The 72089-nt window shown below is 38.1% G+C and overlaps 2 long non-coding RNA genes across 3 annotated transcripts in view; both read left to right on the top strand.

Moving 5' to 3' along the window:
* Positions 1–20012: 20012 nt before the first annotated feature.
* Positions 20013–35519, top strand: LOC118350827 (uncharacterized). Of its 2 annotated transcripts, none has more exons than XR_004805353.2 (6): positions 20013–20082; positions 30331–30475; positions 31344–31715; positions 32431–32643; positions 33342–33380; positions 35136–35519. It is a non-coding gene; the product is annotated as an uncharacterized LOC118350827 (long non-coding RNA). The 2 variants fall into 2 exon arrangements; XR_007402413.1 differs by lacking the exon at positions 20013–20082 and adding an exon at positions 29414–29474.
* Positions 35520–70091: 34572 nt separating this feature from the next.
* The window catches only part of LOC112654571 (uncharacterized), a 2144-nt gene continuing 146 nt past the window's right edge, over positions 70092–72089 (top strand). Inside the window, exons 1-2 of the long non-coding RNA XR_003133120.3 lie at positions 70092–70422; positions 71864–72089. The exon at positions 71864–72089 is cut by the window's right edge and continues 146 nt beyond it. This is a non-coding gene — a long non-coding RNA (uncharacterized LOC112654571). The remainder of the gene's footprint in view (positions 70423–71863) is intronic.

Raw genomic sequence — 72089 nt, 5'->3', positions numbered from 1 at the left:
ACTGATCTTTTAACCATGTCGTTCGTTTCAGGGTAAGTTTTCAGAATGATTGCTCCATTTAAAAGTTCTCCTGGGGATTTAGAACTCGTACCCCCGCACCACAACTGTGAGGGATTTTTGGATGTATTCTAAGCATTATTTTGATTTGTTCATGTTCTAGTTGCTAGGATGGGCAGAAAAATCAAAAGTAAGACACGCATATCAGAGTTGGAATACTGAAAGTGCTCTTACAATAAAACTTAAAAATTGAAATGGCCAGAGGAGTATCTGCACATAAAACCTATGAAAGTGTGCGAAGAAAGGGACGGGACAGTATTACCTCTTTTTCTAGAAATTTGAGTAAGTAAAACTTTTGAAGACATAATGTTTTGTTTTTTTTTAAGACTTGACTTTATAATATTCATTTTGATACTAAATAAATGTGCCTGCCACTTCACGAATGAGCGAAAATAGACTAATAACCCTGGTCATCGGCCGACCTGAACTATATGGAAGCATTTACTCTGGGGAAGGTTACGTCAACCCTTCAGATCCTGTTCCTCTGTTAGGCCTTTAAAGGCCACGTATGGTGGAAGCTCTTAGTTTCAAAGGCAGAAGCCGTGCAGGAGGTGGACACTAATTAGCCTTAAAGTGTTTCAGGGCCTGGTGTTCTCATGGGCTCGCTGTCTGAGGCATTTCTGGGACTGAACAAAGAGGATGCTTTGTGGAGACTACCTTTGGCAACTGCGTCCTCGTTTGCTGGTCAGTTTTTTGACATCCTGCGACCTCTAGTGAGAACCAGAAGTTGTCAGCCAACATAAATTTCCTCGCCCTGAGTCCCTATAGGAGCCGCAGAGAAGGACGGAAAAGAACTTCACCAAGTCTCATAGAATATTTTTTTTTTCTTTTTTCAGACCGTAGCATTGACTCCGGTTTGAGAAAGTGGGAATATTTAAAAGTATAGACCTTAAGAAATGCTTCCTCAAGGTTTCTCGAAATTACATGGTAGTTATGAAATTGCCTTCAACTAGTACGCTGAAAAAAATTAAAATGAATGCAAATGAAAGGGGAAAATGGTGAAAAGCTCAATAACAACATAAGCCAAGTGTCTAAGGAGAAAAAGAAAATAATGTGCCTTTTCTATATATATACTACAAATAGTTTAAAGTGGGCCATTATTTGGTATTTGTTTTTAAGCAAATTTTTGCAAATTATAGACAGAGTATATGATTATGCTGTATTTTAAGTAATCTTATGAAGCATAGTATCATTCCCTGAAATCAAGATAGCAAATAAATTCGTGCATTTCAATGCAAAACATAAAAGCATAGACAAGTGCATGAGGTATGAGTGAGAGCATATCATGGCCTTAGTTCCCAAAGCACAGAGTGTCCCCCCTGGCAGGCTGCTCGGTCTACAGAGTTTAGTTGCGACAACTAATGACTTTTATAATGATGTATGGTTGCTTGACGTCAAAGTATGTGTTAACGGTGTGGCGTAGGCTCAGAAGGACAAACGACACGTGGTTGCCATCTGACCAACGTACAAGCCGATAGGATGAAGGAACAGGTATAACCTGGTAGACTGTGGTCAGTACCTTAGATGATGAACAAATGAAAAATTACAGAGTTTCTGTGAAAAGTGATACCTTTCACTTTAGGGAATAAGGGAAAGATTTTTATAGGGTTGTTGGACTTCCCTAGAGAATATGAGGGAGAAGGAAAGAGGAACAAGCAAGCGCCTTCTCAGCTTCCTTTGATGCCGTATAAATCCCATTTTTCTTCCTCAACTTCATTTTAGCCTTTAACGAATCTGTATATAAAGATGGAAACTACTATTTCTTTGATCTTATCATGGGTAATACTCTTATAATTCTTCCCAAATTTCACATATATCCCATAACTTTCTGTATTACAATCTTTCTACTGTTGATAACAGTAAACATATTAAAGCATTGGTTACAGCAGGACATTTGATACGATGAATATAGTTAAAATGGGTTTTACAATTAAACATTTATATGTGGTTTTTCAGTGTTTCAGAACTATAATTGCTATGGGAATTACTAAATTTATCTACACTTTAAACATTAGAACACCCCATACCTTTTTACCTCTATAACATGTAAGGATGTTTCAAGGAACATGAGTTCAATCTAAAATTCTTCCTGAAACAGAAGGTAGTTTTGATCAAATAAACATTTCCTTGGAAATACATTTTATGGATATATAATATTTTATTTATTATATAAAATATTATATATCCCTAGATTATATAAATGTATTTAATTTAACTGAATCCCAAGCTTTTTAAAAAACAGTGTACCAATATGTAACTGAGATAAGATAAATCATACATATTTTAAGTGTACGATTTGGTAGGTTTTGACATACACATACATCCAAGAAACCATAACTACAATCAAGATAGTAAGTATATGGATCACCCCCCAAGTTCCCTCCTGTCTCCACATATTCCTTTCCTTTCCCACCTTTCTGTGCTCCTCCACCCTGCGGCCCCTCTCCAAACAAACTGATCTGCCTTCTGTCACTATATGCTTGTCTGCATTTCCTAGAGTTTTCTAGAAATGGAACATATGGTATAAACTCTTTTTAGATTGGCTTTTTTCATTTAGTACAATTAGGGAGTCATCTTTGTTGTTGATATTTTCAAGCTTTTTTTTGACAATCTCTTAAAACTTCTGTTCCAGAATCATTGTTTGAAAAATAGACCTATAAATACTTACGCACAGCAATATTTTATGCTCACATATATATAATATGGATACTGTTGAACAATGATTACAGAACTCTAAAATTCTTATAATAGGATCTTAAAATTGTTATAAATTGTTTTTTTTTAATTGAAGTATAATTGGCACACAATGTTATGTTAGTTCCAGGTGTACAACAATGATTGGACAAGCCTATGTGTTATAAATTAGTTTTTAAAGTGAAGAATGCTATAAGAAAATAATAGGATTTACATGATTTTTTTCTTTCATTGTATTTGGCAATACTGGGCCAGTTTCAATTTTTTTTTTCATTAGTGATTTTGAAAATGCAAATTCAATTAATCGACAATATAATTCAACTAAATGGATATATGGGATAAGGGGACATACAGCCAAAATTTATATTAAATTTTAAAACATCAGCTATTTGAATCTTTTATTGATATTTTGTTAGCATCAGAAGCATAGCGATTGAAATGATCCAATGGGTGATCATTACACAAAGGGTGGAATCAGAAAGCCTTCATTTCTAGCATAATTGAAACTTTTATTGCCTTGGAGATCCATTTGGGTGACAGGTAACCAATAAGAATCTTAGCTGTAATCATTTTCTTTGGGTTCAGCCTAGATTTTCTCTTTACGTTTCTGCCTGAAGATCTGAGCTGGATGATTGAATCTTTAGTTGTCACGGGTTCTTTATAACGTGTGTGAATATTAGCACTTTAGAAAATACTCGAGGAACACTGCCGCCAGCCCTTGGGAGCCGCCTGCTTAGCTTTGTCCCCATATACAAAAGGATATAGATGAAGGCATTTTCTTCTACATAACGAGTGGAGGGGACCTGGCCCAGGACACCCAGATTACTCTCCTGGTCTTCACTTGGCCAGCATCTTACACCAGAAACAGGCTTGATCACTCAGAAGCTCTCTAATGACTCAGATTAGTATTTAGTTTAATAATACTCAAAGATTATATGGCAAAATTTGTTGTTGGTGATGTTTTATTGCTCCCTGAAGAAAGCAACACACAAAGTAAACCAACAAGAGAAATAAATTCAATTTTATTTGATTTCCAACTCAATTCAACCATCATTCTGTTACACACTGTAGGGAATCAAATGCAAAAGACGCGATTTCTTACCTGAAGCAAAGTATGCTTTTACTAAGTGAAAATAGTGATCCAGGAGCTGGTTATTTGGCTGCCATGGAAATGCAAAGTGGGTACATCATCATAAAATGGTGATTAAAGAAATAACTATAAATCTTTTGAACATCGTACAATATTTTCTTTTTCTGTCTTATTCAATCTCTCACAAACCCAATGCTACATAGAATAGGCTCTGTACGACTTCTTTAGTAATTTAAAATACTAAGTAAAAATTAATTTATTTATAATAAATTTCAAAATTATAAATTAACTTTATAATTCATAAATTCCTGTCTCTCTTCTTGAGTAATTGTATCATCTATTTTGTTGGTTAGCTGAATTCAAAGGTGTGCTCAACCTGACAATGCCAGGAAGTTGGAGAAAGATTTTGCGCATTTTAAGCTGTTGAGAGAGTGACTTTTCCATCAGTGGAAGTTGCTTTGTAGAAAGAGGATATTCTATCTTCTGAGATGCTTGATTATTTCATGGATATTCAAATTTTTACTGGATCTTGAATCTAAATTGATAATTTCATTTTCTTTAGAAAGTTATAGTCTCCGTTTCATTTTTTGGTCAAGATTTTGAAAATGACAGTGTCAAACATTGATGTAAATATAGTGTTTTATAATTTTTAGTTTTGCTATGAATAGCTCATGCTCTTTTCATTTCCAACTGCATGTATTTGCACTTTAGCTTTCACTTATTTATTAGGATAGTCAAAAATATTTTCTCTTTTTAATTAATTTATCTTTTTCTTTATTAAAGAAAAATGACTTCATTTTATTGAAGTTTTTTTTAAAATCATTTTCAAATCCTCAGTGTATTTTTAGCCCTTTAAACATGAAAATATTTATGATGATGCCATTTAACACCTGCAGTTCAGTTGCAGGAGCAAAAACCACCCTGTTTTAAAGAAATTTCATGGAATTGTATGCTTAAAGAGATATTAGAAAGCCTGAAAAGGCAGGCTTGATTCTAACCCAATAAAGAACGACCCCCAGAAAAAGACCACAAACCTAGCCTGCCAGGAGACATACCACGTTGTATAGACTCAGAAGGGGTGGAATCAGAAAGCCTTTCCTGGAAATGCTGACTTCAAGTACAGATCCCCTTAAGCTTTGATCCAGAAATTAAAGACATTGTCCCTACCACACCTATTTATAATGGACCCTGAAATGCGCTGTAGGAAACCCAGCTTGCCTACCGCAGTGCCTGTTCAGAGAAACTACCCCCACAGCAGGAAATAGCTTCTCCCATGCTCATCTTTTGCAGCACTGCCACCCAACAGGGTAGCCACTAGCCCAAGTGACTACTGACCACGGAGCCTTTGAAGCAGTTAGTCCAAATGGCAATGTATTTTAAGTTTAAAACACACACCAGATTCCAAAGAATGGGAAAAATGGAATGTAAAATATCCCAATATTGAAAGATTGACTACATGTTGTAATGATAATATATTAAATATATTGGGTAAATTAAAAAATGCATTTTTAAAAATGAATTTCATTGTTTTCTTTTGACCTTTTGCAACGGATGTACTAGAAGATTTAGAATTTCATAGGCGGCTTGTAATAAATTTCTTTCAGACAGTGCTATTCTAGAACTCATGAAAGTGCATCTTTTAGAAGAGCCAACTTCACATCCAAAAATTCGGTCGTGAGGAAATCAAGTACAAGAAAGTTCTAGCTTTCTAGTTCCTGCCATTCAGAAAGGCCTCCTAATTGAAAGTTGAAATGAATACTGAGACTGAGCAAACTAAGCCACTATATCTTCTACATCAAGTATTTTTAGTAAAAAGCTCAGGCAATATCTCATAATGTTCATTTTTTTCTCTTTGTGATGATTTTTGATGGTATGAAATATAATTTTACTATATTTCACTCACAAGTTATTTAGAAGATTTTTTTTAACTTCAAAGTACCTGAGTTGTTTTCTTTTTACAAACTTAATACTAATTTTCCTTTTTCTTTCTTTTTCTTTCTTTTTTTTTTTCATTATTACCAAAGAAGGTGGTGGTGTACATTTTCACTATTAGAAATGTATTAAGATTTTTTTGTGGCCAAAGGATAACCAGCTTTGCTAAAGCCCTGTGGGCATGAGAAAGAAATAGGTTTTCTCTGCTGTAACATAAGGACCTTAGTTTGTATGTGTTCATGTCTTTAATTATATTAGTCACATTTTTACTACCTTTGCTTTTTGTTTTGTTTTTTTATTTTTGTTACATTTTGTTTTGGTTTTGGTCAGAAAATCTGCTAAAATAGGGACGTGCAAGTTGTTACAAGTAACTTAAAATTAGGAGGTGAAATAAAACTTTTAATTAACTAGCAAAATATAGGCTAGGAAATATAATCTAAAAGGTAAACCTAGGGTTTACCTGCCTGGCTCAATTACTAGAGCACATGACTCTTGGTCTCAGGGTTGTGAGTCTGAGCCTTGTGCTAGGTGTAGAGATTTCGTTAAAAACAAACAAATACGTTAAACATGAGAACCATGAAAAGTTCTGTGTGATGAAACATTCTATCTGTGGGCATTGGAAGAAGACACCGTATAGGATAAAACATTTTATGTGATTCTTAAAATATGAATAAGATTGAGGGTTATAGAAAAGAGAAAGAGGGTACATACAGCCCAGGAGAACAAATAATCCAAACTTGGTCTTGCGACAACACAAATGTTTGTTAAAGCTAATGATACAGATTGTCTGGAATGTGAGTACATATTGGGAAGAAGACTTCCATATTGAGGAACCAGTCATGATTTTGAGAAAGAGAGAAATATAATGGAGTTGAAGGTTTTGGAAGATCAATTTGGTGATGTTTCCAGGAATTATTCAAAAGTAGAAGGTGTGGAGGAATGTATTGGCACAGTTCATGTCATAGTCACGACAGCGAAACTGTCAGAGTCTCCCCAACTCTGACTCTACCTCATATTGCAGCCATTATTTCTCATCTCAATAAATTTTCTGTCATATCTATTAAATTTCTTTGGAAATATTTTCTTTTCTTTTTTTTTTAAGATTTATTTATTTATTCATGAAAGACACAGAGAGAGACAGAGACACAGGCAGAGGGAGAAACACGTTCCCTGTGGGGAACACGATGCAGGACCCAATCCCGGGACCCCAGGATCACGCCCTGAGCCGAAGGCAGATGCTCAACCACTGAGCCACCCAGCTGCCCCTGAAAATATTTTCTTAATAGCTACATAAGATTCTATCTTAGGGAAGCCATAAAATCACCTCCACCATTTCTCAATTGTTCGACCCTTAGACTTATCTCCAGTTTTGTGGTGCTTCAATGAACATTCTTATTTATACTAAGATCTTAAGATACTTTCATTATTTCTTTGGAATATACTTTTAAGGATAATTCAATAGAATAAAAGCATATAATGAAATTAACATCAAAAGCTATGATCCTTATTTAAGCCCATATTATACATTATCTTTTCAGAAGGTTTTACCATGTTAATATTCTATCAGCAATATATAATTTGTATATTCAATATACAATATATAATTGTATATTATATTGTATATAATGTGTATTCTCACCAGATACCTACCCAAGAGTGAATATGATTTACTTTAAATCTTTGACAATTTTAATGTACAAAAAAGTATGATCACATAAACGGGAATTTGATTAAAAACAGTGGTGTTGAATAACTTTTTCTTACATTTATTAAAAATTTATATTAATTTTTCAAAGAATAACCTTTTATAATCCTTGCCTAGTTTTCAATTAGACTTTTTTGGGGGTATCTTCCTCACATATATTTTTGTGTGTGTGTGATCACTGTAAATATTTTCCCCAAGTTTGTTGTTTTTCTTTTGAATTTACATGACATACTTGTGACTCAGAAATCTCTACATATTATGGCCTTAAATCAATCACTTTTTACTTTGTGATTTTATTTTACTTTATGATCCCTTTATTCATATCTAAAGATCAGATAATATACTTAATTTACGTTCTGTACTTTTTATTTATATTTTTGCTAATTTAATAAACTGAGAAATCAATAACACTATTTTATTGACTAATTCTTCCTTCCATGATAATTGGTGATAGCAGAATATACTTATAAGCTATAGAGTCTGACCTTTCCAAGGATCCATCTATAAAATGCTGGATCTACATTGTTCTAATGATCTGGTTTCATATTATATGCACATAATATGACATATAATATATATTATGGAATATGCGTTTTACTCGGCATATAGTCATTCGCTAACACTGTTCTCTTATTAGTCTTTTTTTTTTTTTCCTTATTAGTCTTCTTGTTCAAAGTTCTCTTAGCTAATTCTTCCCATAAGCTCCGTGAGAGTTAACTTTATTGCCTGGGCCACGGGCTGCCCGTATCTTTGATTGAACATTATCTGTGGTGTCTGTGAGGCTGTTTCTTTTCTTTTTTTTTTTTAATTTATTTTTTATTGGTGTTCAATTTGCCAACATTTAGAATAACACCCAGTGCTCATCCCATCAAGTGCCCCCCTCAATGCCCGTCACCCATTCACCCCTACCCCCCGCCCTCCTCCCCTTCCACCACCCCTAGTTCGTTTCCCAGAGTTAGGAGTCTCTCATGTTCTGTCTCCCTTTCTGATATTTCCCACTCATTTTTTCTACTTTCCCCTTTATTCCCTTTGTGAGGCTGTTTCTGAATGGAATTAACATTTGAGTTGGCCGACTGAGTAAAGCAGATTGCCCTCCCCAGTGCCAGCGGGCCTCGTTTCTGTTTTTCTGGAAAACTCTGACTTACTCAACTTCTAAAAAGTTTAAATGAATAAAAGCCTAGTGAAGACTTTTTAGGACTTTTTTTTTTGAAATCATGTAAAAATCTACAAATCACTTGCAAATTAATTAAGAGATAATTGACACCTCTTTACTGATCTTTTTATTCAGAAACATGTTTCTTGTTTCACTTAAGTCAGCTTTATCATCTCTCAGTAGAGTTTTGTACTTTTACTTCATAAGGCTACTGAGCTTTCATTATTAAAGTTATTCTTAGGTATTTTTTATTGCAAATAAATGGGATGTTGTCTGTCAGAATAGCTCGTAAGCTATTGAGCTTATTTGGTATCAGTGGACTCTGTCATTATTATAGGACCTGATTTCTTCCCATGACAACTAAGCACTCAAATATTTCTTTAATAAAGGATATGGCTCTTGCCTTCCTTTAGCTAATGCTCATTAAAGAGGGTAGTGAGTTTTACTTACATAAAAAATATTCTTTGGGCCAAGTTTACATCATGTTTTGATTTAGGAGGAACAGTTCTTCTAAAATATGGAGTCGAACAGCCAATAGAGAAAAGAGTGGCCTCCAATAATATATTTGGGAACTCTCCATCTCAGCTCGCTCAGAAAGGGGAAGAGAGCTCTCCTCCCTCCCTAGAAACGCTACACTAAAATAGGAGGAGAAAGAGTAAACGTGTTTGTTTGTTTGTTTGTTTGTTTGTTTGTTGCTGTCAGGATGCTTCACACACGTCATCAGTTAACATCCACGGAAGAATCCACCTAATGAGACTGGTAAGATCTGCTCCACCCTTGACTATGAAAATAGCCAAATCATTATGATTTGCTACTCACATGATACTGTTGCAACAGCAAGGTTATTGAAAGAGCAATAAAAAACCCTTTTTTATTATGAAGTAAACATCCTTTCTAAATGGAGCACATCAAACTTGAAGCTGCCTTGCTTTTTGCATATCAAGAGGAGTGGAGTTCAAAGTCCTAATACCAATCAATAGTGCACACCAATTAAACTTGGATGTTTGCATACATTCTCTATAGGTGTCAGCATTGCTTTGTAATAGTTCTGTGTATAGAACTGTATTCACATGTCATGGGATATAACTTTTATGTTTAATTCAGACTTAATAATGGGAAAAGCCAGTTTAAGACCTTAAGGCATCTCTTGGTCTATTCATTTTTTAACATAACAATTTGCAACTGAATGATGAAACTCCAGTTGGTAAAAAAAAAAAAAAAAAAATGTATATTTATGTTTCTGCTTTAGGAATGAGTTAAGTGCTACCAAGGTTTTGCATGGCATTCTCTAGGTTTAAAAATAAGATGCTTTGAAATATAAGCTATTGCATTCTGAGAACTAATTCTATTTGGCATATGTGGAAATGATATTCCATTATTTGTAGCTGAGAGAATAGTGAACAGCATTCTGTGGTTTGATTCAAATCGCAGACAGAACTGCTTCACCGTGGGCGTTCCATTGTTCTTAAGGTTCCTGGAAAAAAGGTCTAAGATTATGATGTGCAAGAGCTACACAAGAGCAAAGCCATGGAGCCAGTTTTACAATTGGTATTGTAAGAATAGCCACAACTGAAAAAAAAAAAAAAAAAAAAAAAAGGTACGTAAAATCGCATAGCAGAAAATAGTTTGAACTAATTGTGTTCCTTTTTTTTTTGGATTGAGTTATTAGAGAGCACTTATTTAAAAAGGAGAGGTGTATATAAAATTTATGTGCATACCAACAATGCATCTGTTCTTGGAGCAATTTCTCATTCCCTGTAGTTTCATTAGACATTTTATTAAGACTTACTTTGTTCAAGGCTCCGAAGATTAAGGGATGACTAAGATCCTAAAGTGATGGAATCTGATTTAATAAGTGCTTTAGGGATCTGACCTTGCACCCACCAGCAGTCCCGCGGTGGCAGCCTCCGACCTAGTGCTGGTACATTCTCATTCTCGACAGCACTGTGGCTGATAGGAGCATGTCCACGCTATTGTGGACGTAGTACTTACAAGAGACCCAGATCGTCTGAATCATGTTCAAGTGTCTCATCACAAAATCAAGACTGCATGTGTTTAGAGTTATAAATGACCATATACAGTTAATTGTAAATGACTATTATACTTGTAAGGTTTACAGAGAAAAATCAGGAAACATAGAGCCAGGGTAACTATTCAGTGTGGAAGCCGCTCCAAGCAAGATAAAGAGACATAAAACTTTCTGTTCACTCAGTTGCTTTAGTTTTACTTTTTTTGGGGGTGGGGGTGGGGGTGGAGAGAGAATCTTAAGTAGGCTCCGGCCCAGCCTGGAGCCAGAAGGCAGGAGGTGCTCGTCTCAGACCCCGAGATCAGGACTTGAGCTGAAATCAAGAGTCGGTGCTTAACTTGGTGCTTAACCAACGGAGCCAGCAGGGTCCCTACTCAGTTGCCTTGAATGGTACTCTAGTGACTAGCAAAGCCACGAGCTTCCTTCTCTTGTATGTGATGGTGTGATAATATGTTAGTAAATACTATCCATTTTTTTTCTTCAGTAAATGATGCCAAAATAATTTTATGAACTATTTTGCAGCCCCTTTTTAGGCAGACATTCTTTGGAACGTCTGAAATAGGGTAGCTCAGGTGTGAAAAAAATCAAGAGCAGTTTCTCTTTAAATACCACACAACATATGGAATCTCACTTGTAGCTGGCAGCAATTTTGGGGGAAAAAAATCAGAAATTTCCTCCATATCTCTCCAGAAATTGAATCCTTATGAACCAACGTTGATTATTTTCTCATGTAAAAGTGAAATAAAAATGCAGCTGAAACACACTACTTAGAGAATGCCACTATGTGCAACTCATTGCCAACAGGAAGATACGGAGAGGGAAACTGTCAGAAGGAAACACTCCTTACAAGTCAAATTCTTTTTTTTTTCTTTTTCTTGTCTTATTTTAGGTGTGGCCAGAGCGATGAGTCCCTTTTAATTGCTGAGGTATGAACTTTGGAAATAACCTTCCCCCTCCCTGCCCCTCCTGCCCGCCCACACTCCTCCCCCAGGGCGTGTCCCATCCAGTTTGGGCAGGAAGACACTTTCCCTGGAAGGGTCCAAGCTGAGGTGGTGCTGAGAGCCACTCCCTGGGGGCTGGAGGACGGCACCCCTGGCAGCCAGGACACTGATGATCTGCTTGGCCAGCCCCTGCACCCCGGAGTCCTGCAGCAGGGGGGGACCATCCAGACCAAAACCAAATCCAGACCAAGAAATTTCCTACTATGATTCACTGAAATGCAATTAACTTGTGACACATTCCAATGAAAGCCATTCCCTGATACATAAATACTTACAACGCCAAGAGGATCATCTAAAGATTCATGGCCGAATGACAGACAGCAAAATGGCTTCGGTGATTGAATCCCTAGGACACAAGCACTGAGGGTCAGACCTGGAAAGGCCCCATTGTGCACTCTAATTCAGGACTTTCCTATAGTTAAGAAAACTGAAGTCTAGAAAGGCTTAACCATGACCGGGCAGTTGGTCAGGACCGGATCCACCAAGTTAGGATTCTCCGTGTGACTTCACCTTCTATAGATGGATTTTGGATTTGGAACATCAAGATCGAGTCCGATTGTGCCACTACATACAACTGGTTCAGCTTTTTAAGTTAATTTATTCGATTGAAACTCAAAGTAAATGTGTGTATTTACCAGTTGTCCCAGATCAAATAAGCTGACTTTGGAAAAATTTTACATTTTAATGAAATACAACATTTTTTGTAAGTAAAAGCAGACTTAAAACCGAAGTTGGGCCATTGGGGGGGAATTACTAAATTTAGCCCAATCCTTTGTGTTAATGTATATTGTGATATTATGTTCAACAGAGACTTCTTTTTTCTTAATTTTTCAATATTATAAATTGTAAGTACTTCAGTCTTTGGGCTAATGTTAATTATAAACATCCATCCACAAAATAGAAACATAATGGAGTTTCTGTGTGATGATTCATATATTTTATAGAAATTTCCACAACGTTCTGCTGGTACTTAAAAACCACATCGTAGGACTATTTCACTGATAGACCTATATTTAGACCAATGTTTTATATCATATCTGCGGTTCATGCACGAGACTCCATTTCTCAAATTTACGAGACCATATTTTCATCGTCTGTTTAAACACAGCTTTTAAAGTGTTGTGATTAAAATTTGGGTAAAACTAAGTCATTTTTCCTCCTGGCAACAAATCTCAGTTGAACTGGTTTGTCTTTAGATCGCCTCAAATAATTAGGAGCTACTAAGCGAGGTCCTGTAAGGTGTATACTGATGTATATCCTGTAATAACAAAATCTTTGCTCCACCACAAGTATGTGCTCACAGTGACCATGCATCCTTGTTTCCCCCAGGCCATCCCAGTGCATTCCTGTTGCACCAGAATAGAACTATCCCCGTCATTCTCGAAAGTCTCTCGGTGTAGATGGTAACTGATACGATTACTATAGCAATATTGCAAACACAGGTATAGTATTTCCAGTCCTCCTACTATAAAAAATAAAAAGATAAAATATGGGTGAAAGCCTGTTTAGAGTTGACTTTGTGAGTCTGATGTTGCTGCCGTAATTTAAAAATGAGTCCCTTGTTGCTCCTACCTAGCTACTCCATTCTTGTTCACAGTCACAATGAGGTCATTTTGAGGGTCAACATGCCATTTGTTCCATAAAGGCTTCGATTTAGCCTTAGGAATGGTTCCATGGGATTGCAAGGTCACTGTTGCTAATAATCTTTATCTTTTTCTCTCTAAACAGTTCTGACTCGTCTCCAAAAATCTATATGCTGTGGTTTCTGACCTTCCTTCATTACCACAGAACACAAAGCTGTTCTGCTTTCTCCTTCTTCCCTTATCATAAAAGAACATCTGAGGGAGTTCTGAGTTGAAAGAGCTTTCAAACATTGGCCAGAGTCTTCAGACAGTTGGCAGGACAGTAAAAATAGCTCGTTTACATCAGCCTCTGTGTCAGGAATATTTAAAAATTCGTAATAGATTAATTTTTACATATCATGTTACTTGAGTTTATAATCTCAAAATTATTTAACTTGTGGTTTGGAGATGACCAAAGTTGATAGTAAAGCGTAATTCGCAGAGCCATATGCAATCACACACTGCGCTGGCAACAGAAGAGGGAAAATGACATCCCTATTGTTGGTGGATATTATATGCCTGCTGATGAGAATTAGAGAAGTAACTTGCTAGCTGAGCTCTGGCAAAGGAGCATTTCTATCTTCCTATTTGACCTATGACCCTGGTGCACACTTTAGCCATCCCAGACGACCTGGTGCAAATATTCTTTAATGGAAGCGCACTTTCCTGTGGGCAGTCCAAAGACTCTTACACCTAGAATCCCCCTGGACTGCTATAGACTGAGAGTGTTTCCCAGTGTGTGTGTGTGCATGTGTGGTATATGTGTGTGCACGTGACGGGGGCGGGGGGCTGTTGTGTGTGGTTGTAGGTGGCTGTGTGCATGCGGGAAAGAGAAAGAAAAACAGGCTTTCAGCCGCATTCATACCTGGAATGGCTCTTGCCAACCTAACCACCGCGGCAGCTCACAGGGCAAGAAATGATTTAAGAGGAAAAAAAATTTCCTTTGAACTAAAAGATAAAAGTTTATGACAGAGAAAATTAATCCAGTTAGAATGTCAAAGTATGATGATATTCTTGGTATAATATATCTTTAGATACGAAAAAAAGATGTGTGATTTTTCATATTAAGAAAACTCATGATTAAAACATTTCATTTGAGTGGCGCCATGTGAACCTAACACAAAAGGCTCAATTAGAGGCTTGCATGATTTTCAGATTTCAATTGGAAACATAATAAAAATTAAAATCCTTAGAGTCAACATTGTACTAAAAGCAAAATATCAACTCTATCAAGTCATAGCAAACTTAATCACGTCAAACATTAGAGACCGCGTGAGTAAATGAAAATTAGAGATGAAATGAGGAGATAAGCTTGCAGAACTTCATAGCTCAAAGAGTAATGAGAATCAGCCTCCCTAAATTCAAAGAGGATAAACAAGGAGGTTAGAAATGAACAAACAAAAATATGTCATTTCAAAAATATGGCCTGTGACATTATATTTGTTCTTCTGGCTCAGAAAATAAGGCATCAGACAAATGACCTGACATCTCAAAAGTGGAGTATCATTGAGATTGTCGCCTCATATTGGTCTGCACCACTTTCAGTGTTCTTTAATTCTCATAAAGTTGTTCTTTTTTTTTTCTTGATTTTATTTGCTCGAGAGAGAGTGAGAGAGAGAGAACACAGAGAGAGAGGGAAAAGCAGACGCCCTGATGAGCAGAGAGCCTGACACAGGCCTCTACCCCAGGACCCTGAGATCATGACCTGAGCCGAAGGCAGATGCTTAACCGACTGAGCCACCCGGGCACCCACTCCCACAGAATTTTTAAAATTCTAAACTGAATTATGAAGATGAACACTAATACTAAGGAGCAGATCCTAATCTGGCTAAGGGCCTAGATCAAGTAAGGCACAAGAAAAACTAAGACAAAATTATTTAGAGCCCCATCTAAGAGATTCTCGGGTAGGAGATATATAAATTATCTTGATAATTTCATTAATATCATAATTATTATGATTTTAAAATATTTAAAATATATATACACGTTTGACCTTCCCTTGTAACTCCATATGGTCTTGGGAAACAAGAAGTCCTGACGTACTTGGGTAAGGCCAAGCTTGGCCTCTGTCTTAAATTCCTGAGACTCACACAGATGTAGCTTTTCCCAGAATTTACGCTTCTGCTCTGGCGGCTGCACCTTCCCCATCAGCAGACCCCAGGCTCCCACCAGGTCCCAGAGAGAAGGCCTGGCTTAATTTTTTCCTTCATGGGAGCCTCTCAGAGATTCCCAGTGCTCCTGATTATCCAAAGCCCTTGAGGACAAGTCACTGGTTAGCTTAGGAGAGATAGATGCTATGAACTAAGAGCTAATAAGGTGATGCTGTTTCTAGAATTCTCCAAGCAAGGCATTTTAATCCTAAATTTGCTAGACAATCATGTGCTGCATATGTTCCATATGTCTATTGTCATCGTACAAGTCTGCTGCAATAATACTGAATAATACTGAATAATAGTTTGCTCGTAATAGGCTGATAAAAGATTAGAAAGCTCCTCTAACATTTTGAAGAAGTAGGAAGTTTTCTCATCATATTAACCATGATTATTCAATATGCAGATCAAGATTTATAATATTAACTGTATTGCACGTTATAGTCATAAGTGTATCAATACAGTATTTTCCTGTGTATTTATTATATATTTTTAAAATGATGTCTCAAAGTTTGTTGTAACTTAGTAGCCTGATACAAGAAAACCAATTTTATCTTAATTCAATAAACACACAAAACACGATTTTTTTCTATGTAAGAAAAAAAGCACAAGAATTTTCCTCACGGTAAGTTGTTATTTTCTTTCTGTTTTTAGGTTTCATTTGGTCCATTTTGCAAAGCTGGGGCCTCTTCAACTTCAACTTCCGCATACATGGCTAAGTTCTTACTAAGATAAAGCTTTTCTATCTAATTAATATGAATATCTGGTAGCAAATTCCAATTCATCTTCACAATTTTTTTTTATTTTTTTAGATTATGGTAGCAATACATTGTTTTTCTGGTCATGAAAACTAATTATCTGTTGGAAGAACTGATACTAACAATTCCTCCAAAACTGGCAAATCTGAAGTCGGGAACTTCTAACCTTATTGAAGACAATGACTAGTAACCTATAAGTAGGGGTGTGTATGTGGAAGAGACAGAGAGAGACACAAAGACACCAAGAGAGGAAGTTCTGGCATAAGAGAAACACATGTTCAAAACTTACTTTTTAATTTGTATTTGAAAACATAGAGATTGCAAAAATTGATTAAGAAACATTTGCAATTTTTGAACGAGTACAATCGATTCTAAATTAATTGATTTTTTTCTTGCAAAAGAGTTTTCAAGAGTCATCACTAAGATTTTTTGAATGAATATTATTTTGTTTATTCTTTGTAATTGTTTATTAAACTTTTAAGGGTCCTCTCTAGGAACCACAACTTGGAGAAAAATAATTTGTAACAATGCCACATATTTGGTAGACATACATCCTGTTATCTAACCTACATAATTTATAGGCCTTTTAAGGAATAATGGCAAACCTAACTTTTCTTTCCTTATAAGAAAGCAGACATTTTTGTGATCTATGGAACACAGCATAGAGAGAATCACATGGCTACGCATCCCTATAGATTTGAAAGTATATGTGCTCAAGTAGGCTCGTATTAGCGTGTGTTTGTGTGTGCGTGTGTGCGTACACGCGCATGTTGCAAAAAGACTGGTCAAGGAGAGTTGTGTGGTTAACATAGAAAACTTCTTCAGGCAATTTTCACAAACTTGCCTCACTCCTCTAGAGTTTTCAAGAGGATATTTTTGTTCTGAAATCAATGGTTACATTTTGGTCCAGGAAGATCTGTTAACAAAACAAGATCCAAATAAATGTAGAACCCTTAAAAAAAAAATGTTTTGCAAAGCATATTGAATTTATTTCTTTATTTTTTTTTCTCAAGTAGTCAAAACCCATAAATGATTTAAGCCAGCAGATAAAGTCCTAGAGCATATTTGGCCCCAGAAATAAAATCCTCATGTATATTTGGCCCCGGATAACTTGAAAACACTGAGTTTATCCTGTGGAGACAGCCAGGGATAACAAACCATTCACCAAACAGACCCAGGTCAGGTATGGAAGCAATTGAGAGGTATCGCAGACTTTGACGCTTGAAAAGCCCTTTGTACCGGGTATGTCCACTCTTCCCACCTCCAATCATAAAAACCATTTTTTTTTCATTGGACTTTATCTAATATTGATTGGGACTGATCATCATTGCAACAGGAAAACTTGAGATGTCTTTTTTTTTTTTTTTTTTTTTTTTTTAATGAATGGGCTTGGAAGCCTAAAACCCAAATGGAGGTGATACCACAGAGTACAATTTCCTGATGTTATTGGAAAGAAAAGCAATTAATTTGAAAGTATTTTTTTATCTTAGTATCTATGGCAAAATGTCAAGCTTTAGCAAATGTTAAATGCCATTTCTTTTAGCCTATGGTCTTGAATTGTTATTTTTATTAAAGGTTATCAGTCTGACTCAGATTAGTGGCGTGAATCATTTGACAGGTACCTCTTATTACTTAAGAAAAAAAATACATTGCTTAAAAATCTCATTTATTAGAATTCAAAAAAAATGTTGAACAATAGTGGCAGTAATTCATGAGAGTATATTTTATTGATCAATAAGATTTTTTAAAGTGCAAGCCATTTCCTTTTAGGGTGAAAGTCTTGAGTTCTCATTTATTTTCGATAAAATCTAGTGCTTCATTTCAGTTTCATTTTTTATTGCTTTTTATAAATGACCATCCCTGAGTTAATAGTTTATATATCGATGTGCTATTTAGATTATACATAGATCCAGGATGTGTGATTTCTCAAAGAGGTATTGAATTGAGGGTGCCTGGGTGGTGCTGTGAGTTATGCACCTGACTCTTGGTTTGGGCTCCAGTGGTGATCTCAGGGTCATGAAATCAAATCCTGCATCACTCTCCATGCTCAGTGTAGAGTCTGCTTAAAATTCTCTCTCCCTCTCCCTCTCCCTCTCCCTTCTGCTCTCCCTGTCTCTCTCGAATAAATCTTAAAACAAAGAGAGAGAGAGAGATTGAATTGAAGTAATGGAAGATAGAATTTGGAATTCCTCGTAGTATTCCAACTTGAATACAATTTTAATATACCTCTCTCCTTGATTGTTCTTATGTTTTAGAACTCTGGCTGATAGGTAAGAAAGCCGGGGGAAACAAGAAATATTATTAGTAGAAAATTCTATTGCTTGGGACTTCTAAATAAATCATTTTTGTTACATTTCAAGAATGCTTAAATACCAAAATCTAAGATAAACTTACAGTCAGGTCCTTCTCTTTTTCTCCTACTGCATGTTCTTAAAATAGAACAAGTTATTTTTATCATTTTATAATCAAGTGATCAAGTGATATGATATTTTTGTTATTCCGAAACCTCAAATTAGACACTCCAGAGACAGAAGTATTTTTGTATGCAGGCTGAGAACAAATGAGGAAAAATAAGTCTCAGGACTTTACCTTCAAGAGAAAGCAATTTCCAAAGCATTTGGTCATGTCTGAGTGTTCCGTAGGGAAGAGGAATCAATAAAATTGTGTATCTCAGAAGTCTTCGTATAGATTTTAATACTTTTATCTGCTGGTATATTGTTTCGATCTCAAAGTTTTATGCATGAGGCTCTATTGAACTCTTGCACACAGTCTGCTGTGCCATCCTATCTGCAAACATGTTACCTAAATTCAGTATCTTTGGCAGCTTTTAGAGCCGCAAGTTTGCTTGTTTGCTTACTATAGAAACATTATTCCATAAGGTTACGTAAGATGTTTTTCTCCAAGGACCCAAGAACCTGTAGTATCTTTGGTTTCTAATTCAAAATAATGTATCTACTGAAGCCCTGCATTTATTTGTAATATTGCCGAAAATTTTTTTTTTGCTAAAAGAGAAACGTTTCACTTTGTAAAATATTTAAATATTTTCATTCCTAGACAGAACATAGCCTTTTTTAAACTTAAAAAAAAAAATCCCAGGGTATGGTGTCTGTCAGAGACATACTGAGCTGTGCTCCCATCTACTGTAAAGCCTGGATAGAATTTCCCTTAGCTGCTATAAATATTTCAGAGCTTCTGGAAGCTAAAATATCCCCAAATCAGAGGAGACTGTTGATCACTTTTAACCAAGTTCAAACAGATCACACTTCATTATAGCCTTCGTCTTCACTGTGGAGAAAATCCTAATAATTTAAATGATAGTAAAAGCTACCATTTAGACACTATAGTAGATCTCATTTATTCTATATGAAAGTAGCATTAGGTGGGTACTAAAATTTCCCCATTTTCTAGGTAAGAAAAGTGAGATTGACAGAGGTTGAGCAATAGTCCTAGTCCTATAGTTATAAATGGTTGAGGGGCACCGGGGGGGCTCAGTGGTTGAGCAGAGTCTGCCTTTGGCTCAGGGCATGATCCCAGGGTCCTGGGATCAAGTTCTGCATCAGGCTCCCTGTGGAGAGCCTACTTCTCCCTCTGCCGTTCTCTGCATATTTCATGAATAAATAAATAAGATCTTAATAAATAAATAAATAAATAAATGGTTGAGCATGACCCAATCTTGTCCATTCCAGAGACTGTAGTCTTTACCACCATCCTATACTTCCCATGTTCCCCACTGTAGGTGGCTTTAAATTAATTTTTATTTTATTTTTTTTTTAATTTTTTTAAAAAATTAATTTTTAACCCAGAATTATTTATTTCTAAATATCTAGAAAAGCGAGAGAAGATACATTGAGAGTTGTCAGTACCTTGTGACTGGGCATGGAAGCTCAAGACAAGGTAAGAAAGTTTTTATGCCTAAATATAATTTAAAGTGGAAGTTTTAGAGAGGAGGAGAGAAGAGCCTTGCATTTGCGATGAAGCTACTCCAGAAGGACCACCTTGGGCCTCCATGACCGATGCTGTGAGTGTGTGTGTGCATGTGTGTTTAGGCTGCTCAGGGAGCAACCAACCTCAGAAATTTGGCTCTGATCCACCCTGTGCTGCCAATAGAGACCTGGCCGGAAAGTGAACTCCATTAATTAAAGTGCAGAGTCAAACATGGTTTTATTCAGAGGGCCAGACGCAAGTCAGAAAACACGCATGATATCTTTCAGGTTAAATAAAAAAAAAAAAGCACAGAAGCTAAAATCTGACATTTAGACAATTGTTTAAGTTGTATTGAGAAATGTTCCAAACTGTCTGAACCTGAAGGAGAGTGTTACTCAAGCACTGTTGGTATAATACAAATAAATTAGTATCTAATACAATTAAATCCTTCTATTTTAATTAGCTACAATACAGTGTGAATCCAAAAGAAATGGGGGGGGGGCAAAAAATGGGAGGCAGGGAGGTGCAGTAGGAAGGGAATCCTATGAGGTTTACGCAGAAGGATGGGACATTTCAATAGGTAAGAATTCGAGGTTGAAGTAACAGTGTAAGTGCTTCACGGGCATCCAAATGCAGAGGAAGAGTGGGATAAAGAACTAGAAATAGTAAATATTAACACTAAACCAGAAAGAAACGATAAGTATATTCGTCAAAGTTTTTAAGTTTCTAAAGAAGAAATTTTGATATATTTTTTTAAATAGCAAGTACCAAAATAAAGAAAAAAAAGTACCTTGCTTTTACTTCTAGCATAGCACTGTCTGGTTTTTGTTTTTTGTTTTTGTTTTTGTTTTTGTTTTGTTTTGTTTTGTTTGCATAATCCAGAACAATGAAGCTCTAGGTAAGGGAGCTCTGAGGATACAAAATGTCCTGGGGTAGCACCCACACTGTTGAGGGGGTTTGCTTCTGTGAAAAAAATGGAGTCATCCTTGAATTGTTTGATTTTACCCGAGAAAGTGTCCGGTCCTCCTCGTTCACAATGAGGCAGGTGGGATGTGGAAGTGGGTGTCTTCGCATATCTAAGTGGTTCTGAGGATATTAGGATAAATCGAACCATAACTCAAAACATATCCCATGAGTTCCTCCCCCATATCTTTTCAATGCTGGCTTCCATTCTTAATATAGTAATATTTCCTGTGACTCTTGTTTCCCCACTTGGCTTGTTAAAATGTAGTTTAGTCAGCCAAAAACCAAAGCATTTTCTTTCTTATAGTGATTAAACCGTTTCACCCACTACGAGTCACACTCGAAAAAAATACACAGAGAAAAAAAGTGTCAATTTAATAGCATTTTCAGCAGGAATATGGTTACCATAACTGATTTTTAATCATAAACTGGTACATAAATAAAAAGAGAGATACAATTGTTACAGGGAAACTGGAGCCAATGGACAACCGCATTTTGAGTTTAGTTACTCTTAAAATGATAACGGACCAGAAAAGCTACAACATTATCAATGAAACATCTCGCGTTACATGGTCTGCGGTAGAGAGAAATTTAATACCCTCTTTCTGTCCCAGAGATAATTGAATTTAGAATTAAAAACACCTCAAGACAGCTAAAATATCACCCTTCATGAGGATACTTATTCTTCTTTTTTAACAGTGAGAGGAGAGTGTTGCGAGGTCTAGGGCGTCCTTGTGTGACATGAACCTATTGATAATCCATTTAATGCATCTAGGCTGAATTAATAGTGAGAAATAAAATAAATCTTAGGAAAATATTAGCAGAGTTGGCTCCTCTTTTTTCTCGTCTTTCTTTTGGGGAGTAGTGACAGGGGAGGAGCCAACATTTGGTGAAATATCCATTCGTTCATATATTATGCATCTATGTGTGGATGAATGGATGGATTGAAAGGTCCATTTAAAAGAGAAACTACATAAATAAGACCTGAATCTATTTTTAGTGCTTTGTGATCAAGATTTTACAAAGCATGAACGATAAGCCGACATAGGCCTATATGTTTAGAATCCTTTTTTATTTAGAAAGGGAGGTAAGATAGGGCATTGGGGTCACCATTTACTTTGTCTTTTTACTTTTATTAGTTTTCCCTCTACCTTCTAGTTGCTTACGGTGATGAGGTGCATTAATCCAGGGGCAAGATGTCTCATTCGCAAAGACTCCATCAGCATCTAACGATTTCAGGATTGTCTGGAGAAATAACCTAAGGATTTATCCAGCACCAAGTTAATTGTATGTTAGGCAGTGATTTTTCTAGCACTAGGGTAAAAAGATTAAATCACCTTGAATATTGAAGTATATATATTTCTCCAGCCCAAATTTACTAGATAACTCAATTTCCTATCTTTTGAAACTTTTTTTTTTTTCTCCCTCAGGGGTAAAAAGCAAATATCAGGCTTTAGATTAGGCAGGCAAGGGGAAAGGGAACCTACACTTGGGCATAGCCCGTGTATACCAGGCCTCGTGTTAGATGCCTCCTGTATCTATGTTGATTTAATCCTCAAAAAAGAAACCGATAAACATTATAACCTCCATTTTACGGATAAATAAATTAAGGCTTATAGAGAAAGTTATTGGTACAGGATTACACTGCTTTAAATTTAGGAGCTTCTACTAGGATCCATCCTGAGGGATCCCAAAAGTTCTCCCTGCTGGGTCATGTTGTGCAAACCCGTAAAACCAGCCGTGTGCCATTCACGGGCCACCACGAAGTGAGATGCTGTAGCTCTGACTCGACAAAATGAGCATCAAGCATGTGAATAAGGGTTTCTGCATCCGAACCCTAGATGTGAGCTACATCTGTGACCCGAAGCGACTCGGTCCTTTGGGCTAAAAGGGAGTTTAAGTAACACTTAAACTTTGACGACGGTGTTAGAATGCCTCGGTTTATCATATTGCACTAATAAGCAGAAATGAGAGGTCTCTGATATACTGGTTTTTGTCATTGCCCATTTCTGGCACTGATTCCATCGTGTAAATTAAGAATCGGATGCCTCTGAGGTTCTGTGTTGCTTATACTATTTTTTTTTCTCCTTTTTTAATGCGGTGTAATTACACCTACTTTTAATGTACTGTCACGCCAGTTCCTTCCAGCCTCAAAGGGCCCAGCCTGTCTCACTTAAGTGACTCATGAAATGCTTCATAAGGCAGAAATATGCTATCAAATGAAACGAACTTCTCACTGATTAATTCTGTTACAAATTAATTTCTCCCTTCTTTTCTTAGTTTTCCTCCTCCTCCTTCTTTTTCCTCCCCCTCTCCACCTCCGTCCCCCCTTTCCTCTCCTGCCCTTCCCAGTCTCTCCCTCTCATCCATTTCTCTCTTTATCTCTCCTCCTCCTTTCCTTCCTCCCTCCCTCCCTCCAGTGAGATAAGTTTTTACAACCCTGCCTTTTTCCAATTAACACCTCCAGCGGGCCAGGCATTGTGTAGGTGCTAAGCACACAGACTACTGCCTCAGTCAACGGTTCCCCCTTTCTCATTCTAGTAAACTTCCTCTCTTCTCCAATCCTGAGCTAAAAGCCCTCTGTGAAGGCTTCCCCAATTTCCTCCAGTCAGAAAAAAATCCCTCCGTATTTCTGTTGAAGGAGTTTAATGATCCTATTTAGTGACGATGCAACAAGATCACTATAAATAAAGTCTGAAGTGGCGTGATGGGTGCTCCATCAGAAAGAAAACTAACATAAGATTGCATTTTTGTGGTAGGAAATTGATGGATAGGATGTGTTAGGTGTGGAAAAAGGTGACTATAATCCAATCTACAGGTACTCAGACTTTACATCACCTACCCTGAGGAGCAATATTTAAGCGTGTAGCCCGCATGAAGGATGTTGGTCAGAAAATCCAGAGGACCCCAACCACAACTTGATGCTGTCCCTAACTAGCTTATTGGCACTGGGCAATGGGTTTTATTCTCTTTGATTCTGAATTTCTCTACATCTGTACTCTGCATATCTGTAAAAATCAATAAACTGTCTACAAATCTGACAACTCCCCGTGTCCTTCCCACTTACCAATTCTCTGATTTGAGAAAGTTTAAATGCCCTCCGGGAAGTACCTCTTAGCAGCTGATCGACTCCCACCTCAAAAACTACCTTACATCCAAATACCACACACACTGAAGTATACCTAATTTTGTGAAGTTATTTTCTCGTAGCCTCCTTAGCTGTTTGGCTGTGGTAGGTAAGGCTTTTGTTTTGCTTGGGTTTTCTTCCTGCTGCCTCATACTGTGTCTTGAAAACAATACAGTAGTTTCAATGAAGTGAGATGAGAATAAATATTGTCCTCACAGCAATGGTAGCCAAAGTTCAGCAAGTAGAGAGTGGGATAATGGCCCATTTCCTCTTTTGTATAAGCATGGGTGGTAGCCAAAGGTACTCTGTTGAATTTTGCTTCCTGTATACACTGTGTATCATTGTGTGTGCTACTCAGGCCAAATTTTAGAAAGTATGCCAAGTGGAATTTCACACCAGGTTTGGAGGAAGGGAAAGACAACAAAGTGAATGTGCTTCCCCTCTGCACCCTATTCCCACCCTTTACCAAACAACAGAGAAGACTTCTTTATATGTAACAAACATCTTCAATGGAATAAAACGTTGGTTTCCAAGAAGAGGAATCAAGTATCAAGTGATTATTTTTGCCATCACGTGTTCCAGCAAAAAAGTCTAAACAGTTACAGTCAACTCCAGGCCCCAGGACGGAGGGAGTATGCTTTCCTGCCCTCTACTGACAGAAACACTCATTATGACGAATTTCCCAGCTCCCGGTTATCTTGCCATCTAAGAGCACACCTGTAAACAGGGCCTTGTGTACGCCCAGATTTACTGCTGACTCTCAGATAATGCCTAGGGATTTATGAGGTGAAAAAGAACTCGCAATTTAAATGGAAAGGCGATTGGGAAGGAACTTAGCCTAACTACAGGATCATGTCAGGAAAAACCAGTGCAGGAAAAAGATAGAGGGGAGCCAGCAAAGGAAAAGGAGCTCCAGACAGCTGCAGAGGTTAAGGGTCACTGTTTAAAAGAGAGCTTTGGCATAAGTCTGGCCAATTAATAGGTGAACTGGAGAGTAACTGAAACTGCGGGGTAGATTAATTACGCCGTGCGCCTCACTTTCCTCATCCTCAAGATGGTACCCACATTAGAGGGTTGCTGCTAAGACTGAGCGAAGTAATGCAAAGCATTTAGCATGATACCAATTAAGTGTTCCAGACAGATAAATCATTGATATTAATGTGATCATAATAAAGGATGGGTAATTACGTTGTGAGCAATTTTTTTTTAAATATAGTTATTTGGGACTAGGAAGGAGCAGAATGTGTAAATTAAGGAACATAAATAACCGTTTTAAACAACAGAAGACGGTAGGTATGAGGCTTGTTCCTAGGTTGATGATGGAGCATAAAAGAACTTCACAAATATAGTGAAGCATCGTTTGTTTAATTTTGATTCAGAGAAGTGAAAAAAATGGGAATTAGAAACAAATGTAACAACCTAATATTTTTAACAGGATTTAAAAATAAGCTTAGAAAGAAACCTAAGCAGGTGTCAGAGCCACAAAAGAAAAATAAATATGGAGGTAAATGCCAAACAAAGAGAACAGGGAAATCCTGGAAACTTCTATTGGCCTGCGCAACTTCCTTCCCAATTATACTCATGGAAGATATATTAGTAGAACAATTTGTAAACAGCTTGATATAGTCCAAATCTGACCAATCATTGATAGCATTTTTTTTTTTTTTAACCAGGGTCATCATTGTCCTCACCAGAGATACCACTATCTCTATGTGAGAAATTTCCAATGACTGTGGAGATAGAATTCTCTGGCAGAGTCCGTTGGCTGCCTTCCATGGTAGTATATCCTCTCCGACGAGTAAAGGAATTGTCGCATTTAAATGAACTGAAAGTGACTTTCCTTATGAGATGAATCCTAGCGTGCAGTAAGGGGTGAGCTCTGAAGTCAGCTTTTGTTTTTCGGGAAAGCTTTCGGTGTCTAGTAAAGAAATGGGCGAGAAATATATAGACACGCAAAAGGTTGAGAGTGCTCTGTGTGTGTGTGTGCGTGTGTGTGTGTTGTGACCACGTACGTACAAATGCACACAACCCAATCCTGGACATCTTTGCTGCTCTGGGAAAGAAAAGTGAGACATTGGAGAGGAGGCTAGAAAAAATTGTGGAAATTAGGACATTGGGAATATGTGCTCTCCCATATTATAGACATAAGTAATTACGAGAAATGACCTGATAATGGGGAGCTCAGTTACCCTATTCTGCTCAGAAGGCAGCTCAGGTGAGGCTGAATGAGAAAGTGAGCTACGGCCCACGTCTTTATGAAATCATGGTCTGCTGATCCCGGATGTCATCAAGAATGTCATTTTAACATAATATTTTAATATTATGTGTTTATAATATATAAGTATATTTAATATTTAACATGATAATGTCATACTAAGTACTACATGGCGTCTAGATAGATTTAGTTACTGAATTTGTGGACATTGATATGTTTAGTTCATGACTGAATAGGTTCTGGGTTCTTTGATAACTGGGATTTTTCAAATTATTGTTTTCCTATATGGAGATTCTCTTTTCAAATTATTGTTTTCCTATATGGAGATTGTCTTTTATTCCTGATACGAAATCCTGTCACTTGTGTCTCTTTTAACTCCATTCGTGTGTGATGGGTAATAAAGTCTCTCACAGGCTGTTCATGCAGTTAATTCTTGTAGGGGAAAGGAACCATGATATTAGGAAAGAAATCCTCTTCATTTAGGGAATGATAGGAAAATGTCATTTGTGGATGTGTACGTTTTACTTGAAGAGATGGACACTAACGTATGAAATGCCGCCTTATCAATCCTGAAGGGGTGTGAAAGGCATAGTCAGACCTTTCATTTATTAATACGCTCATCACCATTTTCTGTATTTAAAAGAAAAAATTTAACCATTTTCTGGTTAAATTTCAACGTGTGCCCATCCCAGAATCCAGCTAGAAACCTGAGCCAAGCTGCGTAGGGGACTTAAATACACTTCAGGAGACATAAAGGAGTTCAGTGGATCACATAGATTCAGGAAAGATATTTGCACCTGTAAGGTTTTCCCTCCTCCTTTTTCCTTTGTACATTAGGTTCCTTCCCCAACATGAATGTGCAAAGGAAAAGTCAGCAGCTTACAGAAACTTAAAATACTTTGAAGATACTTTAACATTCAAAATCACTTTAAAAAATAATCTACGGGACCATGAGTTTTTTGCTCTGCTGTTAAAGACACAAAACATTTCTGACAGATACTTGTTACTCGTCCCCACCCCCCACATTTAGAACAGTTTTATTTCTTTTTTTTTTTTTTAGAACAGTTTTCTACTGTAGATAGAATTCAAAAGAATGGCCCATGTATTAACAAACTGGTAGACTGAAGACTGGCAAATGTAAAGTAACTGAAATTTAATTATTTGAAACGGAATTTAATGGAAAGATAAAGAGACTTGAAAGAAAATGAAGGCAAATTGTCTAGACCATCGATGATGGGATAAAACCAGACTGAAAAACTTAGAGGGTCAGTAATGAAACATGAAAGGATGACTATGTGTTGCCAGAGGGATCAGATTTGCCTGATTTTATTTAAATCTAGCTAAACAGGTAGGCAGTCTGTTAATCAAATTCACAAGTAATACTGAATTATGAGATATTGAAAACCTCGAAGGTTTGCAGCTTGATTTCCTCTCCAACTAACCTTGCAGACAGATTAAAAGGACTATTTAAATAATTTATATCTGACTCATCTGGCTTATAGAAACTGAGAAATATTCTATTCCCATAGAAATTCTCAATTATGTAGATTTCTTCTTCTATCGCTCTAATAGATCTTTATCCCAAACTTTGTGGAAATAGCTAAACCAGGAGACTCAGATAAGCTCCTAGGAAAAAAGCAGACACAAATGTAAGACGGTGGAAGTTAGGAAAATTTACCTAAACCTAGGCCAAATGTGTAGAAATGTTGATTCCTTCAAAGAGATGCAAATTAAAAAAAAAAGAGATACAAATTAAACATGAATGTAGGCTATAATTTAAATTATGTGTAAACATCTGTATAATAAAGGAACTTTTACTAATTGCTTATTAGCCTAAGCTTAAGTTCACATAAGACACTAACAAGCTAGTCAACATCAAGTATAACACAAAACATTCAAGTAATGCAGATTACACTGAAGACCTTTCCAGCAATGTACGTATTCAGAAAGATGTAGCTGATTATTTATTCCCATTTTTAGCTGCCTCACATTCCCAAATGCATAAAGAAACTACCTGAGGTCAGAGAGACTTGAAATCCTCATTTTGCAAGGAAATGTCCATTAGGAACTCAATCTTCCCCAAACCTCAGAAATTCACTGTTATATACAGCAGCGCTGTAAAGACAAGATGAGCTCAATCAGAATGATTCCCAGCAAATTTTAAATATCCCACATGCTTGTGTCTGATTGGCCCCAATCCAGTGATACTGATTCTACTAAATCAATAGATTTAGCAGAGGTTTTGCGTCTCAAACATATACTGGGAAAAAAAAAACAAAACTTATTTTGAAACAGAGACTTCATTATTTTCCCAATGCTTACAAGGAGCACAGTGACTTTGATTATTATTAATGCGTTCACTTCCTGCAGGCGAGCTTTGCCATATAAAAAACAGAAAGTCGGGTGAAAGTTCAACGGGCTACACACACTTACATTTTAACTTGTTTACCATCATCTAAGTCATTTCCAGGCCTAAGGAATAATAGCTTTTCTTCAACTCATCTTTGAACTTGTAGGCACTTTCATTAAGCTATCAGAGATATTAATCACCCACAAAACCTACAAGCTTTGATATGAGAGGCTTTCACCAAGAAGGATGGGAGAAAGGCACTTTTTAAATTGTGGGTGGATCTACTCCTGGTCTGAGCAACAACTGGCTCTGGTTGCCCCTGCAGCACCTTCCCTCTGCGAGTCCCAGACGCTCACGCGGACTCGGGCTCCTAGAAACCTGCGTCTCCAGCAACTTCTCCCATCATTTCCCTCTCTTCAAAATTAACCGAACTTGTCCCCCATTTTTCCAGGGAGCCTCTCTCTAACATTTCCAGGAGCTGACTAGCTAATTCAGTAAGCCAATCTGTTATCCATTTAGGTTTATTTGCATGTAAATAATAGCTCTAGCGGCGAAGTTTTAACCCAAAGGAAGCCTGGTACCTGCAGCCAGGATTCTTGTGGTTGCAAACTGCTCTGTCGGTATTTTTCAATTTTAACAGGTAGTCTGTCTTTTAAGGTCACCCACTCTTTGAAGTGAGTTCCAGCAGCATATCCCAGAGCAAGTAGGTAAGCTTCATTCCTCCTACCTGCCCTAAGAGGCCCAATGCCAGAGGCCCTTACAGTCATAGACATTTATACGGGAGGGAGTCAGTGATTTTGCTTAAGGAAAGAACTTCCTAAAAAAAATAAATAAAATAAATATTTTTTTTTTAAAAAAAGGAAAAAACTTCCTTGTTCAAAAATCAAATCAGTATTGCTTTTGTAACATGTGACAGATTTGCTCTCTTCCCCCTCCCCCCCTCCAGCGTTGGCACCCTGGGTCTCTTCCTGCTGCTTTACATAATTGGTCTCTGAGTAGATGAAGCTGCCACCTGTTCATAAATATGACGGATCCCTCTCCTCCGAGAGCACGATTTAACTAAATCATGATGGGATAATGAGCCTAGACAGCAGTTTCACATCCCTATAAACCCATACTCACTTGGCAAACTCAGTCTGATAATCTCTCATGATCGAATCAAGGCTATACTTGAGTGATAACAGTGTAATCATTATCTTGGTCTTGTTTTGATTTTAAGTAATTCTTCTGCTTTACCCTTTCTCCTTTTCTGTTCTATCCTCTTTATCTCACCTCCACCGAGAATATGCTCTATCCAGATTATCCCATCAAGGGCAAACACGGATCCCTGAAAAGGCATCCCTCAATCAAATAATCAAAATATCACATTTTTGGACCTTAGTTCTGCATCTTTCCTTGCTCGAAGAGTGCAGAATATGTTTATTCGCTTTTAACACATTGGAGTTTTCTAAAGGTTTTTAAACAACAGGAATAATCGGCATTAATATACAGTGTCTTTGTATTTTTAAAGTGCCTTAAGGGATTTAAAAGTATTAACTGTCATTATATTACACGTTTAAACAGTCAAAGAAAATCTCCTGGCTGCGGGGCCGTTTCTAACCATTCTCATGGGTTCGCAGTAGAGAGTCTGCTGTAAATGACCGTCTGAAGAAAATTTAAAGTTTCCTCAGATTGCTTCCTATGGAAGCATCCATAATTTCTACTTAAAGTAAGTGATTTAAGAACTAACTTCACCAGACCCCATTATATCAAGAACATCATCATATTTTTCTACTGGAAACATTCCCAGTGTTACTTGTAAAATATATCCGTGAAAGGGAAACTTTAATATAATGATGAGGTTAATATGTAGAAAGATCACATACATTTAACATAAAGTATGTACGACATAAAGATTCTTCATCCTAGTTCCCGATTCCTAAAAGGAGGAAGGACAATATTTTCATCCAAAATCTAAAAAAGATGGAGGATATACCTGATAACTCCTTTACCACTATACTTTATTATCAAGGGATAACTCATTTCCTTTTTTTAAAAGATTTTATTTATTTGACAAAGTGAAAGACAGAGAGAGAGAAAAAAAAAAAAAAAGCTAGCACAAGCAGGGAGAGCAGCAAAGGGAGAAGGAGAAGCTGAGCAGGGAACCCTACGTGTGGCTCGATCCCAGGACCTTGGGAAATGACCTGAGCCGAGCCACCCAGGTGTCCCTGGCAATTTGTTTTCTACCCCTCCAAATCCAACATTGTGGGACTGTCACATTTTTATGACATACTACCTATGAAAAAAACATGTATATGTATTTTATGTGTAAATATATATAATGCATAATAGTCTATATATATATATTTAGATTAGGCATGGAGGCCCAAATGGGGCTTGAACTCACAACCCTGAGATCATGACCTGAGCTGAGATCAAGAGTCAGATGCTTAACTGACTAAACCACCCAGGTGCCCCAGTTCATCTCTTTTTAAGAGATCTAATCTTACAAAGTGTCTTTTGCTTATGAGTCTTCATAACGTTAAAATTGGGAGCAACCTATGAGATTATATAATCTAAGCCCTTTTGTTTTACAGATAAAGAAATTGAAATCTCATAAAACCTGTAAATCCAGCGAGTGGTGGCCTATGAGAGCAGGAACCAAGTCTGTTTTGTTCGTTCTTATATCTACGGTGCTTTACACAGCGGCATGGGCCGTTGATAAATATTTGTTGCATTAATGTGTGAGTGGAAACCAGGACAAGACAACCGGACTGCTCTGTATACCTTTAGCACTTAGATTTACATAAGCAACATCTATTGCTTTTGAGCAAATTCAGTAATTATTGGATACCTTCTACCCGTAAGGGAGCATGCAAGATAACAGGGATAAAGGGATCCGTTAAGACGAATGATACGACTCCTGCCTAAAGTCATTGGTTATTACAGTTTAATATCATTGAAGTAAGGTAAGCGCTGAATAATAGTCACAAAATACTGAGAAGGGAGAAGGAATTTCCCATTGTCCGTATCTGGAAAGTATTTATGAATGAAGTGGTATTTGGCCTACACCATGAAAAACTGTTACAGAATCAATTAACAGAACTGTTAGAAAGGTCCCAAGAATGTTCTAGGAAGGACAAATTTGAACAAAAACACAAAGGCAGGAAAAAGCATGACTTGTTACGGTAATGATGGGTGGTTGGCAAGAGTATAGTGTATGTGGCTAGAAATAAGCCTGGAAGAGATGGGGGAAGCCAGATTGTGAAGGGACTTGGATGTCCATGCTCTTGGGCAATGAGGAAGGAAGGCTTTGGCCAAGCGGTAGAGCTGTCTAAGCTCTTTGGGCTGCGGTGCCCAGAGGAAAGGGAAGATAGGAACCTTCCTTCGGAGTCCTTATGTAGGGGGCTGAGTTACTATGTGTTGGATTGTACAGACAGTACTTCCCCTGAAAGATCCAAGGGGGTTGTCTGGACATGATCCTTCTATTCATTATAAAATGGCTACTAGTAGTGGAGGGAAGGGGGAGGCCTACACGGGGGAGGCGAGCAGTGAAGGGGAAGGAAATAGAGAAGCAGCTTCTGTATTTTGAGGACATTTATTTTGAGAAAAAAAAATGTTTTGTTTTGTTTTGTTTTGATAGTAAAGCAACTTCAACCTAACTGTGGTCTTATAATTTATTAGATTGCAGGACATTACGAAGGAATGCGGGATTTCATCTGATGGAACCTTTAAATGCTTTACAATTTCATCCTGCAGCTCGAATTTCACAATGCTGGGATCCAGAAGCATTAGTGGTTAGACACACTCAGCGGTGCAGGTATAATGTGGACATCTTTTCTTCTGTGTATTCTGAGTCCCAAGTATCCTATAAGCTACGATTGAAATACATACAGGGTAAGCTAACACAGAACTCCATTTTTTATCAAGTATTAATTTGTTTGAAATTAGCATATGGGTGGAATGTTATCCCTTTTATAAACAAGTGTATGCAAGAATCATTATTGCTTTGGCCTGAAGAAAGCAAAATCTACAAATTACCTTTCTTTTCCCCTGGCATTCGGCAGCAATCTCCCATTGAGATTTAAACTCGGGACCTCCTGAGAACAGATGGTGGAGACCTTATCTCCTTGCTGCTCACAGCATGGGGCCGTGTAACTGGGTCTGATAATGCAGTCATTTGAAATATAATGCTTCTGTTAGTCTTCCATTTGCCTCTGTTTTTCAGATAAATGCTTTATTTTTATCAGCAATAAATATTTCATCTCTGGTTGGGCTGCCCCCACAAACCCACGTGGAGCAAAAAGCAAGCCGACAGAAACAATCCCTTGTGTTCGATTTAGGTCTGGATGGTAGTATGTAATCAGGAATCCACATTCCTCCCTTCTGGTAGTTTCCCGTCCAGCAGATTTACTCCCAGTTGTACGTATGAGTTTTGCTGAGGACAAAGTAAACTGAATAAATTCCCCGGAGAAGGAAGATGGAGAGTGGCAAGACAGATGCTATGATCCAAATAATTCCTCATTTTCAACAGATAAATAATGACCCTGATAAGACGCTGTAATGGATTTTTTTCCTCCCATTTTTTATCTCAGACTTATAAAGATGTCTCACTGATCGGGATCACAGGACAGGTATGTAAGTAAATGCTGCAAGCATTCTCTTCATTTCTTTCTTGGCCACATATATCCACCTTCACGTACACAACTGCGCATTGTAAACTGGGTGACCGAGACTACTTATAAAAGGCAGAAGATTTGAGAACACAAAGGAAACAAAGAACTATAGTAACAATAGCATTACTTTACCATCAATAGTATTACTTTATGATGTTATTAATACTTGGCCCAATTTTTAAAGCTACTCATATTATGTTTGAGAGGAGACCTTAAGATACAAAAAGATGAGAGAGAAAACAAATCAAAGCAAATGTTTGAAGCCTCCCACTTGATTTATTCTCTTTAAGGGATATTGAGCATAGCGTGTGAAAAAAAAATTAATCATACCAGCAATCCCATTATTTTGACTTGCGGTCTAATGAATAACACGTTGTGCATGATCTGTTGTAGACAGATAAGAAACGAACATACAAATGAGCATTTAACCAATAATCCTCATTAAATCAACTCAAAGCCTTGATAGGTCAGAAAACATTTTCAAATATGTCAGAGCATGCTCAAGAATGAGGCACCTGGTTGCAATTCTACGCGGGAGCAGTATTATTATTCACAGTCCGGTTCTGGGGAACAGCTTACCTGCCTACAAAGAGGAGATGTAGGGAGAATAGGGAGCAATAGACAAGAGCTACATGGATAACAGAACATTGCTTTAGATTTGTTTGCTCTTATATTTGAAGATAATACCCAGTTTCTATCAGCTATTTCTAAAAGAAGCAAATGTAGGCCATATCTAGCTACTTTAAGAAAGGAAAATGTGTTTATTTTATACATTTTAGATTTTAGATATACACATTTTAAGAAAGGAAAATGTGTTTATTTATACCTTTATTGCACACCCCTGTAGGAAGCAGTGGTCAAGTGTCCTTTGTGATATAGGTTTCATTTTCATTCATGTGTATTAGAAACAACTTACAGACTCACATCCAGAGAAAACGATGACTATAGAATAGCTACGGTTCTGGCCTTTTTTTTTTTTTTTTTTTAGCTCTAATTTTGGTATTAAGATAATCAAATCTGCACATTAGACACACTTTTTTTTAAAGGGCTATTTGACAAAAAAATATCCAGAAACTTCTAAATTAATAAAGACCTCTTTATACATGCATCATATGGTAGAGATATTGGGTTTCGCAGTAAGTGACTTTTACCAGACATCATAATTCTTAAGGCCTTTCAAGTGTTTAATTTGAGTAGTGCTTACTTTTATGAGTTTAAAATTAACTCATAATTGAACATTTCAATACTTTAACAATAACTATGAAGCTTTGGAGAGAATCTATTTCCATTTTATCCACAGAAGAGTTGAATAAACCAGGCTTTGTATAACTTTAGACTTTGCCTTACAATTCACATATCATGTCAAAATGTTGCAAGTAAAAACTTTAGTTTCAAAAATAGTATATTCAAACTACACTACAGCTTTAACTTAAGAAAAAGCTATAAATATTGATGACATATGGATAGGAAGCAACTGTAAAGCAGATAATTTTATTTAAGCAGTAACACGGGTCAAAATGATTTATACAGATAATATATAGCAGATAACACTAAGCATAACTTTTGTATAAAACAAATGCTTACTGTTGTCACAGCTGGGAAAGTGACCTTTTCAACTTTTTGAGGCTCCACCTTTGTGAATTATTGGCAATTTCCTCACTATTGGGAAGGCATCCCCTTCCTCAGCACCACGCTCTTTCTACCTCTTTCTAGATCTGTGTGCACTGTGACTAAATAAAAACAAGACTATTGGCAAGCTGGATGCTTTTTCTCTGCCAACCACAGTTTTTTCGGCAACTCCTTTTTAACCAAAATCTAGAATCTTTGAGTGACAATTGTAACACCAGAACACCATCTGGGAAGTGCCCTGGAAATGCTCTTGTTACATGGCGCTGGTTGGAGGACCATCTTGGATGGTCCTGAGAAAGGAATCAAGAACAAAGGACATTAAAATGAAACTATTCTGTTTGTGTAATAAATAGCAATCATTACTTTGTTCTTATCATTTTTAGAAATTAACTCTTAAGTGTACTTGGGTGATTTAGTTGAACATTCAATCCTTGATTTCAGCTCAGGTCAACAATCTCAAGGTCGTGAGATCAAGCCCCATATGGGCTCCATGTTCAGCGGGGAGTCTGCTGGAGGTTCTTTCCCTCTGGCCCCCCGCTGCTCTATCTTGTTCTCATGCTCTCTCTCTTTCCCAAAAAGAAAAAAGAAGGAAAAGAAAAGAAAGAAAAGAAAAGAAAAGAAAAGAAAAGAAAAGAAAAGAAAAGAAAAGAAAAGGAAAGAAAAGAAAAGAAAGAAAAGAAAAGAAAAGAAAGAAAAGAAAAGAAAAGAAAAGGAAAGGAAAGGAAAGGAAAGGAAAGGAAAGGAAAGGAAAGGAAAGGAAAGGAAAGGAAGGAAAGGAAAGAAAAGAAAAGAAAGAAAGAAAAAAAGAAAAGAAAAGAAAAGAAAAGAAAGAAAGAAAAGAAAAGAAAGGAAAAGAAAAGAAAAGAAAGAAAAAAGAAAAGAAAGAAAGAAAAAGAAAAGAAAAGAAAGAAAGAAAAGAAAAGAAAAAAGAAAAGAAAGAAAAAGAAAAGAAAAAAGAAAAGAAAGAAAGAAAAGAAAAGAAAAGAAGAAAAGAAAAGAAAAGAAAAGAGAAAAAAAAAGAAAAGAAAAGAAAGAGGCGCCCGGGTAGCTCACTTGGTTATGTGTCTGCCTTCAACTCAGGTCGTGATCCCACAGTCCTGGGATCGAGCCCCGGGTCAAGCCCTTGCTCAGCGGGGAGCCTGCTTCTCCCTCTCCCTCTGCCTGCCCCTCCCCATGCTTGTGTTCTCTCTTTTTCTATTCTCTCTCTGTCAAATAAATAAATAAAATCTTTTTTTAAAAAAAAAAGAAAGAAAAGAAATTAATTCATAAATCTTAAAAGAAGTTAAAACTTAAACCTCTTAAAACACTCCCAGTTCACCAGAAAGGGCAACCGGACAGCAAGGAGGATTTGAAGCCCTTCAGGCCCCTGGCGAGGAGCCGCTGCGGGGGTGAGTGCCCGAGGTCACCCTGGTGCTGTTCGAAATCCTCAGGCACCAGCACTGGTTTAGTCATGAGAACAATAAAACCAAGGGGAGAAAATAGTCTCGAGGGACCCCCTGAACATTTCTAACAGGTTTGGTATTATTTTACATGTCTGTGGCGCTTTTTTCCTTTCCAAAGTCCTTTAAATCTGTTCTTCTGTTTGCTCCTCGTAGCAAGTGTCTGCTGCAGGTGAAGAAGTCGGGGCGAGCTAAGCTCCACTTGCCTCAATGAGGCGGCCCCGAAAAGGCCCAGCTGGTCTCTGCTTCCCAGCCCACTGTTTGCCATTTGACAGTTTTAAGTCCTAGGGGCTCCCAACTGGTTTCAGGGCATTTTTGCTTCTAATGGGAAGGGAACTTCAGAAAAATAGTGGGGCTCCCATACGACTAGACTTATTGAGGGCCTTTCTGATCCTAACGAATTGCCAAGTAACTATCACGTTAAACTCTGAGTCAGTGTTTTCAGGAATTACGTCTCCATTATTTGCCAACCTTGAGGTTCCTCATAAATGTGTCAAGGTGTTCATCCACACCACATGTGAGGGAATCAATTCGTTGAAGAGGTGAATACTATTACTGGGAGGAAAACTTGGTGGGGACCTCCAATTCTAGCAGTACAGAGAATCAGGGTTCCTGAAAACCTTGTCACGAAAAGAACTAAAATTGATAGAATCTTTTAAAATTATTAACAACAAATATGATTCATTTATTTATTAAAAATTATACACCCCGTATAAACAAAACTGAAAAATAGGCGGGGAATATAAATTGGGACAAATTCCTCTGTATTCATTTCCTGTTTCAGCATAGATAATTGTAACTACAAAAATTATAGGATTTCATAGGAAAACAGAGAGAAAAACGTGTTCGTTTTTAAAAACAGCATATATGAGAGGCACTGGCTCTCAGTTGGTAGAGCATCCTACTCTTGATCTCAGGGTCATGAAGTTCCCTGAAGTTCAAGCCCTTCATTGGGTATAGAAATTACTTTTTTTTTTTATAATGTGATTTTTATTTTTTTATTTTTATTTTTTGCAATGTGATTTTTTTTAAGATTTTAATTTATTCATGAGAGACACAGACAGAGAGAGAGGCAGAGAGACACAGGCAGATGGAGAAGCAGGCTCCATGCAGGGAGCCTGAAGTGGGACTCGATCCCGGGTCTCCAGGATCACACCCTGGTCCGAAGGCAGGCACTAAACTGCTGAGCCACCCGGGCTGCCCTAGAAATTACTTTTAAAAGAAATTTTTAAAATGTAAAAACAGCATGTGTTCCTCTGGCTGGATGAGAACTGCTAAAATGAACTTCAGTTGAGATTTAGACAAGAGGGTAATCCCTGAAGCCAGAGGTCAGAGAGAATATGGGGTGAATCTGGGGGTGACGGGTAGGAAGGAACATTATGGTCGAATAATAAATACAGCACAGAGATTTAAAACTTCCAGAGGACTTGTTTTCTGTTCTCTGTTAGCATCTCCACCTCCACCCCCAGCCCACCATCCTTCTTCTACCTTGGTAGACCCAACAGTACAGGACTGACAGGAAAAAAGAAAACATGGTAGAGCGGAGAAGGACCACAAGCTTTGTGGGCTCTCAGAGGTGTGTCCTGGGCACAAGATAGGAGGGCACTGATGGACAAACTATGTGAGTCCTTTGGGTAGAAAAAACAATGCTCCCAGGAGCAGATGAATGCCACTCATGAGGAGCCCTACCCAGACTCATCACGGCAAACCACAAAGCACCAAAGACAAAGAGTCTTAAGAGCAAAGGCCAATTACCTACAGAGAAATGATATTTATAGCAGTACCTGTCTCCTCAACAACTACTGAAACCAGAAGGACTGAGAGAAATCAGCTGTCAATCACGTAGTTAAATTACCTTTCAAGGGACGCCTGGGTGGCTCACGGTTGAGCGTTTGCCTTCAGCTAAAGACGTGATCCTTGGGTCCCGGGATCAAGTCCCACATCGGGCTCCCTGCATGGAGCCTGCTTCTCCCTCTGCCTGTGTCTCTGCCTCTCTCTCTCTCTCTCTCTCTATCTCTCTGTGTGTCTCATGAGTAAATAAATAAAGTCTTTAAAAGAAAAAAACATTTGGATTTCATATCTCTGTAGTCTCCCACTGGCCCTCTCTGATGTTTATGTGAGTCGAGGCCAGGTGTTCTACAGAACATGTCTTGAGCCATCAATAAACCCTAATATCAAGGATTGGTGTATTTCACATTTTGTTATTTGCCACAATCCAATTAAAATCAATTACATGTAAAAATTATTTGTAACAGAAAGAAAGAATAAAGGTTAACCAATGATCAGATTAAATGATGAAATTTTCATAATTGATCAAAGATATCAGTCTTAAGAGTTGGGATAAACAAGACTTAGAAAAAAGAGGGAAAAGAATTCTGAACACCTTGTGGGCAAAGAAAAATGATAGAAGAATATACATAACATACATTAAAAATAAACAAAAAAATACCAAAACTGAGAAATAATTTCTAATGAAATTGTTGAACCCTTATAGCCTTAAACACTTCCATTAGAAAAGGAGAAAAGTCAAAAATTACTAAAACAATCAATTTATGAGAAAAGGACAGTAGATAAGCCTCAAAACATAAAAGTGAGGAAATAATAAAGATATAAGCAGTAATATAGACCATTAACATACAATGGTGGATCAAGGAAGCCCCAAGTTGGCTCTATTACAAACTTCTAGCAGGATTAATGAAGGAAAAGAAGATAAGACACAAAACAAACAACAAAAGAAATTTTAAAAAGCATGTAACTATAGATACTAAGAGATTAAAGAGAAAACAAGAGGCATATTATGAATACTTTTACACCAATAAATTTAAAACAGTAAATGAAATAGCAAAAAAACTAAAAATTATAAAATCCTAAAGATATTTGATTAACTTAAAAAGAATTAGAAAACCCAAATAAAAAACTCTATAACCAAAAACTGAAGTAATTCCATATACACAAAAAAGCATAAATCCAACTAGTTTTCCAGGTATACACTATCACTCAAAGAAATAATTATCTAAAATTACAGAAAATATTCAAAAACATAGAAAAAATGACAACTAATTCCAAATTCGGTTTTTAAAAGTCTGACCCAAGTTTGTATAAAAGCAAACAAGGACTTTATAATAAAAGTATAGACCATTCTCAGTCATAAAACGTCTATGCAAAAACCTAAACCAAATATTAGCAAACCCAAACTAGGTAGACAAATTGGAAACTTTCCCAGGAATGAAGGTTTTTTTAATATTAGAAAATTGATAACCACATTAACATAGAAGAAGAAGACTCTATAATCATCTCAACAGTTCAGAAAGTGTCCATTAAATTCAAATCTATTCATGGTAAAAAAAAAAAAACATGTTTAGAGATCTCAGACAGAAGGCAACTTTCTGAGCCTTCTGAAGTGTATCAGTGACAAATCTAGCAACCATCGTACTTAATGCAAATCATTAAAATAATTCCTTTGAAAGTCAGAACTCAGTTTAAGAATATCTACCATCACTACTTTAGCCAAATAAAATCATTAAGAAAGAAAAAGAAACAAAGATTTTAAAATATGAAAAAGGAAAACACCAAAGCGATGGGGACTATTTACAAAGAAAATCAAAGAAATATACAGAAAAATAATTAGAATTATTAACAAAGTTTAGCAAGTTTGCATAGGACAAACTTACTATGAAAAATCAATTGTATTTCAATTAACCAACAAACATTAAAAAAAAAAACTTACAAAAGGTACAAAAATTTACTATGAAACACATAATATCTAAGATTAATTTTAATAAAAGATATGCAAATAATTATGAAACTTCTCGAAAGCCTTTAACAACAGATCTAAGTAAATGGAAATATTTGGCATTGAATATGAACATTATTTATGTTATTATTGAGGATTATTAAATATTGCAAATTTCTCAACCCTCTTCAAATTGATCTATAGATTCTATGTAATTATAAGCAGACTTCTGATAAGTTACATTTGAAAATTGATTCCAAAATTCTATGGAAGTAATAGTGAAAGGGATTATGGGGGAAAGGAGAGAAAATGAGTGGGAAAAATCAGAGAGGGAGACAAAACATGAGAGACACCTAACTCTTGGAAACAAACAAGGTTAGTAGAAGGAGAGGTGGGCGGGGGATTGGGGTGACTGGGTGATGGGCACTGAGGGGGGCACTGGATGGGATGAGCACTGGGGGTTATGGTGTATGTTGACAAATCGAACTCCAATAAAAAAATATACAAACAAAATTAAAATAAAATTTTATGGAAGAATAAAACCTCAGTAATCAAGAAACCCCTAAATATGAAGAACAAGCTGAGGAGATTCACCAGATATCAAAACATAATATGCATATTATAAAACTAATTAAGCTAATTAATATTTTTGGTATTGAGACAGGTTAACTCATAAATCTAGTATAAGAAAAACTGTCATGCAGGTAGGTCACTGGGGAAAGGGACAACTTTTTAATAAATGGTGAAGACAAATGATCATACTAATGGGAAAAAAATGAATCACTGCCTTTCATACACAAGATCAATCTCAAGTGGTTTCAAGACCTAATTTAAAAAAATAAATCTATGAAATTTTTTGAAGTGATATAAGAAAGTGTTATTATAACATTAGAATAAGAAAGGATTATTTAAACACAAAAAGCACAAAACTGTTCCTAACAAAATACACCAAAATTAAAGGAAAGGCAACCCATAAATCGGGAAAACATAGTTTTAACGTGTAACTGTAGATGCATTGGTATCTGGATTGTAAAATGAACTCCAAACTAGTTTATAAAGACAACACTATAAAAAAAATTGACAGAAACCACAGGAGGATAATAAGAAAGCAGAAGATCTAATCAAAATGGGAACGAAACTGGTGGGAACGCAAGCTGGTACAGCCACTCTGGAAAACAATACGGAGGTTCCTCGAAAAGTTGAAATACAGCTACCTTGCGATCTAGCAATTGCACTACTAGATATTTACCTAAAGAACACAAATATAGTGATCCAAAGGGGCACCTGCACCCCAATATTTATAGCGGCAATGTCCACACAGCCAAACCATGGAAAGGGCAGAGATGTCCAGCCACAGATGATGGATAAAGAAGATGTGGTCTATACGTATATATAAAATGAAATACTCCTCAGCCATCAAAAAACGAAATCTTACCATGTGCAACGATGTGGATGGAACTAGAGGGTATTATGTTAAGGAAATAAGTCAATCAGAGAAAGATAATTATCATATGATCTCATTCACATGTGGAATTTAAGAAACGAAACAGGGGATCATAGGGGAAGGGAAGGAAAAATAAAATAAGACGAAATCAGAGAGGAAGACAAACCGTAAGAGACTGAACTATGGGAGACAAACTGAGGGTTGCCAGAGGGGAGGGGTTGGGGGGACAGGGTCACTGGGTGATGGGCACTAAGGAGGGCACTTCATGGACTGAGCGTTGGGTGTTGTATGCAACTGATGAGTCACTAGACTCTACCTCTGAAACTAATAATACATTCTATGTTAATTAATTTGTATTAAATGTTTTAAATGTCTAAAAAAGGAAAACAAAACAGCCCACGATTTCTAAGTGCATGCTCCCAAGGTAAGGGGGTGTCTGCATCCCTCATGGACGTTATCCGGTGCTGCTAGTAGCCAATACCAGTGTCCTCTGTGTGTGTTTGTTGTTCACAAAACTTTAAAAGAGATACAGGAGAAATGACTATGTCTCCTGGGATAATCAAAGCGATCGAAATATGGAAAGCAGAGCTTACGAGGAAACATTTTAAAAAATCAAATATTTGAACCTAACACGTAGTGGCGATAAGATTCAGTGTGAATGGTCAAGCTGAAATAGAATCCAGCCTGCCTGCCTCTCTCTCTGCCTTCCTGGCCCTTTCCTCCGGGAGTCTGGTCTTGCTAATCCTCTGTTCTCCTTCCCTCGCGCAGTCCGATGGGAAAACTAGGGCTTATCATCTTTTAGAGATACTTCCCCATCACTGGACTTGAAGCCTGAAAACCAAACAGATTTGGGATTTCCTTGTTCCTCTGCCTCACCTGGGCACTTTTCTATCTGAGGGAAAATGAAATAGAAAATTAAGTTGCAAAGAAATGAAATTGTCAGAATTCTGTATTTAAACACCTCAAAAAAATAAAAAAAATAAAAAAAAGGAGAAAATATACTTTTCTATGATCAGCTCAAGTCCTAGATGGGATACCTCCCGTATAGAAAACTACTGGGTTTTTGTGATTTTACAAGGTGGCCTGTGTAATCGGACTATTTAAAAAGTGTTTGCTAGATATTTGATGGAAAAACAAAATAAAAGGTGCCTTTGGAACCGCATCATAATTTTGACGGTTTTCTTTTTATTACCATTTTGTGTTGCCATAACGAGTTATATTGAAAAGGATGAAAGAGGATTAACTAAGATTCTGTACTCACTGAGAATAGAGCAGTTTCTGGTGACTCTTTCTGAATCAGTGATTAGTAACCCTGAACCCAAAGTTGCCCTAACAGTGTTCTAGACACGATTGGGTAGTAGATTATTTTCACGTTTGGAATTAAGGATTGGGCCTTTGTCATTTGGTCTCATGTTATTCTAGAACATATTCCTGGTGGCATCTAAATTTACTACGTAAAGTCTGTATCTTTAATACCCCTCCGTAGAGCCCTGGTTAAAGGTAGGCTTTCAAGACCAGATGATTTGGGTTTCGGAGGTAGAGTTTAGGTCTGTTTCTTCCGGGCTGGGCAGTGTTGGGCACGTTACTAATTCAAGGCTACTGTGACTCAGCTTTTCAATGTGAGGTGAGGACACCATGGGAATGATATGTGTAAAGGCCTCAGCACATGGAAATACTAGTTAAACAATTACACACTGGCGTTCCGCATCAGCCAGGTGCTAGGCCCAAGGAGGAGCTGAGAGGCGGAGAGGATTTACCTTAGAGGAAAGATGCAGACTCTATTTTCTTAGGTCGATTTTTTTATTATTGTCAACTTTTATTAGGATATTAATAATAAAGAAAAACACTGATCGCTTATGGTTTTAAAGACCTCGGCAGGGATCAGCAAACTACAACCGGTGACCCAGTCAGCTGTTTTTGTGAATAAAGTCTTACTGGAACACGGTCACGGCCATCTATTTACGTATTGTCTTGGCGGCCTTTGAGCTATACAACACAGTTGAGTAGTTGGACAGAAATGGTATATCCTGTAAGCCTAAAATATATACTATTTTTTCCATTTCAGAAGTTTCTCAACCTGTTTCTTCCCAACTCCCATAATAGCAATTCCTCTTCCTTTGCCTCTGAGATCCACTCAGTCTTCCAGATCAAGCTCAAGGGTCTTCTTAGGAAGCCTACCCAGAGCTAAAACCTCTTCTCTTTTTTGACATTCAGGCTTTCCTGGAAAGGAGGAGGTCTTCTGATCTTTTGGGTAAATAGGTATCACTCACTTCCCTAACATGCTCCCCACCAAAAAGGCTAGATAAAGGGAGAGAATTTTAATAGGATCCCCTGGGCAGAAGGAAGGAGTTTAGAGGCTGTAACATGACTGCAGTGATGAGCAATCGTGGAGGCCAGTGATGACTCACATAGAGCAAGTAGAGGAAAGGGAAATGGAAGCCCTCAAAGAAAAACCCTGCACCACAATTTGCTAATCCTGTGCCTTTACCACATGTCTAACTCATGATGAATTGTGTTGATTCTTTTGTGTTCTCCATGTTGTTGTGTGTTTGTTTGTGGAAGGACTGTATACGAAGATTAGCGACATCTCTAAATACGCATCTGCTGTCATTCTCGTGTATTTCCCATAAGATCAATGACACTGAAGGAGACGCACTTCCAAGAATTCAAGGGGCATAGAAGGTGATGCGAATGGGGCCCCTGGAATCGTGCCGCAAGGCACTCTTGGTAGTGTGCACACGGAAGGGAACACTAAATACTTGAAATAAATGGAGTGAATCAAAGCTGTAAAGTGGGGGCGCCTGGGTGGTGCAGTAGGTTAAGCATCGGATTCTTGGTTTCTGCTCAGGTCATGATCTCAGGATCATGTCAGGCCTTGGCACTCAGTGTGGAGTCCGCATGAGATTCTCTCTCCCTCTCCCTTGCCCTCCTGCTTGTTTCCTCTCCTCTCTCTCTATCATAAATACATCTTTTTTTAAAAAAGCTGTAAAGTGATAAATGTCGTCTAGATTCAATTCTCGATCTGGTCAGCCCTATTACTTTTGAACATATTCCCACGTGCTTAAAACATGGTGCCTTTCAGGGCTGAATTGTCTGTCATTATAGTAAGTCTTTTAGGGGCATGGATTTTAGTGTCAAACCGATCCACACCGGAAGTGTAGTTACTTTACATAATGTCTACCACGATCATGGATGAACGGTCTCTACTCTCTGAACCCCAGTTCCCTTACCTACCAAATGTTAACCATGGAACGCTTTCCCCCTCCTCCACCACTGTGGAAAGCTGATTTATGACAATAAACAACAGGTCTTACTTCTCATTACTATTACAATTGTAAAGTATATTATTTAACAGCGCCAAATGTGTATGATAGGATAAAATGTTTCGTGCCATTTCCGTATAGGATATATTCTCAAATGATCGTAACTCTTACAGCACTCATCTAAAGTAACATTAAATACTTGAGACTAATCTTACACAAAGGTAATTCCGTTTTGAGAATGTGAAAAAGCCCAAGCATCTTTGAACTATAAAAAATGTTTTCCATCACAATCCTACATTATTTGCTTCAAATAATAGTTTATCTGTGAAATGTCAAGTCGAATATTTCAGTTGTGTGGGATGCTAACAGTTTGCCAAGTCCAAAAAGAATAGGCCTGCGATGTAAATAAGCTAAAAATAAAATTGCCTTTCCCACAATGTTCTGCTATCAACAGTGAGCAAAAAATGGTGACAATGATACACATGTGTACATATGTTTTAAATCCAGACTGTTAGGGAATACAACTGAATCCCTCCCTCAGTGCAGCCTTATGAGCACAGCGATGAATACATTGCACAGTGATTTGTTAGCTGTGCTCTCACAAGCCTAGATGATGATAACACCTAGATTTTTATCTCTATAGTAGCAGCAACTATGAGGAATACATTGTTTACATATGGGCCACATTTTAGATGCAAGAAGTCACTGTGGGAAAAAATTAATCAAAAGGTTTTCTTATTATTTGTTCCATTTTATTGCAGCGCACAAAACTCTTGGCTAAGCCTAATATTTTCCGAAAGAGTACTATGACCCCAAGCAGATAATTCTCTCCAGAAAAGATACTTTACGAATGCTCCGTCAGGGAAGTAATTACAAAGAGAAAGCTGTGTAATAAGATTATCACAATAGTCTGTACTCCCTCTTTTGCATTTATTTGTATTATCAAATTAAAAGAAGGCAATCAACGGGGATGCCTGGGTGGCTCAGCGGTAGAGCGTCTGCCTTCAGCCCAGGGCATGACACTGGGGTCTGGAATCAAGTCCCACGTCGGGCTCCCCACAGGGAGCCTACTTCTCCCTCCCTCTGCCTGTGTGTCTCTGCCTCTTTCTCTCTGTGTCTCTCATGAATAAATAAATAAAATATTTTAGACAAATAAATAAAGTCCTTAAGAGACAACTGAAATTAAAATTAAATGTACTTAGGAATATTCACTCTGATGGAAATCAAGCTGATGTTTAACATGGTAGCAAATCCAGATTTTTTAAGTAAATCTTACGACGTAAAAAAAAAAAAAAAGGTGAGTAGGGAAATCCATCGACATTTGAATGCCAGCCTCTTTTTAAAATCTTTTTAAAATAAATAAATAAAAATAAAAGAATCCAATCAAATAGCAAGTTGTGAAAAATAAAAAAGAGCTCAACAAGATAAGAATTGTAATTTTTTTATTCAGAGTATTAAATACACTGAATCCTTCAAAGCTCTTGTGTCTATAATGGGCAATCTTTTCTCTTATGTCTGTCAAACTGCAATTCTGCTCGTTGCTTGTGTAACACAGAACTCTCTACATTTTATTTATTTATTTTTTTAAACTAAAGGAATTAAATATCTTTTTCCCCAAGATTGCTCCAGATCCTTCAGTTGCTCCAAAGGATAGTACTTTTTTTTTCTTTAAAGGTTTATTTTTATTTGTTTTAGAGAGAGAGAGAGAGACAGAGAGACAGAGAGCAAGTAGAGGGGAGTCAGAGAGAGAATTTCCAAGTAGACTCTGCACTGAATACAGATCCCCACCTGGGGCTAGATCCCAGAATCCATGAGATCATGAGCTGAGCTGAAATCAAGAATCAGATGTTCAACCGACTGAGCCACCCACGTGCCCTCAAAGGACAGTACTTCTAAGTAACAAACGCTAAAGGCCATTTTGGCCAATCATTTTCCAAAGGATGCATCTTCTCAGTAGGATGTGATAAATATCTGACCCTTATATCAAGCAAATCGCCAAAAAACTGACGCATTAAGGAGAATAGATTTTGTGTATTTGAGTTAGAAAGTTGAGTTTTTAACAGTGACCAAAAAAACCAGACCATGTACTGCCAGTCAGAGAAATTGAGGAGATCTTGAACAAGATTAAAGACAGCTGTGGGAACACTTTGTTATTATATAAAAAAAAAAAAAGACAAAAATTGGAAAGTATAAGAAAGCAGTGTGTGTGTATGTTTGATTTTATGGCCTAACTATGTGCTAAGATCTCAATGCATCAAAGTATTTTAATGAAACCTCGAATATGCTAGCTAAAACTTAGCTAGAAATTTGTTAGATCATTTAGCTTATCTCTAACCTAACGTCCTGGGAAACAAGCACCATCCTGGTAGTCTCACAACACTTTCCCTTCAGAGCTCAGACCATTGTTCAGGAAATATTTGCTGGAAAATCAAATATTAATATATGGATTTGGATTTTATCTTTATCTGCAAGTAAAACATACATTTACTCAGATGAAGTGATCATCAGATGCTTTGTAGCCTAAGCCTTATATGTTTTTGGAGAATATATTTCTATAATAAAAATAATAACTAATAAAAACTCAGCAATTTTTACTAAATATTATATTTTGTCATATGGAAACCTTGTCAGGATCACTCAAACCCTTTCATTTAAGTATTCTTTCACTTGTATTTAGTTCTTTATTTCTATTGGAATCATTATCATGGCTATGGTTTTTGTTCTTGTTGTTATTATTATTACTGAGGGTTTGAGGAAAATATTAAAAAAATATGTAACTTTGAGAAGCTGCTGGTTTTTATACTGGCAAAAATTTCTTTCTGTTGCTGAATGTGGTAAGTGGAGGTTAAACACCGTGGAAGACAGAAAACCATCATTAGGGGCATGACCAATTGTTTCTTCTTAGTTTGAAAGATAGACGTGGTATTGGGGGCATCATCACCCCTGGTTCGAGAAAAGGTTAGACACGAAGATGTCAGGTTGGCTCCTTCCGACTGTCTCAGTACTAAAGAAATCTAAGTGTAGAGGATTCTGACTGAAATGTTAAGTAACCCATTCTTTAGAGACACAATTAGATCTTTGTAGAGATTATTATGAAAGCAGTATTTTCTCCTAACAAAGTGGGAGAGTCTACAACACTGCAACAGGACACAGTGGAGAAGAAAACAACCAACAGTGAACGGCCCTCTTTGGAGCATGGCCCTCAGTGGACTCCGTATACGGTGTCACAGAATCTTTAGTGTTAAGGCTTATCACCTTTTGGGGCTCCTGGGGGGCTCAGTCAGTCAAACATCAGACTCAACGATGGCACAGGTTATGATCTCAGGGTCGTGAGATCCAGCCCCCCAAAGGGTTCCGTGCCAGGTGTGGAGCTTGCCTCAGATTCTCTCTCTCCACCTCTGCTCCTCTACCACCACCCCCATTCCCCCATTCCCTTGCTCTCTCTCTCTCAAAAAAAAAAGAGAGAACATTGTCTTTGCATTTCAATTCCCCCTCTGTTTTCACCCAAGCATTCAACAACATTTTGTCAAACTCCGTGCCTGTCATTAGGTGGGATTGGGAAAAAAGGAGAGAGTACTTGTACACACTTGAAATGATGTGGATCAAGGAGACACACTAAAAAAAATGCAAAGTCAACTAACAAAAAGGCCAAAGGCAGCAGCTGGAAGGCAGAGATAGTAAGAGATAACCCTAGTAATTTGTGGAACATGTGGATCAAAAAAAGTACTGTGAATTGTTTTATAACCTATTTTTTTTTCAACTAACTGGTTTTGTAGAGTTTACGCATCATCAAACATTTTCTGTTGCTTGAAAAAAATTGTTTTACCAAGTTAACCCTTATACAAAAAAGTTTACTGAGGAAAAAAACCGTAGACACTTACATGAAAGCGTAGTTTTTAAATAAAGGTGAAACTGTAACTCATACATATGTAAAACGAACATATTGATGATTTTGTTTTACTCAATAAGTAATGATGGAACCAGTAAGGTGACGTAATACAGGCATATCCTGTAGACATTGTGGGTTTGGGTCCAGACCTCCACGATAAAGCAAATACTGAGATAGTCAAAGGAACTTCTTGGTTTCCCAGTGCATATAAAAGTTATGTTTATACTCTACTGTAGTCTATTAAGTGTGTAACAGCAAAACAAACAATTTATTATCTTCATTTATTTTTTATTTATTTAATTTTTTTTTGCTAAAAATTGCAAACCATTTGCTCTTGCAGTAAATTGTAATCTTTTTGTTAGTGGAAGGTCTCGCACCATGTTGAGGGCTGCTGACTCATCAGGATGGTGCTTGCTAAAAGCTGGGCTGGCTATGGCAACCTCTTCAAATAATACAATGAAATTTGCTACGTTGATTGACACTTTGGTGAACAATTTCTCTGTAGCATGCATTGCGATGCGATGCGATGTGCGATGCTGTAGGATAGCATTTAACTTACAGTAGAACTTCTTTCCAAATTGGAGTCAAACTTCTCAAACCCCACCACTGCGTTGTCAACTGTTTATGTCATATTCTAAATCCCTTGTTGTCATTTCAACAACCTTCACAGCATCTTCACCAGCTGTAGATTCCATCTCAAGAAACCACTTTCTTTGCTCAGCCGTAAGGGGCAATTCTTCACTCAGTCAAGTTTGACCATGAGATTGCGGCAATGCAGTTACACCCCCAAGCTCCCTCCAGTTGTCTTGCTACTCCCACCACAGCGGCAGTGACCTCCTCCACTGGGGCCGTAAATCCCTCAAAGGTATCTGTGAGGGTTGGAATCAACTTCTTCCAAACTCCTGTTATGTCGATATTCTGACTTCTTGTGAATCACAAATGCTCTTAATGGCATCTAGAATGGGGAGTCCCTTCCTGAAGGTTTTCAATGGACTTTGCCCAGATCCATCACAGGAATCCCTTTCTATGGCAGCTACAGCATTAAACAATGCATTTCTTAGACAATAAGACTTGAGAATATTTTCATACACTTAAAAGCCACTTGTTTTTTTCCCTTGTGACCTGGTGGTTTAACATCTCTAGTGTCCTTTATAAAAAATAGAATGATTGGTCTTTTTCCATTCTATTTCCTTAGAAACTTTATACCATAAGGACATCAACCCTATGCTTCCAATGTAATTTGCAAGTATTATTTTTCAGTGTGTCTTTTGTTACTTTTTTATTTATTTTTTATCATGCACAGATTTTAAATATATATATTTCTACATTATTGAACTAATGATGCTTTTGCTCTATTTATTTATTTATTTTTTTTTTTTTTTTTTTAAAGATTTTATTTATTTATTCATGACAGTCACACAGAGAGAGAGAGAGGAAGAGACATAGGCAGAGGGAGAAGCAGGCTCCATGCAGGGAGCCCGACGTGGGATTTGATCCCGGGTCTCCAGGATCGCGCCCTGGGCCAAAGGCAGGCGCCAAACCGCTGCGCCACCCAGGGATCCCTATTTATTTTATTTATAGCTTTTTATAGCTTTTTTTTTTAAGTATGCCCAATGTGGGGCTTGAACGCATGACCCTAAGATCAATAGTTGCATGCTCCTACTGACTGAACAAGCCTGAGCTCATCGCTCATCAAGTTTTATTGCTTTTACATTTTGAGTCGTAGTTGGGAAAGTTTGTCCTAGTCTGACATTATTGACAAATATAACTATGCCTTCTAGTACTTGTGTGTTTTTATTTTTCTATTTGCTTCTCTGATCCACTTGGTGTTTATCCTGATGTATGCCTTAAGGAATTTTGTCATTTTCCACATGGCTATCCATTTAGTTTAATACTCTCACGTATCGTATTTTATAGATTATTTTATGTGTGCCCCCTTTAAGTTACTAGAGTTTCCTGAAATATCAATTCTTCTTTTTACTGCTTATCTCGTAGGTTGTAATTTGCTTTTACATTCTATTCTCCTTACAACTGTTTGTCATCTATTCGTCTTCATTTCCTTTTCATTCTATTATCTTTCTTTTTCTTTTCCAACTCAGCCTTTCTCATTGTGCAGCATACTCCTATTTCTTTAAGACTGTCTTCTCTTATTTTCTGAGAATGCCTAACACTTGACTGAATATTTTTCTTGATATGTAAAAAATCACATTCAGAGAGATGATCTTTCTTTGAGCTTTAGAATGTAATCCGTTTCCCTTTTATTGCCATTTCTCAGACTATAGGTTCTAAGCTGGTTTACTTTTTCCTGTGTGTATCAAGGTTAATTTTAGCCAGGCTAATTGTTCGTCAGTTGTTAGAGAGTGTGAATTATGACTAGATTGTTTGATATCCACGTCTTCAAAGTTTTCGCTGGAGAAATTACCACTATGCGTAGTCCTCAATATAGACATTCATTATTTGATAATGTGCTATATTTTGCTGCTACAAATCACCCTACAACATGCTTCTCTGACAGTTCAAAGTTGTATATAAAGTGCTGGGGCCCCCAGCTTGCACTCCCAGATTCTTTCAGTCTCCTATGCAACCAAAAATATGCTCCTACTAAAACTAGACTTTTCAAAATACAGGGTGCCCTGGATGGACTTCTCTTCTACTCCTGCCATTTGGTGTTTAGATGCGTTATTGGAGTTGTTGACATTGTATAGATGTGCAAAGCTCCTGGCAGTGGTGTAGGGTGGGAATAGAGTGGGTGGGGTTTGGGTAGACTTTTTTAACTGCCTCAAAATTTAGCACTTCTATGGAGTGAAATGCATAGTAGTTAAAGTGCATCTAAAAACTAAATTACACCATGAATTAAAATTTGGCTATTCTGTGAGGTAAAATCCAGGAAATATTTTGTTAATTAAGCTCTATTTATTGTTCCAGATTATCAATCTAGTTTTTAATGTTGTCCTAAATTCTTCACATTTTTTTTTCTGCTTTACTGGCATTTATGGTTTTGATATTTTCAAGTTGATACAATTTAAAATCAGCATCTCTTTTCTATGGAAAGATCATGTATAATGATGTTTACTTTTTCCACCTAAAAGTGATCAAAACTACAACAAAAGCATGACTCCTTTTCCCAATGACAAATGTGTATATCAGGTGAAATGAGAGGTTTTGTACTGTCCTATTGCCAACTGTCTTTTTAGCCAGCACATATGAGAAAATTCCTACTTGGTGCTACTGGTAATGCATTCATGTCAATTTGTACCACAAAAATACTGGTAACTATTCAGAAATGGAATAAACTATATCTCTGTAAGTCTCTATATAGACTCATTTAAACAGTAATGATTGAATTGTAGGTGTAATGTTGAAAAGAAGAATCCTTAGACTTTTTTCAACTTCCTTATTATGTATAGCTTTCAGTTGTACATTAGATGAAAAAGAAAAGGAAGTTCTATTTCTGTGAGTTAATAATGGCTTTTAACCTAATAAATATCCATTTACTCCTAAATATTCATTTCACTATTATGCACTTTTGTGGTTGATGCTGATATTACTACTTCCTATAGTGAATCCTCCATGTGGAGAAAAACTCCAGTAATCAAATGACTAAGAAATGTGTTTGGCCTTATTTGAGAAGCTATTAAAACTTCCTTTCCTGAAGGTGAGAAACTATGAAAAGGACAACTAAAAGAGTCGAGTTTCGTAGTAGAGAGGGCAGTGTCTATTTCCAACTCTGGTGCCAGCCTTATGATGTAAGCCTCGTGTTCCTCATCTGCAGAGCAACTCTAACGATGTTGACGGTTGTCGGGGAAAATTCATAGCAAGTGAGTAGCATTTTCTTCAAAACATAGGGCGGACTCAACAAAAAATCGCTCTTTGTGTTATTGGGATGCTGGAGACAGTTTAGAATTAGTATTACCTGAAAATACACTGACAAAAGTAGTCAAATATTGTCTCTTCAATGGACCATTGTTTTCTGAAGCTTGTATGAAGAGTAATGTAGGTTTTCTCTGTTCGTTTACCAGCCATTCTGGTATAATTTGCCGGTTAATTCTGGAGCTGAGGTGGAGAACTGATAAAAAGGCTGAAATAACATGAGAGGAAAAGCATGCAGGGTAGATTATCTAGCATAGTATGAATCACAGTGATGACGCGGATTCAGAAAGCAGCATCTCAGCTTTGTGAGATCACCAGACACACGGCGCCCAGCGCGACAACTGACAAATTATTGCCTGAGTCATTTCAAGGTAACAAAGCTATGTGGCATCTGATGTGATTTGGGTGTTCCCAAATATTTTTCTTTTTCTTGTCATGTAACTATAGAGAGTACCATTCTTGAGCTGCACTTAATTATATCCCCCTGTATTTCCTCAACTAGTCTACTGTAGACTTTGCCATGAATTAAGCACCACGGTGATTTGTCTGGAGTACCAAATAGCAGCCATCTAGTACTTTCTTTTAAAGTGTTTGGATCATGTCAGTCTTTTGATGGTACAGGGTCCAGTAAGTTAAGCCACACAGCAAAGAATTTGAACTTTGATTTCTAACTTCAACAAGTACTTACCTGGACCTTAAGTTCTTTTGACATTTAAGAACGCAATAGTAAGATCAACAATGTTCAAAGTGTCCCTAAATAGCTGTATAAGTTTAAAGTGTTTGTTGGGAAGGAAAAATTTTGCTCTACTCTTGAGGGTTTATCTGATGGGTCTAAGAATTAAACTAAAACAGGAGACAGATTAACAGGAGAAAATCAAATTTAATTATGTACATATGGGGAATCCACATAAACCTGAGAGACTCCAAAGACAGGCAGGCAATGTGAGGTACAAATGTCATTTTAGACCAAGGAGAAGCAGTAGAGGTCTGGGGCTTCCCAGGGAAGGAAGGCAGTTTATAGAAAGAATGGAAAGAGTCAATGTTTGGTAAACACAAGTGTTTGCTGGGCCATCCAGAAACAATGGGACGTGGGGAGGAATTTTAACAAACAGACTTTGCCAAGTTCCTCTCTGTCTATCACCCCTAATTCATATTATACTGTAGTTACCTGTGCTGGTAGCTAGCTCCTTCCTGGAGCAGATCCTGTGTCTAAGTTTGAGGCACATGGTGGGGGAGGTCAAAGTTTCTTTCTGATCATTCTGTTTCTTAAAAATAAGCAGCCTAAAATGATCCATATGCCAAAAAGACACATTTTGGGGGTGGCAAATTTGCTTCCCCTACATGGCCAATTAATCAGAAGATCAAAGAGATAAAAACAAATTTATGGGGATAAAGAACATGAATGGAATCTGAAGATGAGAGCTTTTCTTATTATCTCAACGCCATCACACTCATTTCTGAGATATAAGATACTCAGTACATGAGTTACTGAAATCAAAATGATAAAATATCAAATTATTACTGATACCATTCTTTAAATATTGCTAGCAACTTGATGGTGAGATGTAAATATTCATGAAACGTAGAACAACAGAATTTTAGAAAGTATTTAAAGCAGCGGTTCCCAAAGTATGTGTCCCAGCATTTTAATAGTACAATGGTTAACGGCCAAATAAGATTCAGAAGCACGGAGTCAAACAACAATGTTGTGTGGTTTCTTGACTGCTGGAATTCTCAGTTTTTCAAATGCAAATTTCTTTTATTCCTAAATTTGTCAAGGAGAGAATACAGTATCTAAATATCTTGAACTTAAAAATAAATAAATAAATAAATAAATAAATAAATAAATATCTTAAACTTACTTGATCATGAAACTCTTTTGATGGTGGATGGTGAGGAGCTAGATCCAAGAAGTTTATTTTAGAAGTGCCGGTAGAAATGGAATCCTTATTTTATGTGATAGAATTAAAGGCTGGAGGAATTAAGTGGCAAAGACATGACTAGAAATTGTAGATCTTATTTTTATCCAGTGACTCTTTTTATTTCTCCTTTTCTAATACTTTATATAATAGCTAACATGTTTTCTTATGAGACAATTTTGTCACCACATCTTCCTATTTCACAAATTATTGTTAGTGGTAAAGCTGGAAGCTCATTAAAACTTTTCTACTAGACTAAAATCCACCACCACCACCCCACACATCACATACACACAAAGCACAAAATATTATTTTATAACTCGATTTTACCTCCTTAACTTTTGTTAGCTCTTAAAGGAAAAAAAGAGTTTGTCTGCCTAATGCAAACACTTAGAGCACAATCCATTGCATCATTTTCTATTTTAAAATACATTTGAAATTGCTTCTGAAAAGTCCAAAATGCCCACTGACATGGAAACGGATTGCACACGGCCATGCACATCACCATCTGCGCGGGCACAGTTGCCCTTTCGGTGGAGTTGAGTGGAAAGGTTAGTTTCAACTTAGCTCTGTGTGTGCTTGGGCGGCTCTTAACTGAAAACCCAAAGAGCACAATGGAACATTTATTTTAAAAAGAAAAGCTACATAATTAGTGTGTGTGGCCAATGCGCGCTAGATTAACTTCCTATATGGGTGGGTTCTTCACATGGATAGGTTCAGGTGGCTGGAAGAAAGGTGGGACTCCCTCTTCAGGCTACAGAGGGACCCTTAACAAGACACAACTCATTGCGAATACTCTAGCAAATGTTGGCAAAGGAATAGCCGACAGTTTGTAGTACAAAACCAAGAGACATTACACCTGCTATGGAGGTTCATCCAAACTGGAATCCCAAACTGAAGTAACTGAGAAGAGTCAGTCTACTTATCTTGAGCGTATAGGCTGGAGAAAATTAGCAGGATCTCAGTCTTAAAAAGAGATGTCAGATGGAACAGCGTTGCATATTATGCTATGTATACAGAAAGCCAATCTGCACGCTGTCAGTATCAGAAATTGATCGTGGCTTTGAATAGTTGATTTTCCGACAGCAGAACCACAGCCCGTGCTCCACGTGTGTACATAAAATTCATATGGCATGTGCAAGCCTGCCAGTAAAATATCACTTAAAATGAGAACTGAAGTTCTAACAGTTCTCAGAAAGAGATGAGGATTTCACAGTCTGGCGATAGATATAGAATATAGAATTTCGGCATCTGTTCTCTTGACGGAATTCACTCTTTATTTATTTATCTTTTAGCTCAAGAAAAGGCATGCAATGCATATGTCTCTGGGCACGTTGTCAACAACAAAAAAATATGTGTTGTAATGAAACAAGACAAGATCGGAGCTTTTGATGAATCGACGTGAGAGCTTGATTAAGATAAATTGGGTCTTCCAATGCACCCAGAGTGCATAACCCACAGACTCCAGAGGAAAATGAGGGAGGCTTTTCTAGGAATATCTAACCTCCATGTTCTCCAACTTGTAAAACACATCAGGCAGCACAAGTGTCTGTGATGTAGTCACTCTTCTGGGAAATCAGTGACTAGCTAGCCTTGAGTGCAAAGATATATAGAATACCAAAAATCGCTTATTTCAGGCTACTGGACACGGACAAAGCAAATTAGATGCACATGTCCTGGAATTTATTTACGTATAACCTTACAGGGTTTTTTAAATTATGTTATTTATTTCAAGTGTAAAGTGATTGAAAGAGAGATAAACCTATTATAACAGACGACAATAACTTCTTGTGAATTAAGAAACACCAGAGAGAGCTGGGAAAGGACAAGGAAGATCTGAGGTAGCTCAGCGGTGGGGAAAATACCCGACCTTAGTGGTTTCAAGAATTTGGCCTGGCGAGATGTCAAATCTTACATGACTTCCATTACTCTGTCCCTTGTGTGTAGTGAATCTTGTCAATGTATAATTCTGCTGGAAAATCTAGAACATGGCTAGAGACTATATATTTTTGGATGTAGCCAAGGCACACAAGAAAGTCAGTGCAATAGTAATACCTCATCTTGGAAATCACTTCAAAGCAAGACTTGAGATTTTCCAGATATATTTCAATTATTTACAAGGCAGCCTCTTCCTTCTGTATTTTTTTCTGGAAAATTATGTATAATTTTGTATGATTCTAATATGTATATGTTATATACTGTATGTACACACATATATATTTTGCTTACATAGTATAACATGGATATATGTCATATATTTATAACATATATGATATATATGTTTATATATTATGCATAATATGCGCACATAAGACATGTAGCTCATTCAAGATATAGAGCAATTTGAATGTATGTCTTTTATTTTGCATAAATATATTTTGTTTAAACATTTGAACGATTTTAAAAAATTACCAACATGAGATTATTACATCATTTTGACTATGTAGCAGTCCTATTAAATGGAATCTAAAATCCATAAAGCAAAAAGTCCAGGATATTTTCCAGTTGAGTTTAATATACTCAGTTTTTCATTTATCATCTTTTCATTCATCCATTTGAAAATATTTCTTAAGTACCTACTTTCTGCCTGACTTTGTGATAGCCATTGCCTACTCTGTATAAACTAAGAGCGGTATACTAAATAGTCACTTAGCAAATATGCAATCCAGGCTTAACGTTGCCAGTGAAGGGAGTATTACACAATGTCCGAAGTTTTTTATCGCTAGGCTTTTTAATTTTTTTAAACTAATGATAACTCAGCTTTCCAAAAAGTCTTTACAATAATAAAGGAGGACTTCATGTTGGACGCAGATAAAAACAACCAGAACATTGTAGATTTTGTTTTATGACAATTGGTTTAAAATGATGTTTGTCTCACAAAGGTGACATTCTGTTAGAGAATGGGGGAAAAACATGAAGGGACAAATAAACATCCTTAAATGTCCTACCCAGCTTCTTGAACATCGTACAATTCTTATTTAGTGAAAACGTTGATGAGTTAATTATAAATGAATCAGAAACATATGGATTAAATTCCTTCTGAAGCGTACGTGGGTTTAAAATTAAATGGAAAAAGTCCTTGGCAAAATGCATTTTATATTTTATTTTACCCAAAATGTTTGAATAATAGTTCAAGATGTTCAATGAAACCAAAACACAGCTGGGTTCCTCCATCCTTAGTAATTATATAATTATTGGGCATGAGATGAAGCCGTATCTTTAGCAGGCATTCATCAAATAACCAATGAGAATACAAATAGTCAGATAATAACTAGATTAAGCAGTTTTTAGTGAAAATTGCATTCCTTTCATGCTTGAAGTACCATGAAATCAAATTAATTTCAAAATATCAATGACACAAAATATTCAGGGAACTTATTAGCTGAAGTGTTTCATATTTATGCAATCACATATTTAAAAGGACTCACTGTTTATAAAATTTTATAGCAACTGATGCTTTTGTGAAATTCTACTAATTTCCATGAGGTCTTGAGAAAATGAAGTCCTTGTAGCCTCCCTTCCATGAAATCCTGCTGAAAGTTTTAAAACAAACATTTCAAAGTCCTGAAAGGAGGCTTTTCCATCGTTGCTTCAAATATCTTCCTTATTCTGAAGGTTTTCATTTACCATCATTAATTACGCATAAATCAATATGATAGAGTCACAGCAAAGAAGATTTTATTTATTTATTTTTTATTTTTTTTTTAGCAAAGAAGATTTTAGGTAAGATTGCTTACCTACCAAGTGTCTATACTCCTAGTGGATAGGACCTGGTCCTTTCTTTTTGTATCCCTCACACCTCAACCCCTTGGGCATAGAGAGGTTGTTTAGATGACATAATTGCTTAGACAAGCACCGTCCAACAGGAACAGAATGTGAGCCACTATGTAATTTTAAATATTCTAGCGTCTGCATTTCAAATAACACTCGAGCAGATGAAATTATTTTTAATAATATATTTTAATCTAATACATCCAAAGTATTATCATTTCAACTTGTAATCAAGATGAAAACTAATGAGGCATTTTTACCTTTTCTTTGGTGAAAATCTTTGAAATCCAATATCCATCTTAGACTTAGAGCACATCGCAGCACTAATCACATTTCAAGGTCTCAACAGGTACCGTGACTGTACTACTCAGTTCAGAGTAGGATTCAAGTCTCTACCCCACTTACCCGTCAGATACTGATCCGTTTCCCTTTGAGCTGGAAGGTTTCTTACAATGGGATTTTTTTCTCTCAGGTTTGCTGTCAGTTTGAGATAATTTTCTCACCAATTGCTGTTTCCACTTACTCTCCACTGCTTCAATTTAATCCAATTAGTCGTTTACTTCTATTGTTCAACCAAAGCTGCTTGGGTCAAGGTCACCAGTAGTTTCACCAACATTGTCAAATCAATGGTCACGTCTCTGTTTTCCACATATTTGTCTTCTCTGTAGCATGAAACACAAATAGTGAAATCTTTCTCCTTTACATACTCTCTTCACTTGGATTGAAGGATGCTCTCTCTCCTGCTTCACTGGATCCACATTTTCTATCTCCTTGCCTGATTCCTCCACTTTTTTCTTACCTCTCAACATAAGTCTCCAAAGACTTAGGTCTTCACTTTTCCTGTGTACTCACTCCTTTGGTGCTCTTGTCCATAAAAACCATCTATATATAGAAGACTGGAAAATAGAGAGCTTTCTCCTGAACTCCAGGCTCATATATTTAAAATTTCCCTTGAGTTTCTAGTACGCATGACACGAACATAGTCCAAACCGAAATTCTGATCATTTTCCCAAATGTTACTCACCTGCAGTCCCTCATCTTAGTTAATAGCAAATCCATCTTTTCAGTTTCTCAAGTCCTCCTGACTCCTTCTCAGATGTGACTCTTCTCTTTCTATCACCAGCTGCATCCAATCAGGAAATTTTGGCTAGACCTTGAGAATGCATCCATGGCAAACACACTTCTCACCAGCTCCTCCCCTATCAACCTATCCAGTCTACTGTCCTCCCTGGCCTGGATGATGACATGAGCCTCTAGCTGATTTCCTGCTAGATGCCAGCCTTGTCCTTTTATAATCTATTTTCAACAGAACCCTCAGGGGCCAGTCAAATAAAAACTGGAATAAGTTACCCTCAGGGAGCTGCACTAAAGAAGCTTCTTTAAAAAAAAATGCATTTAAAGTAAAAAAGAAAAAAAAAAAAAGAAAGAAAGAAATCCTAACAATATTTTCTGTGTCAAAAAAAGATGGTGTTTAATTTGTGGGGTTACAAAAAAAAAAAAAAGAGCACACTGAGGGGTGCCTGGATGGCTCAACTGCTTAAGTCTCTGACTCATGATTTTGGCTCTGGTCATGGTTTCAGGGTTGTAACATAGAGGCCCATGTCAGGCTGTGCCTGGGCAGGAACCCTGCTCAAAATTCTCCCTCCCTCTGCCGCTCGCCTCTCACTCAAAAAAAAGAAAAAAAGCACACTGAGACACTTAACCTAAAAATCTCTGAAATATCTTGTTGTTTATGCAATTGAGTCTTTCTCATTTTATTTATTTTGGATTTTAGATTTTGCCGAATTAAAGTTCTTGGTAAAATTTCAAAAGTAACCACACACACAAAGAAGGAATAGAAACGGAGTTATACACTTCCAAGCAAGTACAATAACAACAACAGTGACAATGAGAAAGAGGACAATAACAAAAAAATCAATCATTCTTTATAATGGAAGAAAAAGAGAAACACAATAATCTGGAGAAATGGAAATCAGAAACAAGCATATAGAAAAAAGTTCAAATGCACTCATGAAGTAAGACAGAATTTTTCAGATTTGATTCTTAAAAGTCCAATTCTATGTTGGATTTCTCATCCATTTCAAGAAGTAAACATTATGTATATGCATAAAAAATTGAAAAAAAACAAAACAAAAAAAATATGTATCTGGCAACTACCAGGGGAAAAAAATCAGAGCGTATTTATTTTACTTCTGAGCAAAATTGAACTTAAGTCAAAAAAAAAATCCTTCAGAAACTCTTTAAGTATGTTTACTGTATAATGCTAGAAATGCAATTGACTAAGAAAATGCAATTCTAAAGGCTCCTGGGTGGCTCAGGGGTTGAGTGTCTGCCTTTGGTTCAGGGCATGACCCCAGGGTCCCGGGATCGAGTCACACGTCAGGCTCCCCGCATGGAGCCTGCTTCTCCCTCTGCCTGTGTCTCTGCCTCTCTCTCTCTCTGTGTCTCTCATGAATAAATAAATAACATCTTTAAAATAAACAAATAAATTTGCACCAAAAGAGTGGGGGTGTGGTAAGCTCCCCAGGGGCCTTAGATAAGGGGCGCAGAAACATCAGGTGCTGGGAGGCAGGGGAGACTGTTGACGGATCGCAAGGGCTGTTGAGGAAGTCATATTAGGAATTTACATTTGCTTTGTGGCTCTGTGGCTTCCAGAACCTAATGGCAATTCAAGGCCCCTGCAAGACACGTAGCTAAACAAAATGGATGGATGCCCCAGCAATGCCATGGAGTAGCTTAGTTAAACTCTGGACCGAAGATATAAATAAATAAGATTGTGGTTAAAAGAAAAATATGAAGATACAAGAGATTTAAAAGGTAATGTTAAAATATAATCAATGACTTGTTAAATAAATTTGAAAGCTTAGATGAAATAAATTTATAGAAAAATATTACATTAAAATCTGATTGAAAAATAAATAGAAAACTTGCATAGTTATATAATTATTAATAAATTTGAGACACTAATTAAAATCCTTCTATAAAGAAAATGCCAGGATCAAACCATTTCATAGGATACATTTACTACTTTCAAGTAATAGATTATTCTAGTCTTGGGCAAACTCTCTAAAAAACAAACTGGGAATATATCTGTATGTATTCAATGAAGTGAGAACTAAAAAAGAAACCTGAAAGCATATTTTATTCATGACAATTATTGAAGAAAAGCTTAACAAAATAATAGCAATCTGAAACCATCAAGGTGGGTGGACAAAGATAATAAACCAAGACACAGTTAGGTTGTAGCCAGAATGTAAAGTGAGTTTAATTTTTAAAAATCTATGAATGTTTTCAACCCGATTAACAGATTACAGGAGAAAAGTACAGAAAATTATTTTACTAAATGAAGGCAAAAAAATGTTACTATTTACTATCCATTTGTTATATATTTTCATATATCTACAAAGTGTTTAAAAATAATTACATGTAATAATATAGGTCAGCAAGATAGCCAGATATAAAATCGATACACAAAGATCAATTACATTTTTATACAACAGAAAAAAAATACAAAATATAATTTAAAATAGCACCATTTCTGTTGGCAACAAAAAATACAGAGTACCAAAGAACATACCTCACAGAAGAGTTACAGGATCTTGAGGAAGAATAAAAGTTTACTTAAAGAAATTCCAGAACACTCAAAAATATGGAAAGATGGCTCATGTTCATGACTAGAAAAGTGATATATAAAAGGTGTCAATTCTCTCAGTGGGCTCATAGATTTATAGTAACTCCAACCAAAATTTCAATAGTATTTTTCATGGAATTTGCCATGTTTTTTCTAAGGTTTATACAGAGAAGCAAACAGTTAAGCGTTGCCAGAATGTACCTAAAACAGGGGGAGGAAATGAAATAGAGACTTCTTACCGGATAGCAAGTCCCATTATAAACTATAGGAACGAAGTAAGTGTAGAAGAAGCACAGAAACAAATAAACTAACCAGTGGAAGATACGAGAGAGCCCCTTCCAGACCTAAGACTATAAGGAGTGTTAATATTGTCAGAGATGCCACTGCGAAGATCGGGGAAGAAAGGAGAGACTATTGAAAAAAAACTGAGCTGAGGGAAAATAGTTAAAGTGAGGGGAAAAGTAAAACTGTGCCATTGGATCTTACACAGATGTTAACTCTAACTAGATTTTGACTTAACTATCAAAAGCAAAACTTTTTTTAAAAAAACTAGAGAATAGCTATCCAATCTTACATAAGCTCTAAAATTGCTAAACATAAAATAATGGCAGATTAGACTGCATGAAAACTAACAACCATTCTTCGGAAAAGATGTTTAAAGGGGCAAAACAACAACCGGGAAGACTTTGAGACACCAATAACCAATGTAAAATAACTGCCATAGACTGCATGCTGGATTCCTATGAATGAATCAGAAAAAAGGCAAGCAACCTAGTGGGAGAATGGGGAGAGGTAGGAGCATTTGCCTTCAAAGCAAACACATAGAGCCAGTTAAAATACTTAGTTTACAAAAAAAAAAAAAATTTAGTTTTCAGCTTCTTAGTAATTAACAAAACTCAAATCGAGACCATAGTGAGCTACCACGTGACTACCATAAGAAGTTTAACAACAAAAAATGCTCAAGAAAAAAATAGTAATTCAATGGTATTGCTTGTAAATTACAAGTGGGAGTATAAATGGGTACAAGTCCTTTAAAAAACAATTTGGCATTTTCTTGTAAAGTTTAATATTTACATATCCTATAACCCAGCATTCCCCCTCCTAGATTTATAACTTAGAAGACATATGTACACCAGGAGACATGGAAGAATATCTATACACCATGGCATTAAAAAACAAAACCTGGAAACCTTTCCAATATCTACCAGGGAGAAGAATGGATAAATAAATTTAAGTAAATTTAGAATTAAAAAAGAGAAAAATCCTAGTTCTTGAGTAGTGGGTCCCCAGATAATCATAAAACTTTAATTAAACAGGAATAGAGCCTTAGATGGACAAGTTATTATAATGCATTATAAATGAAGGATCACAATTAATTTATTTGCCTAAATTCCATTGAATCACAAAGTGGTGCTTTACTTAGTTAGAAATATAAAGGCAACATCAAGGAAAACTGCTTTCCATATTATGAGAGATGTTAAAACCTAAAAGCTACTAATCAGCATCACTTAGAACAGGGCTGGCCTTTGATGCCCCCAAATTCTGGAGAGAAGAGACAAGGGGCAGAGAAATAGTTGAAAAGCTTAGACCCAGCAGCTGAGTTTCCTGGGTCAACGTCGGACTCCCATGTCTGTTTGCTGTATGATGTTGGACAATTTACTCAGTTTTCCTGTGAAAAAGGATGGTAAGAGTCATGGGTTATTGTATGGCTTAAAATGTGCAAAATACCCAACACGTTTCATTGTCAAATTAGTGAAAAGTGATTTGGAAACCCGTGTGTGCCCCGCCGACAGCGCTCCTCCTCCTCCTTCCACACTTGGACTGGAAGGGAGGGTGCTCAGCAGGCCCTCCTGGTTTCCAAAATGAGGATGGGAAGGGGAGCCCTGACAGCACTGCCGGGGGCCTTCCTGAGGGGGGGTCTGAGACTCTTTCTGGGTCTTCAGAGGAACAAAATAGTCTCCCCTTAGAAACTAACCCCTGCTCAAAAGCTGCAGTCTCTGGATGTGCGGGAGGCACCAGGGCCCTCCTCAATTTTTTCAATTATCAGTCTCAAAACACAAGGCGAGGTAGACACAAACCAATGCAAATATCCACAAATTATCATGACTCTTTGTCCACGTGGAAGTTAAATAACCTGCTTAGGGGGCAGGAAGCCGAGGGGTGCAATGGCAAGGACCCTAGATCAGACCACCAGGGTCTGACTCAACTTGACTCAGAATCTGTGTCTTTTCCTGCAAGTCTGCTCAGCATTGTTCTCCCAGCGTATTTCTGAGCTCCAAAATGCTGAGTCTTTCGGAAAAACAGAATGTCGTTCCTCAGTGGATTGTCTTCTCACCAGAGACCTAGTCATGCATTCACTTACCCTTGCACATTTGCCCTTGTCTTCACCACCGGACTCCGGAGGAGCAATAGCTGGTGGCACAAGAAAGAGAGTGGAGTGAGTTTTTAAGGATAGCCGGTTGGAAAAAAAAAAAAAAAAAATCTTCGTTTCACCAGCCTGCAGCTGGTTTAACCCACAGGATTTGCTGTCCAGGAGTACGGATGAAATTATTTATTTTTGCATTAGCTGTCTGAACAGAGCTAAAGTTCACATGGTGGATAAAACCCCACGGTGTTAGCAAAGATATGACATTTTAAAAGAAACCTAGGTGCTTCCTTAATGAACACCATGAAAATAAATAGAACAGACTGGAGGAACTCTCCCTAATACATTTTTAAATGTGTGGTATCTCTCGTTGTTAGGGCGAAGAATAAATTCTGTATCTGCTTCGCACAGAGCCAAATGTGCTATGAAATATTATTTATGTACTTGACAAATTCCCAAGTATAGCATCAGCCTTGCTAAAATACCCGCTGGCACGACATCGCACTTCCAAATTTAGCATTATGGTTGACAGCGTTCTTCTTGGTCTCTCAAAAAATGACCAGCCAAAATTTCACTGCCTTCATTTCCAAAGGATCAGATATTATTTTCCTCTTTATTATTATTATCATTTTCCTCTTTTCAGAAAGTAAATTCCCTGAGTGTGAAACCAATAAACTCAGATACAACTTTTAACCTTATCAGGTTTGAGCAGAAGAAAAAAATATCCGTTTTTGGAAAAGGGAAAAATAACGGGAATATCATTGGGTTATGGGTTAAATAATGATGTCACTGAAAGGCTTTAGAGGGAGATGAAGTTTAGCTTCAGAAAGATCAAATAGAGCTATTTCGGCTGCAACAGCAACTTAGAAAGTAAAATATCTTCATTAGGGTTATGTAATAAGAGCCACCACACCCTTACGGAGCACAGGGTTTTACAGTGTCTCTTGCTCTTCAGTTTTTTATGGGGAGGGAGGTTGACTGGAGAGAAGTTATTTGAATAGCATGATTTTTAAGGATATGTTAAAAAAATAAAGTCGCTGGGACGCCTGGGTGGCTCAGCAGTTTAGCGCCTGCCTTCAGTCCAGGGCATGACCCCGGGGTCTGGGGATCGAGTCCCGCATCGGGCTCCCTGCATGGAGCCTGCTCCTCCCTCTGCCTGTGTCTCTGCCTCTCTCTCTGCGTCTCTCATAAATAAATAAACACAATGTCAAAAAAATAAATAAAGTCATTAAGAGACAACTGAAAGTAAAATCAAATGCACTTAGGAATTTTCACTGTGATGGAAATCAAGCTGACATTGTTTAATGTGATAGCAAATCCAGACTTTCCAAGTAAATCTTACCATGTTAAAGAAAAAAAAAAAAAGTGAGTAGGGGAATCCATTGACATTTGAATGTCAGCCCCTTGGTTCTTCCAATTGAATGCAAACTTTGTTTTGGCTCAAAGTTTCCATTTCGGTATCTACACCGTCATGCTCATTTTTAAAAATAGTGACATAAAGCTGTGCCAAGAAGCAAGGGCAGTGCCAAACCTAGAAAAATCTATAAAACTGTGTTTAGGAAAGAACTGGATTGCTTATAAATGTCACAAGCTGCGTGAAAAGTAGTAATTAAAAATATAATCACGTCAAGTCTTCCATTGCTTTGCTCATAAGATCTAGAATACACTGGAGCAAGGTGGCCAGAAATAGAAGGTTTATAGCCGAAAATCCAAACATCCATCTTCACTTACATTTATTATTATTATTATTATTATTATTATTATTATTACTATTTAAAGATCATATTTACTTAACTCCTGAGAGACCCAGAGAGAGGCAGAGACTCGGGGGGTGGGGGGGAGAAGCAGGCGGGGAGGCTGCGGCCTGGATCCCCTGACCCAGGGTCACGGCCTGGGCCCGAGGCGGCCGCCCCTCTGCTGCCCCCCTTAACCCCCCTTCCTCTTGGCCCCCCAGCCCCAGGGCAGCAGGTGGCGGCTGCAGCCTGGACCCCCTGACCCGGGGTCACCTCCTAGGCCCGAGGCTGCCCCCCTTCGCCCCTCCTCGTGGACCCCCAGGCCCTGGGGCAGCAGGTGGAGGCTCCCGGCGCCTCCCGACTGTGGTCCCCACGCCGACGGGTCGGGCTCGCAGCGCAGGCCCAAGGAGGTCCGGGCGCCCGGGGAGTCCAGCCCTGGGCCTTGACGCACCTGCTGACGTACCTGCTGACGCAACTGTGGATGCATCTGCGGATGCACCTGCCGACGCACCTGTGGATGCACCTGCCGACGTACCTGCGGACGCACCTGTGGATGCACCTGCGGATGCACCTGCCGACGCACCTGCGGATGCACCTGCGGATGCACCTGCCGAGCGCCGGGGCCCTGCAGTGGGCCTGAGGTGCCACTGCACCCTCCTGGCAGCTCCGATGGGCGCGTCCCTGGGGCCAGTCCACACCGACGCCCCGACCCGCTCGGCCTCAGGGCCCCCCAGGAGGTCCCTCCTGCTCCCCCAGAGCGGAGCCCTTCGCACCAAGGGCCTGGGCCCGGCCTCTGAGGCAGAGGAATAGGGGGAACTGGGGTCCTGGCCAGCGGGTGCAGGGACCCCCCAAGCCGTCCTGCTGGGCTGCGGCGCGGGGACATCTCATGGCAGGTGCTTCCCGCCCCGCCCTGAGATACAGTGGACGTGCGACGTGACAGTAAGCTGAACAACGTGGTCTGACATTTGAGAAGTCGCAAAATGACCACACGCTGAATTCAGTTGCGATCCATCAGCCCCCGTAGCCCCCGTAATTACACACCTCTTTTCTTCTGATAAGAACTTTTAAGGCCTACACTCTTGGGGCGCTCGGGGGGCTCAGGGGTCCAGCACCTGCCTCCGGCCCAGGGCGTGACCCCAGGGCCCCGGGATTGAGTCCCCCGTCGGGCTCCCTGCACGGAGCCTGCTTCTCCCTCGGCCTGGGTCTCTGCCTCTCTCTCTCTCTCTCTCTCTCTCTCTCTCTCTCTCTCTCTCTGTGTGTGTCTCATGAATAAATGAATAACTTCTTTTAAAAAAAAAAAAAAAAAGATCTATGCTCTTAGCAACTTTCCAACATGCAACAGGTCTTATTGGCCGTAGCCACCGTGCTGCACCTCCCAGCCCCAGAACTTGTCTTCCAACTGGGGTTTTGTCCCCATTGACCACTTTCACCCATTGCCCCGATCCCAGCCCCTGCCTCGGGCCGTCACCAATCTGCTCTCTTTTTTGCTTTTTTTAAAATCCCTCACATAAGCGGGGTCACACAGTGCTCGTCTTTCTCCATCCGGCTTATTTTACTTAGCACGAGGCTTTCAACTGGCTTTGAGTCTAAGCTACACAACCATTACCCGGTAGTGACGACTTAGGTGGACAGTGCCCGTGCCCTGTGACTGCATTGTGTCTCCCCCAAATCCATATGTTGAAACTCAAACCCCAGGGTGACTGCAGGTGGAGATGGGACCCACAAGGGGACAATCGAGGGTAAATAAGACGGTATGACTGGGCCCTGGTCCCAAAGGACTGGTATCCTCAGCTGAAGAGGACAAGTCACCAAAGACCTCCTGCCCTCGGGTTTGTCCTCCAGAGGGGGCGTGAAGGCAGGTCGGGGGGCGCACCCGGAGAAGGAAGCCTTCCCCACGCCTCGGGAAGCTTCGCCAGCCACCAGGCCTGCGCGCACCTGGGTTTGACCTGCACAGTGGGAGGACGCGTGTGCGCTGTTCGAGCCACGCACTCCGTGGCACTCTGCTGTGACAGCGCAGGCTGAGGCGCCTGGCCTCGTCCCTGCTGGGCGCTGGACGACGTCGGAGGACAGTGATGCCGCACACGCCAGATCATGGAAGGGAGGGTGTGCGTCCAGAGTGCGGACCTAGAGCCTCGGGTTACTGACCCTGCGTGCACCCCCGAGAACTGGCCGAGAAGACTGGCCTGCCTTTGGGGTCAATTCAGATCTACTGCTTCATAATTCGTCCCTCGCCTGCTTGGTCCCGAGGCTGTCGTGGCGAGCTGGCTGCGATAAATGTGTATATTTGGGTGGTCTCATGCTTAAAATGGGGAACTGAGTCATTAAATGAACCTGGCTGCGGGGCAGCGGAGACCCTCACAGCAAGTACCCGCTTCCCCTCTGTGCTCCTACCTCTACGCTCTCTTCCGTCCTCAACTCCAACTAAGGGGTCATTTCATGAAGCACTTGCAAGACCCAGGGACTCGGCAGCGGCAGGCGGGCCTGGGGGTCGGGGTGGCGGGCGCCGTGGCTCAGCTTCGTGGGCCAACAGCTGTAACGAGTGGAGCTTTTATGAGCTTCCCTTCGAGTTTCACTACTAGCATTTGTCTTCCTTGTATCGTGCGGTGACACTAAGATTTTTAAAAAGAGTCTAAGCTGGGGAGGCCTGAGGAGGCTCAGCCGTGACCCCAGGCCCGGGAGCCGAGCCCCACTTCGGGCTCCCTGCTCAGTGCGGAGTCTGCTTCTCCACTGCCCCGCTGTCCCCTGCCCCATATGTGCCCTCTCCCTCTCCCTCTCCCCCCCCCCAATTAAATAAATACAATTAAAAAAAAAAAGTCTCAGCTGGGTGATTTTGGTTTGAAAATACTGAGATATTTTGTAGCTTTGGGATCTCTGGAGTGACCACTCATTGTTTCCAAAGCTTGCCAAGGTGTGCAGGAGCCTCTCTCTTGCCGCACGTACCATTCCCAGACATCTGTACTTTCAACGACTTTAACTTCTGGAACGTCACTTTCTCTCCCTCTGCCGACTGTAGAAGCCAAGGGTGCTACACTCAGCCGTGGCTGCCAGGGCTTTCTCCCGTTGAGGTGTTTTGCCACCTGGACCACTCGCAGACGACCACGGTGCCCAGGAGCTGTCACCCACTCTAGAGGGCACTGCTCATCACACACCGCCACAATTCCGACTGTGCAAATATATGGTCCGAAGGACAGCAACCTTTTTCTGGCTCTGTTCTTCTAACAACACTAAAAAAATAATAATTATTATTATTTTTGCATGGTACCATTATGATTCTTTGTGAGGGGAACTTTTGGGCTTTTTTGGGTCACTGATGGTCATCTTTTTAAAATTAATTTTGTGTAGCATAGACCACACCTAACGGCTACAACAGGACTAATTTAATTTTTGGAAAACTTAGATTTACATAAATGTACATTCTGGATTTTTTTTAAGCTTTTTATTTATTTATTCATTAGAGACACAGAGAGAGAGAGAAAGAGAGGCAGAGACACAGGCAGAGGGAGAAGCAGGCTCCGTGCAGGGAGCCTGACGTGGGACTCGATTCCGGGGCTCCAGGATCACGCCCTGGGCGGAAGGGAGGTGCTAAACTGCTGAGCCACCCTGGATTCCCCTACATTCTGTATTTTTACATCAATTTACATAAATCCTTTTAACAACAACAAAACGAGCTTTACAAAACAACATACAAAATAATCCTTTTATAATGACAAACCTGGTTTTGAGCAGCGTATTATTGTAAATCCACGCATGCTACTTGCCTTTCAACCCATTTATGACACATTAGTAGAAGACACCCAATGGGTATCTGTCGGTGACAGGATAGTGCTGTACGCGTGGCGTGCCCCCCAAATAACAGTAAGTGTGGCTATTTCCCAAGGCACCGCATATGCGGCTCCAGTTTTAAACGAGCAGTGGTTGGCTTTATTGAGGGGTCACTGGAGAAGTCAGCCGGAATTTGGAAGTGGAACACTGCTGGCCTTCAGCCTTGTTTCTAGGAACTACCCCACCCTGTTGTTCCCAAGAGAACAAATGTACACTTGATAGCCAAGCAGGTGGCATGGGTTGTGGCAATAAACATGTCCTTTCCTGTAAGGGAGCAGTGGACGAGGTTTATGGATCCATGAGCTTTCCTGTGGGCAAGCCATTGTGTCCAGTTAAAATTGTAACTGAAAACATGCGTCTCTCCCAAGTTCTCGATGATTCCACCCATGCATAGCCCAAAGTCCCTGAGCACTGCTCCCACCGTCGATTCGTCTGACCACGAGCACGACCAGCTTCTAGGATGAAAAATAGCATAGGGACCACTAAAAGTCGGTGAGTCTGTCTGTATGTGATGAGACACGGCTCCAGAGTTAGTCCACCTGCCAATGAAAGTTAGGGAAAGGAAGCCAGTTGGGAGGCACTGGGTCCCTCCTTGTTTTCCATGTGTTTACTTCCTCTGTTTCCCTAATGAACTCCATCGCTTTGGAATTCTAAACCTTTAAAGGGAATTAAGAAACAGACTCATTATTTAGAGTCAAAGGTTATAATCAACTCCTCTTCAACAATCAACCGATATCCCTTTGTTTACTTGAAATATAACAGGAAAACACTACCTCGTGCCTAAACGACTTGGAGCATTATTTTCATAATTGCTTGTTGAATTTTCCTAATTAATCAGAAAGGCTTTGGCACAAAGAGTCCAACTACTGAGACCTGAGATACACGGCTGGCAGCAAATTTGTCAGCAGAAATGGTCTTTGGTGCAATCTATGTGCTACCTGGCACAGAAAGTGCTCTGTAAATCTTGATTATGATTACAACACAATGGTTAATTAGCAAGGCTTTTCTTTGTCCTTACAAACTTCTGTAGACTCTTTGACATTCACAAATTGAGGAGTAAGAGTTTCCCTACAGTTGTATGCAACAAAAAAAAAAAAAAAAAAAAAAAAAAGGAGAGAGAGAGCGAGAGAGCAAGTTTTCGTTGTTTTCCAAAGGATATCCCTTGTGCTGACAGTATTCCATGGCGTGAGCCCCACGGTCCCACAGCCAAAGATTCAAGCTGGCCAAAGAAAACGCTGACCCCACTGGACTTGAGTAGGTCAAGGAGTTTTATGGTGAATGGAGAGTGACTGTAAAGTTAATCTCCTATTTATGTTACACTGTGATAATCCTGCCGAGGAGTTACAGCAGCCACAAAAGTCAGGAAGTTAAAAAAAAATAATGAACAGAAAAAAAATTTTTTTTTCTTAGACCATCTTTTTGTTTTTGACAATTTTTGGTGTGAACTTGATGGAGGGTTTGTTTGTTCAAAAAGCATGTTTTTGGTAAGCCTAACTAAAAGCACTCATTTTATAGTAATGTGTATTTAAATGGACGTAACATAAAAAAGAATACATGGACATAATATAGGATGATCTGAATTAGAGATAGAACCATAAATTAAGAAAACAAACGTATATAGCACATAACTTAGAAATTGGAGATTCAATGAGAACCTTAATAGGAAAGCATGCAGAGTATCTCAGAAATGACTTAGGATTTATTGTTTTTAAAAATGACTTGAGTTAGGTTTTAAAAGTTGGCAAGGAGTAATTTAAACACTGGTTTTTCAGTTCGGAGAGGTTCCTTTACAGGCATTTTCAGTGACGACATAGCAAAGGAAAACATTTAAGCATATTGTGAAATACTCAGGTTAGATGAGAAATAATTTCCTGAGGGGATTTAGTCATTGGAATAAGTCACCAAAAGTAAGTTCTAAAATCTTTTTCTCTAGGGGTCCTTAAAACATGATACATTTCATATCTTCAGGACAGCTTTGTGTGTGAAGATGGATGATCACGATACATGATTCAAGGCAAATATGAATTTTTCTGACTACAAGCAAGATTTTTATTTCTTCAAAAATACTTACGATGGGAAAATCCATTAATTAGATTCCAATAGAGCAACTGGGAAAACAAGCAAAGTTTTACAGAAGCTTTCATTGCTTCACAGAAAAT

The sequence above is a fragment of the Canis lupus genome, chromosome 15 (genome assembly GCF_003254725.2).
Source record: "Canis lupus dingo isolate Sandy chromosome 15, ASM325472v2, whole genome shotgun sequence".
Lineage (NCBI taxonomy): Eukaryota > Metazoa > Chordata > Mammalia > Carnivora > Canidae > Canis > Canis lupus.
The sequence above is the reverse complement of the archived record's forward strand: the minus strand, read 5'-3'. Positions and strand labels throughout refer to the sequence as shown.